Genomic DNA, 72,089 nt, shown 5'->3' with positions numbered 1-72,089 from the left:
GCATCAGTTGTGCCCATGTTAGTCCACAAAATGCTGTGTGCTGCGTGAAGGAGTAAAACATCTCTTCATATTCCTCACTGGGGAGGAAAAATTTATTTCCCCCAAATAATGGTGTATCTATAACTTCCTTCATTTGACTCTGCAGAGGACGGTGCTGTGCTACTTATTAGTACTTTGCAGTTATCCCTTCCCTGAGCGGAAGGAGCTTTAAATCATGTGGGAGAATGGGGAAGGGAAAAGAGAAAACAAGCTTTTTGAACCCTGTAATGTAAATTTGCAGACAATTATTCATTATTAACTGCCTGAAGCATCACACCTCTCTCACCTTTGCTGCAATGTCTGAACATTAGGGTAAACAACACGCTGCTGTCTTATCATAATGCGGTCTGCTTCACTGCAGCAAGAACTTGTCAGAAACAGATTGTGATGTTGACTTCTCAATAGGGGAAAAAAAAAGGGCCTAAATTAGACTTCTATAAAAAGAATATTGCATATTTATTTCCACAATAACACCAAGGAAAAACGTTAGTCAAGAAGCAAGCAATTGGGTGAATAAATAAGCTTGTCTTTGTTCTCATCAATTAAGTTATTACATCAGTTGGAAAACCAGTGAATTATAATACAGATGTTTAATGAAACACTGCTGTGCCTATAAGTCAAACTCCTATTTTGTGGTGTGATTTTTGGCTGCATAGTTTTGTGTGTGTTAAACCGTATTTATTAGCTGATACCCATTATTATTTTGAGCAAGGTATAATTCAGTTGTCAGACTCCAGCTCTGGGAAGGAGATTTAATCAGTGAGATCCCGCTTTGCTGCTGAGCATAAAACAATGCGGGTTTCATGAAGCAATCACACCAGTGTGAAAAAATGGGATTAATTAGTATTGTACAAGAGCAGGCAGCGTGCTCATTAAAACCTTGTGAGCTGCCTCTTGATAAACTGCCACTTGATAGGGCCGCATTAATGTGACAAGGCAAAGACTTTATTTCCAAATCCTTTCTGATTATATCTCACTTTTAAGTTACCTGAATTGACTCTCTGAGGCTTTTTGGAATACAAAGATCAAAATTGCAGCAAGAGATCCCCAAGACACCTGGACAAAGGAGCCGTGCTCGGATAGCAGGGCTTCAAAAGACAACTTGTTTTTGAACTCCCATTCAAACATAAATCAATAGCTGTATGCCAAGGCAGCTCCAAAGGTGGCACATTTGCATTTACACTCAGCAGGTTGGGCAGGTACTTATTTGACAATTAGCAACTATCTAATGAAGCCCATATAGTTCTGTGTCTGTCTGCTTACCAAATGCTTCGTATGTTTGCCAATATCAAAAGTCTTATGAATATTCTTGCAGCCTCAAGTGTGCTCTGAGGAAAGGGGAGAAAAGGTGGGTATTGAAATCTGTGCGTCTGTTCCTTGGAGTTCAGGTTGCCCTCTGAAGAACATTTTTTTTTTTTTTTTTTTTTTTTCTCAGTAATATTGACATAATAAAAATACAGATTCCTCCTAGTAGATTTCTCCTATGTGACAAACATAATAGGAGACATGCCTGAATAGAAGCAGTAAGTGTTGGATAGGATGTATTTCTGATCTTGCGTGTTATTTTCCTTTAGGCATAATGGTTTTTCTTCCTGAATTTGTAGTGGGTCTGATGATTTATTTGCACATAATGTTGTTTTTTTTTTCCCTTTCATTTTATGAGTTAGTGGCTATAATGAAATTATATCTGTGCTTCTAATAGTTAACAAAACCTATCAGCTGTTTCGTGATGCATTGGTGTGCTCCAAGATGCTGACTTCCCATGTAGCTTTAGCTGACATTGTATGTAAGGCGATTGTAATGCAATACAGTTACCTGTCAGCATATATTTGTAGGTGTGGAAAATGCCACTCAGAACAGAGATCTCGTATTCCCTGAAGCTTTCTCCAACTACTTTATTTTTAAGCAAAAAGATCTTGTTAAATCTCAACTCCCTATTAAAGTAATGCTGCCCACCATGAAGGCTGAGTATTCTGTTAGCAATTATAGTTTGCAACTGTGCAGGTGAAGCTCCACCTATTCTGCTAATGAAAGGCATTGGGCTGGAAGTAAGGCACCTGGGCTGGCTGGATACGGATGCATGCCATGCTTTACAAAGTGATGTGCTGCAATATTATTAATTTAAACCCGCAGATTTCATTGTTGTGATCTGGGCTACGTGATGCAATGCAAGATGACAGCCATTGAATTAATAGAAAATGGGATTCATCTCTTGAAATTTCACACAAAATAGAAGCAGGAGACAGACAAAATAGAGGGAGATGGATAGACAGACTGATAATACTGCTAATACTTTAAATTTAAACTGAATGGGTGACATAATTTTAAAATACTAATGGTATTTATCAACAGTGTGATAGCAGGAAAAAATCGCGCTCCCTCCCTCTCTCTCCCTTTCTCTTTCGCTGATTGCTTTGTTGAGCAAGTCAGTGAATATTTTACACTTTGTTTCTTTTATTTTAGCAAATGAACTGCCTCAAGCTAATGTACTGTAAGTGGAAATTTCAAGCACCAATGTCTACTGCATGATCCAATAATAGGACCCTTCTTCCTCTCCCTGCTCCATAACAGTGTAGCAGCAAATTCCCTGATGCCTCCAGGTAGTCACAGCTCTGGCACGCTGTTATGAACTGTTGCTCTGGAGGAGGTTAGGTAGCTTGAATCAGTGGCTTCTCTCTAATGAACTGAGGTCAGAGAGAAAGTACTGTATGTAACGGCCTCATCTGGCTGTTACTTATGCCCTACATACTGCTCCATGGTTTGGGTTGCAGTGGTGTTTTTATGTAACTTAATTTTTAAGGCCATCTTATAAAACTGTGTTACTACAATCCGTGTGAAATGAGCTTTACTGCTGCTATTTGTCACTCATTTTCTTGCAGTTTGGAGCCTGTTATGTAGTTTGAATCTGGCATGGGACAAGCATCAAGATAAGGTTGAAAGAACAACACAAAGACAATGTGAAGATGGAAACCACTCCCCTTCACTACCTGTGGTTATCTTTCCCCAGTGACAATATGGTGTAATGCTGAACTCCCTCATATATTTCTATTAGACTATTGTACCAGTATCTAAACAGAACAAGATGAGTTAAAGATGCCTGAGATGTGCAAAGATAGCAACACTCAAGCTGTTTTCAGAGATGGATGTGGAAGCTGATTCCAGATTAATGGGGTTATTGTATAAACTCAAAGCATCTTTTATGTAGGTAAGTCTCTCACAAATAAGAGCTGCTCAGTGGATCACCATGAGTCCTATTGGTCTTGACTGCAGTGCTGTGATCACATTTTTGTAGAAATAACATCTCTTTAGTCTATTTCCCCAGTAATTTCACTGAGATGGGCTTTTTTTCTGGTAGGTGGCCTATTAACCATTTTCTTTACTTTGAATTCTATTACTTACAACCAACTTATAGAACATCTGGTGACTCCTTATGCTTTTTATTGGCTCCCTGGATTATCAGACTCATGCAACTCTCTTCCTACAGTAAGCCGTATTTTGGATTTAATGAGGTAAAATTCTGTCAGAAGGCAATGATGCAAAATGCTTGAATGCTTGTAGAATCATGGAACAACTTAAGTTGAAATGGACTTCTAGAGGTCATCTAGTTTCCTTACAGAAGGTATCAGTTGACACTTGGAAGTTGTAACATGCCCTAGAGATGAGATTAGCAGGAATCTTTGAGTCTCCTGAAGTGCTAGAACACTTTCCATATGGTATCAAGATGAGCAAATCTATGAAGTTCACAGTAAGAACCCTAAAGAAACTTCAGTTTGCTCAGTTCCAAGCACTCCTGAGAACATCATGATGTATTTAGATGAACATCCTGAAATAAACTTCCCAAGCCCCAGATTATTTGTTGCTTTTCCCGTTTGTGTTGGGATAATGCTGGTAAAGCAGTTAAAATACTTGCTGGGCAATCAAAGTATTCTCTAAAAGCAAAACCACATTGCAGGTCATCTGGACTCTGAATGGGGTTCACTCTGCTGGTGTTTTGAATAATAATAATAAAGGGGCTGGTGATGTAATATATGTTCTGGAAGGCTTTGTCCACATGTTATCGGAATGCCCACAATGCAAGAGTTATGGGAAATACATCACCTCTTGACTGGTGTTTCTACAGAATATTACTGTGCCATAGGATCTCTTCATCTGCTTTCTGGATGGGCTGACAATGACTCCCCAAATGCTTGAAGCCAATTTTAAAAGGATACTAAGAGCATTCTAATAGCTGAAGTTATTACTACTAAAGTGTAAATCAATGCATGTAGGTTCTGAGGAGGAAGAGCAAATCTGAATGAGCTTTGTCTTAACAGAGTGCTTTAGACAAATTCTGCATATCATATAATCATAGAATTATTTGAGTTGGAAGAGACCTTTAAGGGTCATCTGGTCTGACTCCCCTGCACAGAATTGTATGGGTTGGAAGGAACATCTGGAGATTGAGTCCAGCATCCCTGCTAAAAGCAGAACCCTTAGCTTGCAATCCTTCTGTTTCCTAGCTCATATTGATAGTGGTAGTTACCATGACCCAGGTACAGGACCTTGCACTTGGATTTGTTGAACCTCATGAGGCTGGGCCCACTGCTCAGCCTGTTGAGGGCTCCATGGATGGCATCCTATCCCTTGGGCATGTTGCCTGCACAACACAGCTTGGTGTCATCTTCAAACTTGCTGAGAGTGTACTTTATCCCACTGTTGAAATATAGTGGAAGGTGTGAATTTACTTAGCTAAGAACAAACCTGTGCTGTTCCATTCTTTCTTAATCATTAACTGTGTTAGCTTTGCAGAAATCTATAATGAATGTAATCCTGTGCTGAGCTGCCTAACAGGACAAATACACAAGGAGGAAGAAGAAGGGCAGGATAATACAATGCTACACCCCTCATCTAATCCAACCTGTTGGTGCTGCACCCAGCACAGAGATGCCCAGCCTCTGCTGGCTCCCTCCCTTCTCCCCCGTCCTCTGGGCTGTGGTGTAATTCTATGCTACTTGCACTATCAAATACTTCACAGTTTTAGCAGTGATGAATAGGTCTGTCAGGCACTTTTGGTGGGTGTTATGTTAACATGCACCAAAAATACGACTTGGGGTCATGGGCTGTGCCTACTTCTGGGGCGTAGGTTTCCTCATCCCTGATTTATGTACAGAAATCATATGACAGCTGCGTTAGTGAAAGTGAATGTAAATCTTGTAATTTCTATTCATCTTGGGAAGGCTCTGTATTCTGAATAACGTGGATTCTTAGGGATTACCAGTGGAGGTCAGTTCTGGATGTCAGCCTGTATCTTTACCCATCTTTAGTTATCCAGAGATAATCAGATATTAGAGAAGGTTGGAAATTGGTCTTCTATTAAAAATTTAAAAAAAAAAAAAAAGTGATAAAAGACTCTGATCTTGCCAGTGTCGTAAGTAATGTCACTTACTGAAGTGACTGGCACTGGCTGTAGGCTCAGATATGCCAATTATAATTAAAGCCATTATTTTCAAATACAGTTCAGTTTATTCCTGGTGAAAAGTAAAGAGAATTCTAGAGTGACAAATCTCTCTTGAAAATGCAGCTTACTGAGAAGGCTGTGGCTTTAGACTACCTGGAATAACCTGGTTTCAAGTACGAAATAAATGTTTATATATAAGCATGCATTTAAAATGAATGTTGATCATCTTAACATACTGTACACCATTAAAATATGCATACACCTGTCACAATCGCCTTGATAAAGCAGATGACTTACAAACCAGAAGTGAAACTCAGTTCTTAGGCAAGCAGCCTTCATGCATCTGTAGTATGGTTTTCAGGTGCCAAACTGCCATTTTTATTGAAAATCTGACGCTTAGAGCTTTCTAGAAAAGATATCCAAAATAACACATTCTTGAGAATCAGGCTCGAAGATGGATCTCAGAAATACATACTTTTCCAGACAGTTGTGGTTAGTAACAGAATTATTGATAGGACTGAGAGTTTGATCATTTACTTACAGTAATGTACAAATAATGGTGTTTTTTGTAAAGCCATAGAACACATTGAGGCACCAGTCACCCTTGGTATTTTTTCCATGAAAATGAATGGAATCCTTGCTGATGACCCTAGGAGAGTGTAAAACGCAGCCACAAGGAAGCTTCCTCAAGCAGCAATTCTTTCCTGTGAAGGCAGCTTTAAACTAAGGGACAGAAGCCATAGAAGGGGAAGATATTTAATCTCCCAAGTGCTCTAAACCCTCTACCCACGTTTTGTCCCAGCAGAGCAGGAGCTGTAAGTGGTTTGGGACCGATGGGGCTCTGGGGATGCAGCTTCTGTCATTGGCAACCTGGAACTGAAGGTTAACTGACAGGGGATGGAACAGAAATGTTGTCACTGACCTTTGCCTGCTAACGAGTACGCCAGTCCTGCTCAGATCCGGTGGTAGTTAGATTTTTTTCTCTCATTCTGGCTTGTATGTAGATCCTTTTGTGCTCTCAGGCATATTTTCAAGTGTCTGCCCTACTGCTGGATCGCCCTGAAATGAGAGTACAGTGCACTGATCTGAGGTCTGATGTTAAGAGAGGGGATGGATAAAATTCCTGCTTGCTCTGCAGGTGACTGGGATCCAGACAGGAGAAGTTGCTGTAGCTGTATATTTCCATTCTCATGTCCTGCATTGGGCAGCTGTTTTGTTGTATTGGCAGTCAAAATCTTGGCTTTGTTTTCTGCCCTGTAATCTTGTGTTGATGTCCTCTCTGTTTCCAAACCCTCTGCTCAAAGTGTTTCCATTTCAATATGATTAATAGCTATTGTGAGTGATCTCTATTAAGGACTCAAAGCTCAATTTCAAATATTTTTGTGGCACTTCTGGTGGGCCTTGCTGGGATAAATTAAGCCCATTTTTCCCCTGATTGCTTCATTGAATCTCTTTGTAACTTCACCTTGTATTCCTTTCTGTTCAATACTTTTCAAAGTACTGAGAGTTTAAAGAGGTACAATAAATCCCAGATCAGTTTTTAATGACCATGGTAAGCCTGCTTGTAATATGTCAGTAAGCTGAGCCTAAAAGCCAATGGGGAATAGGCCATTTCTGCCTTAGTAATTGCCTCCACAGAAAGATTTATAATGTCATTATCTGAATCTACAAGAAATAACTCATAGAACTGAAATACCCTAAAAAAAATATTACAATTCCCTTAAAATCTAGTCATTCATAAATGCTAAATCATGAAACTTTTTTTCAAGATGTTTTATGTTAAAAATAAAACCCAGTCAAAATATAAATGTGTTTTTCTTAATCTGATTCTTGGTTCTTTATCTGTTTTCCGTGCCGTGGTTTGCTGGGCAGAAGAATGGCGCAGAGCTCAGATCTAGCTTCTGAAAACACAACCGAGTGCCGAGGAGCTGCAAAGAGAGAAAGCTCTCCTGGTCATTTTTCTTTATTTGTGTGTGATTCTGGGGGGAAGAGGGTTAGTTAGCACTGCAATGAAATTAATTTCAGTAATAAAAATCACTCCCCCCTTCTCCTTCCACCCTTTTCCCGTGGAAAGCCACACTAAGTGTCCTGATAAATGCACTGCGGTGCTGTTTTAAGCCGTTCCAGTCAGCTTCCTTTGCCCTCAGCGTTCCCCAATCAGAAGATATCATTCATTTCTTTCAGAAAGCAGGAAATGTACTCTTCAATTTGTCTGGTGTTTAATAAAGTGCTAGAATTACCATAGCTACCCTCATCTTCTGGTGCTTTAATACACTGTGAGATTGATGCTAATTCCAAGCAGGCTGTATTCTTGGTGCAGGAGGTTTGTCCTCCTATGGGGCACTGCTGTCATCCTGAGCTCCTCTGACTGAGACCCTCTTTGTTTCCCCATAGAAATAAATGCTTTACTTTGCGCTTTTTCTTATATTTTGGTGTTTGTCCAGTGTCTGTGAGCTTGGTGGTGCTTCTGAGTGTTTTTATTGCAGCTTTCTGAACATCTTATTAATTAATGGGCGTTATTTGCGGGTGTCTCTGGAGAAGTGCAGCACTGCAGCCACTTCCATGTAGTTTAAGAGATTCCTCAGATCAGTGACAAGATTCCAACCTGATTCCTCTCTGAAGTTTGAATTACATTTTTTGGGTCCAGTATCTGCTTGTAGACTCTAAATTACAGAGGCTAAGACACTTTTAAACAGCTCTGTTATTAACTGGGGTGGGTCCAGGCTTTCATCCTATGGCCCACGCACTTCAGAGTACAGACGACTCTACAAGGAATAAATTACTACTCATTTCTGGCGGACGTCATAAACTTTCAGGTTCTTTGCTTCAAAGAAATGGCCTCCCTGAAACAGAAGTGATTTCCCAGTCAGAGCGCTCTGCTCTTCATTGTGTCATCTAAGTCTAAGATGTCTGTGGAAACAATGCTGGCACGCTTATTTCCTGAATTTGAAAAGGATTTATAGGCAAACAAATGTGTGTTTCTGCCTCTGGTTTCTTATCAGTATTAGTGGGGATATTCCTTTGCATAGAGGATAAAATATATTGTGATGCACCTGTCACCTGTGAACCTTCCTGTACGGCTTGCTGCTTTACTTTCAAATCTTTCCCTGATTTCTGAGGCAGAGTGATGTGCTCTTAGAGCTGAGCTCTGGGAAGGAGTCAATGGCAACTAAACGGAGCTGGAATTTTGGGATACTCTGAGGGGCAGGGTGAGATCAGTAGAAATATTTTCCTTGAGGACCGTAGGAGTGAAAGCCTAACCACAAGGAAGGATGGAAGGATATCCAAACATCCTTCTGGTCTTACTGTTAGAAACTCATCCTTTCAGAATGGAGGTGAGACAACAGAGGTTGCTCGGGATTAGCCTCTGGTTACTCGCTTGATGCTGTGCTTTTCTGCTACTGTATGTAGAGGTTGTTTCCTGATAGGCTGACTAGGAGTAATAATAAAGCACTCTGTGACGTCCTGAGTGTGACGATTGTTATTTCTGTCCTCTGAATGTGGTTTACCTCTGGCAGAGTCGGAGATGACTGTTCTCAGAGCCTGGGAAGAGGGGAGAGAACCGCTCAGGATGTGTGTGAGCTGCACTCCTGCCTGGGGGAGGCTGCTATGGTTTGTGGGAGCCCATAGGTGTGGAGGTCTGAGAGGGCTGCCTGTTGGCAGGGGGTGTTTGAGAGGGAAGGGAAGAAAGGAGGGGAGACAGTAAGCAGGGAGTATGTTATAAAAGCTGATATCATCTTGATTTTAAAGAAGCTCAAGCTTTTTGTTTAAGCTTAAGCTATGTGGAGCGCAGCTGTATTTTATATCTAGTTTTCAGTTTTTTATGCAACTTCTACCTCTCAACAAAACTTGGGTTTGGATAAATTGCTCTGATATTGGTTCGTGTGTGCTGTATGCTAATGAAATGTAAGTATACAGGTCAAAAGAGAAATACTTATCAGGGGTGTTTACCAGTGGTGATGGGAACAGTGAGCTCAGAATATGCCAAGACGGAGTAGTTAGAGAATCTGTCATCCGCATAAATCAGCCACGTTCCCTCTGCATTTGTCTCCCTCAAAAGGTTTTAGTCAACCCCTTAAAATGATGATCACACAAATGCATTTTTATACTGCCTGTTTGCTTTTAGTTATGCAAATTTGTTCAAGGGAAATGATGCACTCAAAATGCTCTAAAAATTTAAAAACCTGCAGTTGTCTGTGGTGTGAGATGTGCCACAGTTACTGCTCTGCAGTCAGATGTGGGTTATACTGGTTTGGGGTACAAGGCTGGCTCTAAGTGGAAGTGAAGCAGGGAAGAATTGGTGAGAATGACAGCACCGTGCTCTTCAGGAGTCAATTCCAGCAGCAACTTGTTACAGAAGTGACTTAACTACACTTACCGAAGTCTGCTTTCATCTGTGCAATGGTTCATTATTATTCAGTTAGTTTCCTACAAGTAATGATGACAGTTAAATTTCTAGTGTGTCTGGGCCACTTCTGAGAGGGTAAACTAACAATCTAAGTAACTTGGATCTGGCAGTGGTGGTCGGAGCAGTGACTAAACTGCTTTGAAAAAAATGGAGATGCTCCTTCTGTGGGTAAATGGCATCCTTCATTGCTGGGACATGCAGCAAGCAGCTGCCACCCTGGGGTGATGGTATACTTGAAAAAGAAATGATTGTTGTATGGTCTGTCACTGCTTTAGATGTATATCTAAGAAAAAAAACTTGTTAAGCTTGGTGACTTTAAGATTAAGCATGAAGCTTTCAGTCAGAATTGTGTGCATTAAATACCCTTCACACTTGTCTTTCCCAGCTGTCACTACAGTGGATTCAGTGAACCAAACTGAGTGCATCTCCCTCCATGTCTGGAGATCAGGTAGGTGCAGGCTTGGGGAGACTTCTCTGCCCGCTCTCTGAAGTGGCACACATCCACAGGACCATGGATTTAGCGTCAGGCTGAGCCTGCTGGTGTAGCATACCTCCATCCATCACAAGCATTGAAAGGCAAACTTAGAAGCATATCTGGAGGCTTATGTTAATTGCTGAGCTTATGCTTCGGCTCGCAAAGGACATGGCATTTCCTACAAGCACTAAATTAACACAGAAATACTGAAGAAGAATGTAAAAATCAAAAACCTGAATGTGATAGTGATTTTATAGAGTTCTGTGTTGCCTTAAATCCACTGCAGAGCTCCTGATGATGTCAGTGGGCAGTATATGGCCCATCATTTGTCAGACCATTTAAATTCAGTGGCTTAGCACTTCGTTTTTTGGAAAACATCCTGCGCAGCTTGATTTACAGCCCTGTAGAGCTAATTAAAGTCACTCGTTAAAAAGGTATCTTTTATTATAATTGCTAAATATTTTCTTGTGTGGTTAGTGGATTTCACCTTAAAGTGATCTATGTATGCTGGCTCTTTTCCCAAGCTCTTGGGTAAGAACCACTGCCTGGTGGATTTGTACTGAAATGACAGAGGTTTTGCAGGGCTTTGTGTTTTCCTGTGCTTTCTTTCCTCACAGAGGGATAGCAACACATCCCTGAGGATAGTGTAGAGCTTGGAAACCTGGCTTTCTCTCCCAGGTACCAGTTTCCTCTCTGAAGCGGGTGAAGCTGTTCAATGCCTTCTATCTCACAATAGCTGGAATTATACCAATCTTTCATAATATGTTCCGAGTGTCCTTCATAAAAGCATTACACAAGTTTCTAGCCAGCTGATGTTCATAGGATTTAATTTACCAAGTGCAGTGAATCTGGTCTTACAAATAACAAAAAAAAACCAACATCGCTGTGATGACATACAGAGTTTCTGTCTCTGTGCCTATGTTCTGTCCTGGTCTGGGAACCTTTATGCTTCCTCCATCTTTATTCTTAGAAGCAGTGATTCTTCTGTGCTGTCTTCTGCTCACAGCTAGATTCATGGAAGATAATGTGAACTTACAAGAAGCCACAAGATAATTCCATGTGCAGTGACTTATTGAAGCTCTTTGAAGTTCAGTATATTTTTCTCAATGGTCTGCCCAGATGTAAGTGATGTCCTGCTCAGCAAGGTGCAGCAGCACCTGCATGTAGGCCTGTGTGTTCTGAATACCAAAATCAGCAGCTTCTGGTTTTCATTGTCGCTGTCATCCCTTGCTCTGGCTTGTGCTGCATGGTGCTGCTTTGCTCTCAGAGGAACATCTCTCCTGTGGCACTGCTGCCCTTGTGAGTGCTTGCCCTCTCCTCCCTGCCATGGCTGCCATGAGCGGCACAGCTGTGAGTGGCATCACAGAACAGGTCGAATCTATAAGATATTAAAAAGGAGGAAGAGTTGGTTATCACAGATATCATGTGAGTGATATACTGCTTGTGCTACGTGGGGGGAGAAAGGCTAGGCAGGGGCAATCAGAAGATGACTAAGCTTTATGAAGGAGGGTAGGAAATAGTGAGTGCAATGCCTGCCTGGAGAGCACAGCATCCATCCGGTCTGCTCGTGCTGTGCTGCAGGGATCCTTGGGAGTGTGGGCACGGTCTGAAGGGCAGTGATGGGGGAAGGAAACCAGTGTGTTTGACAGGCAGGACTGACCGGGTTTGAGCGGGTTTTGTGTCAGGAGGCATCCTTGGAAAAGCGATGTTGTGGCTGAGCTGACATTTTTAACTCATCTCAACTCTTGACTTGGAGCCTGCAGTCAGCCCTACAATGTCGTCTTTGGAGTAAGATACTGCTTTGCTAGCAGAACAAAGGAACCATTAATGACACCAATTAACCAGTGTAATTCTCATTTACACCTCTTTATTACCTTCCACACACAGTATGTGATACATTATACATCCCATTAATTGTTAACATACACGCAAGTCAAGATCTTTTATTATACTGGGTCATCTATCATTGATACAGAGATATAGATATTTTATAGCTGAGCCAACTAACACTACCGTGGAGCAGAATCTATGACCATTTTCACATCAAACCTGATTGTGTTATTAAGCCCTTTAGAAGTGCTTAGTGTGTGATTTGACCTCCTCCCAGCAGGTATCTTATGGAGGGGAGCAAAAATGTGGAATATGAGATAAGCTTTTCTTATTTTCTTATTTTGGAAGTTTTGTTTTTTTGAGATTAGTTTTTACCACTTCACAGTTCAGATGAAAAAGATTGTTCTGTTGCACTGTAAATTCAAACTTTCTAATGAGCATTGCAGTCATTCATGAGAATATAGGGGAATTAGTGAAGAGGCAACATTTAAGGGGAATACAGGGGAACTGTGGGATCCAGCCTGAGCATGGCGGCACTCAGAAAACTGCTTCACTGGATTTTCTAAATCCAGCTTCCATTATCTATATTCCTTAATTAGAGCAAATGAATACTAATTATTCATGGCTAGTATTTTATCAAAATGAGTGGCAGCAGCAGTTGGAGTCTTTGCCTGTTAGATTTGTATCTGTTATGCACAGTGTTGATATATTCCCTTCATGTATGCTATCCCAGTGTACGTGTACAGTGGAAGTGATTTGAGGCTAATGCCGTGTCAGTAAACAATTAAACACTGTTGACTGAGCAACTGGTGACCCTAAACAGAGAGCACCAAGTGTTAGAGGGAGAAGGAGGTTTGCATTAGCAAGTAGCCCTTCTATAAATAAGTGCTAAGCCACAGTCAGCTTCACAGGAGCAGAGTACTTGAGGAGCCCCACAAAGTTCTGCTAGCCTTCATTTACTTTGGCAGGATTTTGTGGTTAGTCAACGCTTAAAATATAATGGATGCTTTTACCTAACAAAACTATTGTAGCTGCTGACTTTGCTGGGAAGAGGGAATTAAAAATGCTGCTACCATACGCAGAGTAGCCAATACACTTGGCCCTTCCTGGTGTGTCAGTATGTACTGATCCATTTAGCATTTGATTATGAAAATGTTCATAAACTGAAGTTAGCGTAAAAATAAGCTCTCAGGTAAAAAGATCTGTCAGGGCTGCTCCAAAAGTAATGCCTCCTTGTTGTTTATGATGTGATTGTCAGCATCAATCCTCTGCAGGGCTGAGTTGTCAGTGACTGGGCTGCTCTGCATCCAAAGCCCTCTTGGAGTCGTCTGCTGTCCTTACTGAAATGCATTGTGAACCTTCACCTAAGTTGCTGAGCTCTCTTACCTTCAGTTCCCTTCCATTTCCAACCGTGTCATATCTTTCAATTATTTTGTAAATTATTCTTATTTTTCCCATTTAAAGATCACAGAATATATTGTAATGAATTAAGGCAATGAAATCAAACCATGATGTGCTAATAAAAGTAGCATAAGTACAGAAAGCTTAAATCGGGGCAGATGAAATTACTCTTTTTGGTTTTTTGCTCAGATCTAGTCCCTAGAAAGCAGAGATGCCAACAGTTCTGCAGTGCTGTTCCCAGAAGGATGGGCTGTGATGTAACGTGGCTCCCAGAAGGTCTGAGCACAGGAGTGGCAGCCTTGTCTTCCCTCTAACTTGCTTGTAATCGCTTTTGTGTTTTAGGGGTAGAGGTCACAGATATCAGTCAGTAAATCCTTGCTGAGCTGAAAATAGCTGGACTTGCAGTCTCTGCATCCTCTGTGCTGGCTGAACAGCACCTTCCCAGTTGTGGGAAGAACCTGGGTTGACCAATTTTCCTCCCTTATACCTCAGTCTCCCTTGTAATGGAGATTTCAGACTACCACAGCAGGGGCAGCAAGGAGCTGTTTGTGTTTGCTGCTGGTCAGCTTGCAGTGTTAGAAAATGCGTGTGGGACAGGCAGAGCTGCTGCAGCCTCTGAGAGCTCTGCGAGCTGCTGGAGAACTGCAGCCAGGTGGGCTGCTGGCTTTGCTGGGAAGCAGAGTGGCCTGGAAGGCTGTTCTCCAGAAACTGGTGTGAGATCCTTCGTATTCGCTTTTTCTGTTTTTCTTTTTTAGCAATCTTCTGCAATTTGCTGATTGATGATTGAAGTGTGCGCTTTTAAACAAAGCATGGAATAAAGCTTTTATATCTCTGTTACATCAGTAGATATCGAGCCTATTAGCAGTATTTTTTTCTCCTTTTTAACGTCTATATCATCAATCCAAGCCATGCTCAGTATCATCTTTCGTAGCTTCTTATGCCCATTGATAGTTATGTGGGAGTCAAGATTAGTTCTTTTAAATTATGTAATAGCTTCGCAAGGAGGAGAATAGGTTAGTAATGTGTCATTTGAGATTTTGATAAAAACCTAATGGGAAATTGGTCTGTGAGCCAACTTGAATGAGCTCGAAACATAATATGAACAAAGATCAGCAAAGCTCCTCAGGTTGCCCAGAAGTATTAAGTGTTTCATTTGTGAAATCCCCAAAGTCTGCCAAGACATGAAAGCTTGGCATGGTGCAGAAGGTGTGCCTGCTAAAGCAGGGTTAGCACAGATGGAAGCCAAAGAACTGAGAACACTTTTTTGTCCCCATCTGATGAATCTCGAGGCTCCATTTTTGCAGGTGGATTCCAAAATAAGGTAGCAGGTGGTGTATTTAAGGATTTCAAAGCAAACCTGCAGTTTGACTGAAGAAAAGTGATAAAATCCCATAAGAACCTGCATTTGCAGCAAGATCCTTCAGCCACTCTTGATATCCCATTCACACACACGTTTTCAGCAGAGGCAGCAGCTCTGAGTCCTGGGGGTGTGGTGGTTCTCAGTGTGGCCAGCATCACTTTGGGCACTTCACAACATCTGAGCAGCCCGTGATGTGATCAGCCCAAAATGCAGCTCATGTCAGATGTCAGGTGGGAAACAAAGAGACCTGCTTCTCATCTAGTTAGATAGGGGCTATCAAGAAGAAACGTGGGTTAAGGATGAATGTGTGGAGTTTAAAATCTGTGATGGTTGTTTGGAGAAAAAGAATAGATATGGATTCCACACAAACAGTGCTACTGTACTGGTAAAGAAGAAATAAAATTATTTCCAATCAATTATGGTTCTCATAGGTAGGATCACAGCTTTTCCAGCTGGTTTGTGTAGGTGAGCTTTCTCATATGTGTGAGAACCCCTGAAGTCTAATAGAAACCTTTTAAGTAAATCTTGCAAAGCTCTAATCTCTCAAAAGCTCCTGTGTTCTTCTCTGTTCTTATTTAATTTTTAATAAGAACAATTCTATGCAGCTCAAAAGCATGGCTCAATTAAGGAATATTCCTACCAGGCATCTTTGAAATCTTGGGAGGTTTTTCTTTTCCTTTTTTTGTATTACCCCTGTGCATCTCAGTTTTGGTTGGCTGGAGTTTAGAGAAGGGGTTTCTCTTTAATTGCAAGCTCTGCTTCACACTGTTATTTACAAGTAGACCAAGGAACTTTCAAAGTCTCATCTTCTATGCTGGAAGGAAACCACCGAACACATTAGTGCAGTATTCCAAAGTTGCAAAAAGGATCTTTGATGTAATTCCCCAGACGTCTGTCCGAAAAGTATCTCGAGGTCATGAGAAGTAATTAAAAAAAAAAAAGGTATGAATCAAAATTTTAAGCCCAGGTATTTTGTAGTAATCAAATCTTAACTGCTTTGTGGTTCACTTTTATTTCTGTAGTGTGTGGCATTCTTCTTGCTGCTCTGGTTAAGCTTGGATCAGCACTTCCATTATAAAATGCTGCTTTCAGGGGTTTATAACTTAACTGCAAGATCTTCCTCTGAGTTTAAGATGGCGTTGTGACCTGACTGGAAACCACCTTTGTGTAAAATACATGTCTGCCAATATGCATAAGAATTTTTTGAATCCTATTTTGTGCCCAGTAGAGCAGATCACAGTGGTGGTGTTTCATCCGAATACATGTTGTTAATGATGAGAGAAGTGAAGGGTGCCTGCAGCATCCTGCACAGTGCTGGGGCAGCCTTCATTTTCTGGTCCAGCATTTGGCTGAAGGCAGCCCAGCTTCTCACAGCTGGGACAGAAGGAGGTCTAAGATGCAGATTCTTCTCTGTTTGTGCTCTTGCTCAGCTTTCTTTTCTGCAGCTTCCATGCAGAATGGACAAAATAATTTCAGGTGGCTATTGGTTCCTTGGTACTTAAGTTCATGTGCAATTTATAGTTCTTTCAACCTCATATTACTGCCAAAATTGATGTAAATGTGTTTTCTCTATTGAAAGGGCTGTGGAACTTTCGGTGTGTTGCAATATGTCTTCGCTTCCTACATTTGGGCAGAGTTGAGCTGGGTTGTTCCTTTCTGTGCCATGGTTTCGATGGTTACGTGTCAGCGCTGACCTGGTGTCTATAAAATGCCTTGATGTGTTACCCAGAGCATGGAAAGTGTAAAAAATATGTATTTATCTGTGGCAGAGCAGTTCTGCTCTATAAAATATACTTCTTACAGTGTTACAGAAATCTTTTCTATGAAGAGAAGTGACTTTTTGCAAGGAGGGGGAGGCTGAATGCCATTTTCTAACCTGAACTCCACAAAACTCAGCGATGAATGATTGATCCCTCTCGGGTTTGTGGTGTGAGGATATCTGCTCAGGAGCTGATGGGAAAAGTGCTGTGAGCATTGATCAGAGCTCAAAAATGTTTGCCCTCTGTTGTTCAGTGCCACACTGTTTCATGAAGTCTTGTGGTTGTGTTTCTTTTCATTATCATTTTCTGCTGTTTGTTGTTGGCTTTTGTTTTTTTTCCAAAACTTGAAGGTAAATGGCAAAATGCCACAAACCATGGAAATTTAATTTTCTGCATTCCATTTTATTGCATACTTGTATCTTAATGAGAAGCAGCTCCAGAAATTATCTTCCCAGCCCCCTAAGTTCTTAGAGCAGACTTCTCTAAGCTGGGTCCAAATCTTGCCATTTGTGTGTGTCTTTTCAGGACAGTGGCCAGGTAGGATGCTCTTCTTTTATGCATGACAAGAAACATAAATTCAATGTTTGTCAGGCTCTTTTTTGACATCTTTGAAGAAAAAATGACAAAGCTAAGAGGCACATAAAATGTGGGATGCCTTTATAGTGTTCTGGGAGGAAAAGTGAATTCCTGAACCAAAGATGCTGATAGCCTGGATACGACATCACCACCCATCCAGATCCCTCAAAAGCATCTCCTGTGTTTTGAAGGAAGTTTGCCAAGATTTCTGAAGAGCCAAGAGTGGAAGGAAGTAAATGCCAGAACGGGAGGAGTTAGAAGTGCTATCAAGCCTTAAAGGCTCCAGAGTTGTGGTTTAGAGTAGCAAACTCTCAACTTCACGGATACCTGCACTTTCTTAGATGTTGTTCCCATGGGGTTTACAGAGAAGAATGTTATGTGGGGATTTTTTGGTGGAATTTGGAGATGATGTGTGATTCTTGTGCTGTTGTTTTCTATGTCCACCCCTGGGCTGTGCACCTGTAGCTGGTGGAATGGATCTGGGCCAGGAACCTCTGAGAGGCACCCATGGCTCCTAATTTGCAAAGCAACCCACTGGAAAAAACAGGTTCCTGGTGATGCTGATGGACTTGAGATTGTTCTGCAGTTGCGTAGGAATACTACCTGCTTAGTTTGGGGGAAGGGTGGATTTTTTTTTTGTTTTTTTTTTTTTGTTTTTGCTATCAAATCTATTTAATGTAACAGGGTACTGACTGGGGGAAAGAAATAAGAGACCTCCTGCGGGAGAAGTCTGTTACAGACCATCTCATCACAAACGATTTAGTTCTAAGGGCCAATGCCAAAGCGTTAATCTAAGTGAGAATGAGGAAAAGTCATCAGTCTGACAAAGCTACATTTAACTGGGTTGGGAAGAGGAGCGCAGGCGATCAGGACTGCTCTGACAAATCTTACAAAGGCAAAGTTTCTCAAAAGGGGGAGAACGCAGCAGGAGACACTTCTGGGAAGTTTGAAGAAAGCAGGCAGATTTCTCGTTTCCTCATCAGAGTGTTCAGGTACTACAGAAATCTATTTTTTTCTTGGAAGTTTAGTCCTGCTCTTTAACCAGCGATGTTATGAATGTCGCCTGCTAATCACGCTCCCCTTGCCAGAGGCTCTTGAAGAGAAGATCCTTAAGCGAACTGTGCAGAGAGCTGTCTGTGCATTGCATGTGTCAGCCCAGCACCAGTGCAGTCCTGGAGCAGTTGGGAAATATCTTCTGAGCCGAAGCAGCAGCCGGCATCCCCAGTGCTGGCAGCCTGTGGTGATGGTTCTACCTTAAGGATACCTCATGCTCTAAGCCTTCGTCTGCCATGTGCTGAGAGCATCAAACAGTATCAGGTGCCTCAAAGTGAATTTTTAGAAGTGATCTGGTTTTAAAAGTTTGACAGAATTTAACTCCTTCCAGTGCTGTGAGTCTTGTGATAAGGACTGAAAACTATTCTCAGTAATTTGCAATTAAGAAATAAACTTGCGGTTCTGTTGTACCACCCCCTCTGTTTTACTTGCTCTAAAAGAATATTTATGACACCAGGAAAAGGAGCCAGAAGCCTTTCTGTCATTAGTGAATAATGCCATATGACTCCCTTGTGGTACAAATGCCAGATTATGCAATGCAGCGTAGTTATTGTCTCTAAATATAGCATTGTTTGGTATAGAGGTGTCGTTGGAATAACAAATTTTCTCTTATGGACGTTAATATTATACTTTAATAAGGCCAAAATAACTGCAACAAATCTCAGATTTAGCTAAAGGGCATGCATTGTAAATTCAAGTTTGTTACTCTCACTTTCATAACTCACTGGAACGGTCTGCTTGGTGACCCTGATTTACTTATCCTTGTCTCATTAGAAGTAGCACAAATACACTGTAGTATTTTGCACTGAAGTGGCAAAACCTTGTACTTAGCACTGTGTAAAACCTTCCCTTTGTTTAATACTTTCTGTCAGACTACCACATTCCTTCTGTATAATGGAAACAGCACCCACAGCTAGTGGGCTGCAAATTGCAGAGCAGTTCATCACTCAAGGCTCTCCAGCATATGATAGTACTGCAAATATTTATATTAGCAGCTTTTGTGCTTGACTGTAAAGATTAGAGATCTTAAGGGAGTACTGAAGGAATTACAGCTCCAAGGAGTGGGGGGGCATGCATAGGATGGATATTTCCTGTATATTAAACAAAAAAGCATCTTTTATTTTGGAGAGAAAGAAAGGAGCATCCTCTAAAATTCTTTCCAGCTACAAGAGTCAGTCTCTTTGTGCCCTGTTGTGCATACAGGGCTTTGCTCTGCAATTCACAGTTGGTTGGGGTCTATGGATTTGTTTGCTGGCTGAAGTGTGGTGGGAGGTGGCCTGGACTCAAACTGATGGACTTTTAGTGGGGTAGCGAAGGCATCTTCTGTTCCTGTTGTTCTGTGCTCACTGTTTGGTGTTGGTTCTTTTGTGTGTGGTTTGTCTTCTTAGTACAGGCAGCGTAGTACTAACATCATCCACTGTTGTCTGCACAAAAATGAACATCTTCATTAGGAGGTAACACACTTCAAGAGTGCACCTAGAGTACTGAATTTCATACTACTTACAGAGAATCAAGGAGGAAGAGAAGCTCATTTGCTATTTCAGACACATGGATAGACTTGATGGGGAGGGGACAATGCCTGACTTTGTTGCAAAGTGCTGGTATTTGTGGCCATCCTTCCATGGGAAGTATGAAATGTATGGGTGCTCGATTCTGGGGTAACTGTCCCTCTTAGATCTGTCCGTCTGAGGATGGGGCTTACCTCTGAGAGCCATTCACGAGCCATTTGTTGTACGTGTAACTGTTACCAGATGCCACAGGAGCATGAAAAATTTCCACTTTAACAAACACTATTGTGACTTTCACCCCTTTACGATGTGCAGAAAGAGATCTGAGCAGCGTAGCCAGCTTTTCCTCTGCACAAAGTCTGACACCCTTCTCTGTGGATCTCAGTTTTCCATAAAGCTGTCCTTTCCATAGTGGTCTCCTGCAGGTCACAATAGGTGCACTGTCCCACATGAACCTGCTGGTCCTGCCACGGCTTGGAGAGGCTGTGGGATCAAAGTTGATGTGCTGTGTATGAGTCCTGCTCTTTAAAATGATCGAACAAAACGATCTATTAATAGCATAGGATTTTTGATGATCGGCTATTTTTAATGTTGAAACAGAGAATATGCTTCCTTGAGACCACACGCACCCGAAGTTCATGAAAAATGCAAGCACTTGTGGAGTGGGTTTTTAAAGTCAGGTTTTTAAGATCTGGTTCATCAGATGAGAAGAGTCTCCTAAAATTAGGGGCAGACCATTGTAAGATGCAGCAAAAAGAATTCCAGAGGAAATGTATTTAAAAAAAAAATATTGTATGCAGCCACACCTGGAAATGCAGCTGTAGTGCAGGCAGGAACCTGTGGGTAGAGGAGAGAGCCTTGGCCATAGTTAGAGGACAGAAAAATAATCATCTTCAAGTGTCTTACATCATCTTAACCTCCTGTTAGACCTTCCCTGCAGGAGGAGTGCAGAATAACACGAGGAAACATGAGTAGCTAAAACAGAGAACTTCTTTTGATTGTAATGCACTTGTACGGTCTGTAGAGAACCATCTCGTGTTTTCCTCTGAACAGAAAGATAAAAACTCTTTGGAAGATCTTCAGATTTATCTTGCTCATACCTTGATGGGCACATGTTTAGCTACAGGAATTAATAAATAGATCATAAAACTGACTGTAAAGTTTTATAATAATACACACAACTTAGTGTAGTGGCAGAATTTAGCAGAAAACAGACAAGTGTGCAGGTGCACGTGTGTTCCTGTGTTAAGACTGAGTAGGAAAGAATCCAGGTATAAAATTTCAAAGTGTTTTAATTTCTTGAGGCTTGGAGAAAACGTGACAACTGATAGATTTTTTTTTTTCTACATCATTTTGTTGCATCTGGGAGACATAAAAATAGCAGGTGAGAATATTAACGCTCACTGCCAGCATCTCTGAACTTTAAGCAAGTGTTTTTCATAATGAGACTGTAGCTGTTCTCTGGGAATGGCGTCCTGCTCATGTGCTCATTTTTTCAGCAGAATGTTTGGACACAGCTCTGCAGGACGTCCTGGGACCAGCGTGACCCAGCTGGGAGCAGCAGCTAGCTGAAAAACTCGCTTCAGAAGCACTCAGCTGTGGCCTGCTGAGGAACTGGAAAGGTATGTGAAGTGGGTTCCTGTGGATCTAGTTGTGTTTCATTAAAGATCTGTGTGATGGATGGGAGAGAGTGCTTGCTTACTGCTGTTCCGGAGGGGACAAACTGGAAGGGTTTTGGTTACACTGGAAGGCAGAATTAGAATTCAAAGTGATACAAGTAGGGGAAATAAGCTGAAGAAAAGGATGTGGTTCAGGAAAGGCAGGTTCAAGGTCCGACGCCTCAGCAAGAATAACCGAGAGAGCAGAAACAAGATGGGGGACATCAGATTAATAGCTGGTTCTGCAAGTGAAAGAATTGAGCATAAGGTGAGCATGAGTCACCCATGCCATTCTCTGGGAAATAACCAAAAGGAGGGGAAATAGTGTTCCTTGTTGCTCCTGAGTGTACTTTTCAAAAGGTAACATAAACCATTGCTTTTGGCTGGTGTGGATCATCCACTTTGTTTCCATTGGCTACACTGCTTTCCAAGTCCTCTTACAAGATGAAGTTTGGCTCTGAAACTGGATTTTAATATAATAGCTGATAATTTAATGACCTACAATAACATTTGTAATTACACACATTAAGAGGAAGGCAACTTCAGCTCATGCTTCTGGGTTTTAGAAGGGCATTGGAGAGCAATAATCTTTGTAAGAGCCTTTATGTTCTCGTGTTCAGATTGATGCTCAGGGTCTGGGCAGCAGCAGCCCTGGCCGAGTGCAGGGAGCAGCCCGACCCCCTTGGCTGCTCCTCGGGCTGCCCCAGCCACACCTGGCCTGGTGGTTTTCCTCCTATAAACGTGCCTGCTTTCCAGGGTGCTTCCTGGGTGTATCCTCTGAACAGGACACAGCTGCCTTTCTCTCATTATTAGGAGCTTGAAGCACTGATGATATGGTGTAAATTATGAGAGTCTGGATTAATGTGTGCAGAAGAGCATGCGTGGCATTAGGGAACAGTGTTTCATGACCTGTGTGCTGAAAAAGCAGGGAGAACTCCAAGTTATTTTAAGTTCTAATTTAGTGTTCCAAATGAGTATGAAGCTATTTTGGAATATCAATATATTTTTTAATTTAAACAAATCTAATTATACTAAATTAAAGATTTATTTGGCAAACTTAGTAATGTTAAATGCTTAAATATTTTAGATGTCCGAGATAAACATAATAAAATGACTGTTTAATCTACAAATTAATCCAAAAAATAAATTGCATTTTAATTACATTGATAATGATCAAGCCCAAGTATGATTGGCATATCCCTTCCCTGAGATAGCCAAAAGGCAGAGAAGCAAACAAGGCCAGATTCACTTTCCTCCTTACACCACTATAGAGGTTTTGAATAATTCCCTTTAGTACGTGCATCTCTGGTGTATAATAATCTAGCTGAGTAGAATATGGCTGTGTTGCTGAAGCTGGTCCAGCACATCCTTATGCTGAAGATGACTCCAATAATGAAAATCTGTCTTGCAAATGACTCATTGTAAGAAGACTGTGCTGAAGATGTTGAAAATCAGGATGATGCATGTGAAAATGAAATTAATCAATATGAAGATGAGGATCAGCAGTCTATCACGGCAGAACTGTTTGATAATAATGAAACTGAGGAAACAGGCACTGCTAGGGAAACAAATGAAATTGCGAGAAATAGTAGTGATAATAATGAATTAGTAGCTATTTCCAGAAAGAGAAGAGACTGAGTTTGCAGACAAAGGAGGACTGGGAAGCTGTGATGGTTGCAACAGTTTTCCATGCCCAGATTTTTTGAAAACTCGCTGATGTAAATACACACATGGAAATATTCAGGGTTACTCGATCTCTGTCTGTAGTTGCTCCATTTGTGCATGTAAGTAATTGTCAGGCTGGGTAATTTCTTATGCTAACAGATGCTTGAGCAGCTCAGCTGATGAATCAAGCCTTGGTGCTGCAGTGGAACACTGCACATACAAACGGGCTCATTCTGTCACAACTCTTTTTGACCCCAGACTTACCAAGACATGTTCTACTAAAGCCAGGTTGTGAGTCTGGGCCAATGAAGGCATGGAGAAGTGTCCATCCTTGCTAATTAAAGCAATGCTGGAAGTTATTAACCGTCAGGGCTGTCTAATAAATTGGTTCCTTCACAAGGAGATGCAGCTGTTCCAGTTGTTCCCTGTTAGCTTATGAGCCCACAGCTGTGTTTGTAGACTTTTTCTGTTTCCTACAGTGGATTTTTCTGTGGTGTTTCTCAGAAGCTTCAACACGTCAGTGCTTATTGATAGCTCTGATTGAACCCTGGCTTCCAAATAAAGCATCAGTTTTGTTTTGACCTTAGCAGCCTTTGATACCTGCATAGTTAAGTCACCAGTCGTTACCTCAGTTTGGTGCCCCCATAAGGCATAGCCCTTTCAGCTTGGGCAGCAAACAGAAAGCCACTTGAAGAAGGTAGAACAGAGACAAGGCATCCACAAGTGATACCTTCTTATGGATTACAGAACTCATGCATGTGTTGTGCAGTTGTGTACTGACCGACACATTGCAGTGGCTCCTTGGACACCTGGCATAGATTATTTTTTAATGTGTTGTATAAACCTAGATATGCATCACAGAAAGCACAGATAGGTGATTGTGGCAGAGCTTGAGGAGCACCCAATTCTATTCCAACTGAAATTCATTTGTTGATCTGAAAGGACTGGGGGAGGGATTTTGGAGGTGTAAATCCCAGGATACTCCCAAGGCCGCCACTCATCACACCAGTTCTCTGCAACACGTCATTTTCCGATCTTTCTCTTTCTCAGATAAATTAGATGAAGTGAATTTAATTCATGCAGAATCTGAGGTAACAGGTAGAAAAGAACAATTCAGAACTGCTTTGGAGAAAGGTGCAGCAGAAAAGCATTTGTAGGACAGCAAAGAAATGGGCGATAAAAGCTCTGCAGTCTGTTCAGCATCCCAAACTGCTGCTTCTGCGACTCATTACTGCAGCACCTAAGACCCTCACTGTGTTTAATACGTGCATTTTTCATTTGATTTACAAAGTAGGGAAAGTCCTGATATTTCCATTTAGGAGATGTAGAACAGAGAGAGAAAGGGAGGGCTGGAGTTCTTATTCATGTAAGCATCTGGTGGCACATTGCACGTGTGGAAAATTAGGTATTGTATAAAAAATTTCCACATTTTGGAGTTGAATCCGTATCAAGTGTCTGATAGGTGGTTCCTTTATATCTGAGACAATGAAGTTTCCCACAGTACCTGAAAAGGGATTTTCAGTTATGTAGAGTGACCCACCATTAAGTTACCTCGCCTTGCCTGCCTTACCATAGGGATTACTGGGTGAAACTCAGCATCGGCTCAGTGCTCTGAGAGCTCCCACAGCAGGCTTTGTGCATGAGGGGCATTTCCTTGCTGGTACCACTGAGGGCTGATCCTTAAAACTAGTTGGAGGAGAGAAAAAACAGAACAAAAAAATGGACAAAAGAAGGCTCAAAAATATCTGTGAGGATGGAAGTGCATGGAATGGCCTTGCTGCTTCTTAGACATATGAGGTATCCAGGTGTCTAGGTGCCCATTACAGTGTAATGCACAGACAGTTACTACCTGCAGAAATGTGACAGATGCATCAGTACAGAACTGTAAGGGTAATTATAGCTCTCCCATCAGCACTTGGATGTTCTATCAGATATCGACTGGACGCAAACTCGGAGATGCTGGGTGTGCTCCCCAGGCTTGTGTCACATCTATTCTGAATTTAAAGGGCTTTGAAAGAATTTTCTATCAAAATGTAGCAAAATGACTTCGAAGCTTAAGTTTCATTGTCTTTCACTGATATTTTGGGGGAAACATGTTAGCTATTACTGAGTGTAATTTATGCCACTTTAAGGCCCGTTCACACTGCTGCCAAAGAGGCATAAGACGGTCATAGCTCAAATGAGACACATCTTCTAAATTCTGTCAACTTTTACTTAGACTTAATGGTGCTTGTAAAACTGCTGACCGTATCAAGTCCCCTCTCAAATACTGTGTTAGGAGCCTGTATGTGATGATTATTCTTGTATGGAAGAGTTTCTGTAAGTTTCCGTAGAGAGGTCTTGAACTAACTGGCTTGGGCTTGTTGTCTGATCTTTGAGTCCCTGCATCTGAAAGCTCCTGAAACAAAAAGCCAAAAGGTACTCCTGCCTGTGTAACAGTAATAGAGTAAATCTCTCTATTTTGTTTTGAATTCTTAAATTCCTTTTAACTGGACTGCAGAGAAACAAACCTGATTGTTTATCAAATCGGGTCTTGTAAGATGCTCTTCCCCTTGAGGTCAAAAAAAATTCCAGTATGGTAAGTTATTTTGGTTTCATGGTTCTTTAAATCTTCTCCAACTTTCTTTTCCTTTGTTCTTTCTCCAATACCACAAAAATGTAATAACAGCAAAAGTAGACAATACAGATTAGACAACCTGGACAATATTTAAGCATGTGCTGAAGTATTTTCTTAGCGGACTTAAGTACTTATGCTGTAGTATATGTGGCATTTTCAGCTTTTTGGATGAAATCTGTTTTCTTAACTTGCAAAGACCGTAGAGACCTTAAAGCAGAACAGGATTTTTCAGTGCACAACTTCTTGCTCTCTTCTTGCAGTTAGCAGAGTGCCTTGTTCGGTTGGTTGCAGTAACGGCCCTAATGGCTGCTGTGTGGTTGTCGTTGTAGAAATAGGCCAAGTGTTTCTTCAGGAAAAACCAGACAGTTCACTTCTGGCGTAGTAAGGAGATGTTACCTGACACTGTCCCTGTGAAATCAGTGATACTTTAGGTGGGAAAATACGATTCAGCAAAGCACGAAAGTTTGATGAGCGTGGGGGCGCTGATCCTATTGATGGAGAATGAGAACTGTTTCTAAAAGAAAAAAACCTCACACCCTCAGATTGGTGTTGTTTAATCAGGTAGTTCTCGTTCTGAAATTATCAGTATGCACACATTGTTTGCTCTTTCACATTTGGATTAAGCCATGACTTTGTGCAAAGAGCCTCCTTTCTGCTTATCTGCAAGCTGTTCAGAGCAAAGATTTCCAAATCTTACACTAACCAAGGTGTAGGGGGAGAGGGCGGACATTCAGAATTGTCCAAACCACCCAGAAAGCCAGAAGTCTCTCTCTATTTAGCTCTTTTTGATATCTTGTTTTCATTGATCTCCCTAACCTATTTTGCTGTACAAAGACTCATGTTGCTAACCATTGTGTAAGAGTCTGCCTCGTTCTGATTCTTCCATTTTTGTGCAAATGAACTTGTTTTCCCATCGTGATTACTTTGTCAGGATTTGGACTTCAAAACTGTAAAAACAAAACTTAAGACTGGGATGCATTATCCTGGGATAAACTGGGGTCAGCTGCTCCGTGCTTCATATTAGGATTACATGGAAGACTTGGTTTGAGCTCTATTTAAGACCTGAAGAAGTTTCAAGGAAAAAACATTCATTGGCAGAACAGCACAAGCTGCTATCGTTTTTAATTTTTATTGAGCCCTTTTAACACCTCAGATGACCATAAGGGAAAAACAGACCAAAATATTGTCCGTTGTAATAAATAATTTGAGTCAAGTTTCAAGCCCATTATTAAATGAAACTTGAGGTAATCTTCTAAGCTGAGCTTCAGGGCACCTGTGACTTTTAAATGGAACTGTTCTGTTTCTAGGGAAATACATACCTTTAAAAATTAAGCTGGAGGCTAAAAGCCTCAAACAATAAATCTCCCTCCAGCACTCTTCTCTGGGGACATATATACTATGCAGCCTTCAAGCAGGGCACTTAGCCTATCTTTGGGTGTCTTTCCTCCAGCATTAAGGTTCTTTTATAAGGCACATCTGGTTATCTCTAGACCTTTATGAGTTCTCAGAATCCCAAATATCTCCGTTTGATATAAGCCCAACTGCTGGCTGTTTGGATGCTCTCTGAACAGCCACTGTATCTGTTAGGAACTCAAAATGTCAGGCTGTTTTGGTGTCAGGAAAATAGCTGTTCAGCCCCACATGTGTGTGCAGTTTGCACACAGTTCTGTGTTTTTTAGCAGAGACTTCTGTAGCAGTGGTGGTTTAGGGGTTGGTGCAGTGTGGTCTGAAATTGGAAATGTCTTTTTTCTTTGGGGTGGATTCCCATGCTCAGAGTAAAGGAGTAACAGAAGATCCTCGCTGAAACAAGTGAGTTTGTCTTCAGAGAAATGTTTGAGTACCGGTAATGGTGCGAAGCTATTGAACCACGTAGTGGCTGCTGATTAATTTAGCACTGTCCATTCTGAACACTTAATGCAGGAATGTTGGATAAGCATTGCTGTGTAATTAATGCAGCTGTACAAGGAAATAGAAGCGGTCTCATAGGTGCGTGTGTTGAAATACACGGCGTGCGTTTGCACGTGAGGACGGTCTCCTCATCCTCTTTGTTACGCTGTGCCTCTTACTGCTGTGCAGCAGATGAGCAGAGCTCTTTTTGCTGCTGAATCATAAATGTTGCAACAGCTGGCAGTGCCGGAGCTGCAGCCACATCCCCAGGCAAGCAGTAACAGCTCGGCTTTGGCTCCATCCCTGTCTGTGTGTTTATCTTACAGGCTCTTATGGAGCGAGGCTTATCTAGCTGCTCCAAGTTGACTTTTCCATTTATTTTAATTTTCATATTGAAGTCGATACTGATCGCTTGTATGACGACCCTGCCTAAACTCTTCAATAAAATGTAAACAACAGGAAGGTATATAGAAAGCCAAAATAACTCATTATTGCTGCTTATACGCTCATCAAAATCCTGAGGGGGCTGTGACCTGATTGTAACTTTCCCCTGGAGCCATACAATAATTTTAGCTGTGAAAGGAAATTTTATGGCATGTAAGATTAGCCCACACTAATGCAAGGTCAAAAATAATAGAATCAATAAGCAAACTCAATACTGTTAACATTTTGAGAAAATTACTACGAGAAAACAATGTCAACAACAGATTGAAGTGGGTCTCCAAAGTTGTCCTATTGATTTCCTTTCAGATTCATGACAATCTAACTCTTTTTCCTTTGCAATATGGCACCATTTTTTCTTTTTTTTATTCTTTATGTTTTTCGGCCTATTATTGTTTCAGCTATGAACACTTGTTAATTTATTATTTTAAAATATGGCAACATTTGTGTCTTTGAGTTTATATTCTGAACTAGAAAAAAGCCTCTCATACCATTCAAAAGTGGTTAGAAAGCCTAAGGCTATCTGAAGGTCTTAATTTGGTTAGCAATGCACCAGCACGGAGCGGGGGAAGAGGAGGGAGGAAACTGAAGGCAACTTTGACACTTGTTTAGAACTGTCAAAATCGAGTACACTAAGAATAGGAGAGAAGTAAAATGCTGGAAGTGTATTTAAGTTTTGCACTTTGTATCAGCAGAATCCTATCACAGATTGACTGCGCTGTGTCTTTGAGCAGATCAGATTATAACTGAGTTGTGAAATGAAGGCTGTGCAGTCGGGTTGTTCAGCAGAGGTGTGGCAGGGGGTTGCTGTACGAACATCTGGGCTGTGGCCAGAGAAGAATGTTACTCCAGCTCTGCATTGGAGATGAATTCAGGGCAGGAGGTGAAGCAAAATGTTACCCTTGGATCCCACACTCATGTAGCTCCTCTTCAAGGAGTCCTTTCTGCTCAGGAAGCACTTCAGCTCGCACTTTCCTTTATACACAAACGTTTCCCACAGCTGAGCCTGATGCTTGTAAAGCAAAATGATGCATTGTTATTCGACGGTCTCACGGCTGGTGCAAACTGCTCCTCCTGTGTTCTTCTGAAGTCTGGCATCGCAGGCTGTGGGTACAAGAGAGCCTCGCTTTAGGAAGAAGGCTCTGTTACACTTTAACACTAAATATGCTAATCCCTAATGTTAATTCTTCTCCCTTTAGAGAGGACTTCTGCTTTGGAATTGGTGTTGTGAAGTCTGCTTTGCAGCTTTGTATCCATTACTTGTACAGCCGCTGTGAAAGTGTTTCCTTCCATACACGTGGATGGAGTCCTTGGAGGCGGTGGCAAACCCTCCACCAAGGTCAGTTACTGATGGTTGTGAGCATCCCGGCTCTGTCCTCAGATGCCTTTCTCCATTGACTATTGAGGAAGTGCAGTGCATAAACTGAGGTTTCGTTTTGTAGGTATTGCTGTGCCTGAATTTGGTATCCAAAATGAGCGAATCAAAGTCTGTGCCAGGTTGTATCCCACAGACTGTTTGCTTCTCCCAAGTTCAACAGCTTTGCTTATTTCTCTGGTATCTCAGTTTCTTTTCTCCCTCAAATATAATCCTTTCTGGCTTTTATTTGTAATAACTATGCTAATTATTTTCAGGGCAGATGTGTTGTGCAGTCCTGATGTTGCCATTGCTGTAGCAACGTCTGTTTGCAACAAAATCAAGTGCTGCATTCCTTACAAATAAGGCTCGGCTTGTCATAAGGGCAGGCTATCAAAAGTTCATTTGAACAAGATGATTTTCTGCTCTCCTGATGCTACCAGCTGTTTGGACAAGGGTTTGGCAACGGCTCTGTGGGTTGGTCCTTAGCCAACAGATGATGGTGGAGTTTGTGAATCTGATCAAACTTTGACAACAACGCAGAACTTATTTGAAATGCAGTTCTTGTCATTGCTGGAGAGCAAAGGAAAAAAAAAAAAAAAAGAAAGAAAGAAAGAAAAAAAACACCACTGAAGGGAGTTGTCACACAAAAGTGTGTGGTATGAACTCAGGGACCTAAAAAATCAATCATGGCAATTATTTTACTAAATTATTTTAAACCGTAGTGTGTCCAGAAGTCTTTCTGTTAAATGTCTGCTGTCACAGCAACAAGCTGTGCTGTTTCCATCTCTGACCTTTTTCATGTTAAAATGCATGTCAGTATGTAAAACAGAAGCACTCCATACAGAAGATGACTGTAGCAGTGCTTTGCTTTGCTGCACTGAAGGTCCTGGAGATGCATATTTTGCAGGAAATGAGTATAATGGGACAATTCGCCATTTAGTTAGAGGGAAAAAAATGCCAACAACAAGCAAAGGTTGCTTTTTTTCAGCATTTGTTTTGTCTGTTCATTTCTGCTATGATATATTTGAGGGAACAGAATGGAAGACTTAAGTGGCACATTTGGAGAATGGATGACTTGATGATGAAGTGTGAAATGACCATTAAAGCACTGACCGTTTATCCCTAATGCTCTATCCTGAGCTGAGATCTAAGTGAAACGAGTGTAGTGGTTGCAGCTGAGTACCTGGTGGACAGGAGTCCATATGTCATGGAAATCTGAATCAGCTGGCACAGCTTAGCATCAGGAGCAGCGCTGGTTCTGACGAGGTGTGGGTCGGACTAATAATGTTAAGGATGCAAAGAGCCTCAAGGAAGACCTGGGGAAATGGGTGGGGAGTTTTGAAAGTACACCCGAGTGTTTTCTGTTCAAAATCTGCCCTCGTATAAGTGAGAGGAGTTCTGGCTGGTGCCATGCATTCTCTGGACCTAGTTTCTTTGCTGTCAGGTGACAGTATAATGACATTTGGAGGCACTTTTGTGAATTGCATACACACTTGCAGCAGCTGTGATCACCAGGTCATGCCTCCCTCTTGCAAACTCCATTTGTGCTGCACAAGCCCTGGAGTGAGACCTGCAGTGCAGGCTGGGCTCCAAGCTGTCGGGCTGTATGGTGAGATGTTGCAAGGCCCTGCAGATACGTGGGTTGCAGTGGAGTGATGCCAGTGTTCATCAGATACCAAAGGGTGCAGTTTGATGACTGTTTCATTGCTTTGGGGTGAATCTCAGTGTACCCACAGTGGAATGTTTTTATGTCTATATTCGTGAAAGTATGCCAGAAACTTTATGATGTCTGAGCGAAGATATCTGTGAAATAATTAATGCTGTTTGTGCTCTGACAAACCTATGGACTTTCATCAGTATAGATGCTGTCATCCTATGTTTCATGAAGAGCGAAGAACAATCCTTCTAGAACCTCTGCCATATCTCTTATAGAAGAAGCTGAAATTAGGAACACCTGTGTGTCTTGATATGACTATCTTTTATCAGACTGTTAATATATGGCTGCTTCACATACGGATGACGTGTTTGCCATTTCATTTCACAACCTGTGAAGTCAGCAGTAGCCGTAGGCATTGTGGTCATTCTCTGCCCTCATGAGCGTGGCACAGAGCCGGTCCCAGCTCTGATCTCCCTCCTGCCCTGTGCAGTTCTGTTAGGAAGGCTGTCCATTACTGTCTGATCTCATCATGTTTTTCCTAAGTAAATATTTTCCTCGTAATTATGGAGAGGAGGTGCACGAACACTGGGCTAGTCACCTGGCCAGATTCCAAATAAGACTCAAGGAGTGAAAAAGAAGCTGTAAGGACTTGCTGTGTCTGAGGTATGGATCTAAATTTGGGTAGTTCAGCCAAGGTGCATGTCCCAGAAAGCAAGTGAGAATGACAATTGTGAAAAAAGGGCAGTAGGCCTGCCAAGTACAGTACAGCTATTCTGGGCTACCCAAACCACTGCTACTGCGCATACTGAATATCTTCCATAGAAATCAGCCTTGGCCAAGAATAGTACAAAGATAATACGAACCACACAAAAATGCTGTAGTAAGGAGCCGTATCCTGAAGATAGGAAATATATTGAAATAGAACAGCAGAAAATCAAAACCTGTGGGATTCTGTAGCAGGTCTGTTTTCAGAACCTGTAGCTGATGGCCCGATGTTGTAAGAACAGCCTATAAGTGTATTACAAATTGTATTAAACAGTACAGAAACAGGAAGAGCACTGTTTGGAGACTCACTGCATTCCTCCTCTGCTGCTTTTGAATTGGGCTGCAGGAGAGTCCCAGACCAGATGTGAACAGTTAGCTCCATGCACAGCATGCAGTTCTAGTGTGTGACCAGCCAAAGTAAAGTTGTTCCAGTGTAAATCTGCTACATGGTTTGAAATCAGAGAAACGTCTCTTTTGAGAGATCCTAATTCAAGGAAGGGAGGTTTGGTGTTACAGCTTCTTCCTTTTGCGATTAGATTGATGATTAATGAAGAACAGAATATTACAGTAAGTCACAGGGAAATCCATTCTTTCCAATAAGAGTTTGGAGTGGAAATTTCTGGAAAAATAATGCAGTAATGTGTAATTACGTTGTCTGATGCATATGACGACATGCACAGTAGTAAATGCTCGCCACCAACTTCCAGAGTGCTCATGAACGTGGGAATGGATGCTGGGGATCCACACTAGTGCCAATGTGACATTCAGCACCGAGCAATTTGTTCAGCTTCCCCTCGCTCCAAGTTGAAGCGTGGCACAGACTGCCTGCAGCATCCTCGTGTTCTCTGCAGACACAAGGGGGAGGGGGACATGCAGCTTTGCTGGAATCAGCAGGGTCAGAAAACTATTTTGTGTCTGTTGTCAGTCATGCAGAAGTAGCCCCTTAATGAGGTCATAGGCTGATGCATTTGAAGTAAAGCAAAAAGGCCATGTACAGACTTGTGTGATGCTCTGAGTGTGAAGTGGGCATTATTGGGCAGTGTGGCCACTCCAGCCCCAGTGCATCTGTGAAGCAAACTGGTCCAGGTCCAAAGAACATTTTTTTTCCTTGTTTAACTTTATATTAGTTTGTGCTATTTAAAATTGTGTATCAAACTACAGACTGAAAAGCTGCTGCCTGACTAGTCTAGAAAGAAAGCAAATACTCAGCATAAGCTTGGGGGACAAAAGCAGAAAGTGGATGCGCTCTAAGGAAAATGTATGGAAATAATCTCAAGAATGGCAAGAAGGATGGAAAATGTAATGCAGAGCTACAGAGGTGATACAGAAAATAAAGCAGGGGCTTAAGAAGACATGTTAGGGGGGTTCTGCTGATTTCTGCCAGTTAAATCTTGGCTATAATAGCCCAAGGAATCAAATGCTTATCTGAAGTGGATGCTCAAAAGCACAACGTATCCTGTTAGGTCAGTACCACAGGTGTCTGAAGCATCCTAAAGGTGGTTGGGAATGTTGATTTCCCTAAGCTGGCCTGAAATGTGGGTTGTGCAATGGGTGAGGTAGTAATTCAGGACTCGTGAAGCTGGACTTCACGTCCCAGCTTCTTGTGTGCCATAAAAGCTCTGTCCTAAAGCTCCCATATCTTATTTGGGGACTGTAATATTAACATTTTTTAAACAGCATTGTGAGGATAGATACTAAAAGCACTTTTAGCTTCTCTGATTCTCTAAGTACTGAATTTGATGTTTTATGTCTGTATGTCCATCATTTCAATCTTTTTCTAGCTAGAAACACCATCCTCATGGGATCAAAACAGTCCTGCATTAAACCCATGCAATCAATAGCTATGTGGGATGATGCAAGGAGATGCTTTTCAGGATCTGGCTGGAGGAGCTGAAGATGCTGCTGCTGCTTCCGGGGCAGCTCCTCACTGCCTGCCCTGCAGTGCCCCTGGCCAGGAGCACCAGCACAACACCTGATGTGCTGCAGGGCAAAGTCAGTGCCTCTGCCCAAACTCTCCTCGCAGACTGGCGAAGCCTGGGCGGATAATTCTGCTTTAAAATAGATAAAGGCTTCTTCTATGGTTAGTATTGCCAGTTCTGCTCTGGGGGCTGTACCTGCAGCAGTGGGGGTTGAAATGCTGGCAATTGGCAAGAGGGTCCTAAATAAAGAGAGGTGTGTGTGTGAGATAGTGTAGGGGTGTGTGTAATATCATAATGAATATATAGCCGTGTGTGCCATAAAATCTAAACTTAGCAATACATAATGCAAGAGCATGCTTTCTCACTTTATTTCTGTATCTGGAAAGTTTCAGCACTGGCATCGTATCAATATTTATTAATGCATTGTGAACTAGAACCTGTGATTATTACTCATGCTATCTCATACTTCACAAGCTTCAACTCTGAAGAATAAAATCACATCTGCTTTCGCTCTTCCCATATTTTATTCAATGTTTTAACAGCTTTGCCGTAAATATCTCATCCATTACGATTCAGTTGTGACTGTATCAACTTCACATCTCTTGTTTTATTGCTGTCATTATACTTAAACAACGCACTGTTAATTCTGTTAACTAACAAGTTCATTGTTCTCAGAGTCAGCAATCTCTGTTTGTCGAGTCCACAGAGTTACTGGCTGTAAATCAGAGCTGGGGGCTGAGTGAGGCCTCTCCCTTCAATTGAAAAACAAGAATATATTCTTTACAGAGGCTGATGAGTAAAAAGTTAATTGTGATCCCAGATAATAGAGCTTGCAGTCTTAGCAAAAGCAAAACGGTGGTGTCTGTTCCCTTTAATTTCTCTGGAAGTCTCTGCGCTGCTGCAGCTGGTGGGCAGGAGCTGCTGCCTGTCCTCTGCTCTGTGCAGCATGATGGGCAGCAGCTCTGCAGGGCTGCACCCCCATGCAGGACAAGGGACAGGTTGGGATGCTGGTAGGAGGGAGGCGAGGGAGGGCAGGCCAGGTGTGTCAGAGTGGGCCTGGGCCATGCTGGTACCAACAGCCTCTGGCTCTGCTGTTCTGGCAGCTGCTGGAACTTGTTGTACTGCCGTGGTTTGGGCGATCCCAAATTGAATTTCTGCAGAGAGCTCCATCTGCCCTTTTAAGGATATGTGAGTCAATTGATTTCACAACACGAATAAGCCTGTCTTCTTTGGAGAAATATGTAGTCATTAGGTCTAATATTTTTTTATGTACAATTCCTAAAGGAAAATATACCTCGCCTGTGGTTTGAAAGCTGTCTCCTGAGAAATCTTGCATGCCTGGTGATCATTTGAATTCCATGCAGTCCTTAACTTTTTGCTTCCTGTGTGTTAGAAATCATTTTAAATGAATGGAATAAAATTCACAAATGTAATGTGCCAGGGTATGATGAACTCACAAGAAACATGACTCAAAAGTCTTTTTTTCTTTTTTTTTTTCATAACAAATAGGAATGGAGAAATAATGACCCATTTCTGAAAGAGATTCTATTGGTCTCTCATCTGCAGTATGTAATGCCTTGCTTACATAAACTGGTTTATATTTGTAAAATTTCAGCGTAATCGTAAATTCGTAATAGGAATAATCACAGAAAGTTCAAGGACAGTCCTTGGAAATAAATACACAGACACAGGTATATAAAATTTTACTGATCTCCTTATCTGAAAATGAAAACTGTTTTTTTTTTTTTTTTTAAATGAGGATTTTCTGAACTATTTCTTTTTTCAACTCACGAGGAGAGGCTGGTTCTTTTCCCTGTTTTGTGTACGTGTGTTGTGAATGCAGAGCAGAGGTTGCTGTCCCCACAGTGAGTAAATGCACACAGAGAAATCCCAATGCTTGGTTTGGAACAGGCAGTGAGGAGAAGGGATCTTTTCCCCTCTAATAAGATGCATCTCCTACGTTACTGTAACAGGCCTAGGACACATCAGGATGCTTTCAGGATTCAGGAGAGTGGTACTGATGCAGAGATGTGGATGTGTCTGCTTGTGCACCCCAAGCAAAAGGGGCCTGGCTGTGGTGTGTGCAGGGGCTGCGTCATCTCAGGTCCTCTGTGCTGCACAGGGCACGTTCTGAAGTCGTATGGTTTCTAAGGTCTGCCAATTTAAGCTAAGCCTTGCTCTTCCTCTTGTGTGGTTAGCTTGTTTTACTTCTTTGGGAAATAAGGAACCTGAGTGCAGTAGAAGGTGAATGAGCTGCAGGCCGCTTTTTTCTTCATACTGTCTCGGCTGTTAAGTTTGTTTGCCAGAGACTGCGTCCCTCTGCTGAGCTCTGTGTGTTTCTGCAGAATTAATAATTGGAGAGGGAGTCTACATATTCCTGCCTCCACTCTTGAAACTGAGCATGAGGTGATGTATCAATCTGGATAAACACGCAATGCATCTCAGTTCCATAGCAATTATTTTACCTGTTAGTGCTACTTCTTAAATTGAATTTAAACATCGAATAAGAACTGTGTGAAACTCTTTGGCTTTTGATTCACAAGAGCACATCAGGCTCTACTGCAGTGCTGCTGTGTCCACATCAGCACAAAGTTCCATGGAACTCAGAAGAGATGCCCAAGGCAGCTCCCACAGACCTGGGTACCATCCTGAGGTTTGCAATGGCTGCCTCAAATTTTCATCCATTCACTCTTTCAGCCTCTCTCCCTTGGTTTTGGGTTATCCTGTGGCTAAAGGATAGATCTGGGAGCTCTAGATTTGATTTCTCACTCAGTTATAGATTTGTGTATAACCTGAGGCGAAGTCATTCAGCTTCTATACTCTGGGTTCCCATTTACAAGGCAGTAATAATAATAATAATAATGCTTCTCTCCTTTGTAAGAGTAGTGGGAGACCTTAATTTCTTAATATTTGTCATCTGTAAAGTAGTGTATTTCACAGATGGCTGAAGCCAAAGAACCAAGGGAGAGGGAAGAGATTTCTACAGTCCTGAAGAGAAAGTTACTTTAAGTTTTGTTACCAGCGTTTTGATGATCCACAAGATTTCAACTGATTCACACCAGCGGTGTTCCTTCGTGGTGCAGTTTTGCTCCATGGAATTGTGGGTGGTCTGAAATTGCTCTGAAGGAATGCAGTCATGAAAAGAAACGTGCAGGAGGTGGGAGGCAGTGCCTATCAGGCAGAGCTTTACAGCATCAAAGTTGTCTGCTGCATAATTATAAAGGCTGTAACCCTCAACTGGAGAAATATTCTGGTTTTATCTTTTATTAACTGACGGAACTAATCATGCTGTTTCACTTGATAACGCAGGAATAGATTCCACAATCATGGGCTTGTATGGTGTAGCACTTGCTCTCCTTTGCTGTTTCCACAGTCTTCAGCTATTTGCCCAAAGGAGAGGTAATGCTCCCTACATTTGCACTTGGAAGCAGCTGTGATAAGTTGGTGGACTTCACTTTGCTCCACGGATGTAGCTGAAAATAATCGACCCAGAAAGGTATTCTTCAGGTCTGGCTGCAGGCCTGGCGAAGCACGTTAATGATTAATATTTAAATCCGCTTCACTGCCTCCTGATTGGCAACTGTATGTTTAGCACAGTGAAGTTAGAAGCCTCTCACAACTGCTGGGAAGGGAGCATGCACTAATGTCATAGTGAAGGTTTCAAAGAGGGGTGTATCTGTGCTGCTGTGTATCTGTGGCTGTCACAGCTCTGAACAGGTATTTCCAACTGACCTCTAAAACAGGAATGTTATTCATCTGTGCCAAATACACGATCACATGTGAGCACTGCACTTTGTATTATTTAATTTGATTCCAATTATTCCAGGAAAAAAAAAAAAAAGAAAGTGAATAATTATAAAAGTAAGGTCAACTCAATTTTCTCTACTAATGTTTTTAGTTACTGGACTCATTATTGCTAATTTCTTTCATAATCTTTGCCATCTAACCTCATTTGTTTCATTGTTAAGTGGCAAGAAGGGAGCATCATAAAACTTCAGTGAAAACAAAGCAGAAAATCCGCATTGTTTCAGGGATTTGCTAAGAAAGTAATTATCTGTTGTTAACCTTTGTGGAAAGAAGTCTTCAATATAGCTGTTAAATTTCCATCCTTCCATTTCTGATTGTAATTTTTCTAATTAAAATCATATATGGGTAGGTAGATATGTTAATACATGTGTATATATATTTAGAAATCATTATCTGCAAGCAGTATTTAAAAGTTTATGCTAGCTATACAGAAATATTCATATAGTTAGAAAAAAACTTAGAGCAAAATCTTTTGAGTGTTCCTGGTACATATGGACAATAAATGTAACACATCTGTGGGCCTTTGTAATTCATTAATTGTACAGAAACCATTGTATAGGAATGCTGAGGTGAAGAGGAAGATCTTGTGTGTTTAGAGGAGCGTCTTCACATGGAGATGTCTAAGTCAAAAAAAGCGAATGAAGGTCATGAACAGACTTTCACTGCTGATGGATTTACTGAAATTGAGATGACTAGAAGAATATCCTCCTTATAAATTTATTTTACTATCGTGACTCCAAACAAATGGGACATTCTTTATTTGTCCCTCATTTTTATTTGTCAGCTGTTAATCGCATTAAGTAGGACGAGGGGGAATGGTTTTAAATTTAAGAAGAGTAAGTTCAGATTAGATGGGAAGCTCTTCACTGGGGAGGCAGCGAGGCGCTGGAAGAGGTCGCCAGGGAGGTTGTGGATGCCCCATCCCTGGGGGGGCCCAGGGCCTCAGCAGCCTGAGCCAGTGCTTGATCGAGGGCTGCCAGGGCCTTGCAACATCCTCGGGGTCCCTCCCAGCCCAAGCCAGTCGCTGGTCTCCACCCCTATCTCTGGTTCTGCTGTCTCTTTCAGTTCTAAGTCTTGCGGCACCTACGTAAGGATTTCCATATCCGGTCCCTTGGCCAAAGCTAAGCTTGGATCAATGTAATGTCTGACATACACCCTGCCAGGGATTATATCTTGCCGTGGAAGGGAGCTAGGCTTAGTGAACTAATAGGTCTTTTCCATCTCTAACTACTGCCAGTATGATTATGTTTTTTTAATCAGAAAAATGTGTTGCTGAAAAGTACGGAGATTAAGCGCCACAATTGACTGTAACAAAAGCAAGTTTTGTTGGATGAGCAGAGATCTGATGAATGACATGATTTGAAATGTTTTCATCCTAATGGCTTCCTCTTCTGAAGTTAATTTTTTTTTGTCAGTTGCCAAAATATTTATGAGCAGATTTGTGGATAATGACACTCTTAGATGGGGGTTTAAATAAAAATCTGTTCCATTTGCAACCTGAAAGACCTGGTATTAAAGCAGACAAATGGGTTTGGAGTCTGATTCTTTTTTCGTGGCGTAATAGATGAGCTGGGGTCAGTGGTGGTGTACAGTGAGCAAGGCACAAACTTTAGGCCAGTTGTTTCTTCCTTTGAGGAATTTAATGTAGGAAGAGAAAAATAAAGTGAAAACTCTTTTGTAGAGAGTATTCCTGTGAAGTGAATGGATCTGCAATCTAGGGAAGTTCCTGAGTGAAAAAAAGGCATGCAAAGAAAGAGAAAAGAGATGTGCATTATGTACAAAATAAAGAGCTAGATTTGGAGATGGTCTCTTTATCCAGCACTCAGATTCTTAAAAGGGACAGGCAGCCCTTTCAAAGAGGAGATTTGGTCTTTGCACTGGTGGTGGAACAGCAGGTTGTATAAATCCCGGTTTTATTTCACGAACTGGGAGCGCTCTTTAGGGAATGCTTTGGTCAAAGTGCTCTGCCAAATGAGCCACCAAAGAGAGGTGGACTAAACCAGTGCTGCACCTGCATAAATAACGTGCATCTGAACGCATGCACTCTACGCCATTCAAGGAGTCTCTTAAAAACAAAGCATGCAGAACTTTTGATTCTTAGAGACAGCAGGCAGGGATTTTGTCATCCTTGGCTGCTGTCGTTCTGTACCGGTCCATCGGAGCTTGGGCCGTTTCGTGTTGTGTGATCACCTCACCCTTCAGCATCTTTCTTTAGGCTTAATTGACACCACCATATGCCAACTATATGGCCAGCGCAGTGAAAAGTTCCAAGAGATACAATCATAATCTGCATTCTAATCTAAATATTTCAAATTCATACCCCTGTATGGGGCTATTTTTGAACTCTTTTCATTACGGCAGTGAAAATATATCTATAATGCACCTGAAACTAGCATTTACAAGGGGTTTTGGGTTGTTTTTTATTTTTTGCAAGTTTTTGATACACAATATATATTTTTCATGCTTATGGTAAGTTATTTGCAATCATCTCTGCTTCTTTCAAATTATACCTGCATGTATATCCCTTTCATCTGCAGTGAGAATGTAGCCCATTATTCTGCTAGGAAACAAAGCGAGACAGTGCCTGGTAATCTTGCTTGGAAGGTTTTTTTAGACTCAAGTACATAAACAAAGCCACTTCTTCCTACTTGAAAATGTGAACCTTTACCATACTGAAGGGTGGCAATAATATAATTTTCTTTTGATAATGTGAATTTTATGATAACAAATGCTGAGGTGCATCTGTGTTACACTTTACAGGGTTCTTTAAAAAATATCTTCTACTCAGCTGGCCTCATTTCTGCCTTTTCAGAAGACATTTTGTTGTGCTTACTCCAGTCCTCCTATTTCTGCAGCTCCAGAGCCTACATGGTACAAAACTTCAGTCATTTCAGTCATTAGAAGGAGTGAGCACCATTTTCTTCCAGTTCACGTGTGAATTGATGAAAAAGATAGAAAAGCTGGAAGGCAAGTTACAAGATGCTCACTTCTTTGCAGATATCTATGATAGCTGATAAACACTGAAAATATTTTCAGAATGTTCTTTTAAAACATTTAATTAGTTAAAATCAGTTATAATTTGTTAAAATGTAATTTTTCTGTGAAGTCGACTCAGTTATCAAGTCATTTCATTATGAAAACCCTGAATTATAGAATTAAATACCAGTCATATGTAAATTGTAAAACTCCCATTCACTTTAATGGGGCCAAGATTTCACTTATATTATCTAGGAAATGGAAAAGATATTGCAGGTTTTACCCACGTACTCACAAAGCTCATTCAGGGCTGTTTCCTACCATATATTTTCTAGCCTTTATTTTCCAGGTTACTTTTAAACAGTGGGGTTTCCTTTACTGTCCACAATACTTTATGGCACAGCCCCATAGATCTTGTTCATGCTGGGCTCTAAATCAGCCATCAGACACCCACCAGAATCTTCAAAGGCCTCTCAAAAAGAATGGTTTACATGGCTGTTTTTGCTTTGCCCATATTATGATTTGTTATTCATCTTGTGGATCTTCAAGCAGACCCCTGTACTTAGTATTCATATTAATGATCTTACTGTATTTAGCCAGATAAAAACATTGGGTACGATGTCTGTAGAAGTTACATTTCTATGATATACATACTTGGTAAAAGCTTTCTCATTTTCATCATTTAGACAGGTAGGATCTGGTAAATCATGTGCAGCGCTCAGACCCGGATGACGGTGTAGCAGGGGTAGAAGAAAATAGCAGGCAACTGCTGCAGGAGGTTCTTCTGAAAACCTGTATCAAATATTTAAATCGAAAAGACCCTGAAAATTTTGTTGGTTTTTTTTTTTTCCTTTTTCCATAACAAGCAGTTTGCTGAGCATTCTGGTAAAAGGCTCCATTGCTGCACCTGCCTTCCTCGTTTCATACTCAGGTTGAACTGTCTTATAAGTGAAAGCTTTGCTTTCACCCACTTTGTATACTTGTATAGAGCACCTGATTCTCCACAGGTGATGATTTCCAGCCTCAGCCCGTGGTTTGCGTGCCCTCAGCAATACCTAGTGCAAGTTCAGCCGTGCAAGTTGTGAGGTTGGAACACCCAACTGGTCAAGTCTGTAAGGCATTGTTTAAATGTACTACTTAACTTTCCATCCCTTTATTTCCCAGTCTGTAAAATGAAACAGTGATGGTTTGTGTTCACATGGCTGTATAACCTCCCCTTCCAGTGGCAATGCAGCCATTGAGCTGCAGTGATCTGGGATGTAGGGTACCTTCGTGGCTCATGGGGCAAAGCAGGAATAATGCCTAAGGTCCCTATTTTTTTCGTAAGAATGTGAGTTAACTCAACTTCCCCAGCCTAAACTAACTCAGATTCACACTCTTTAACATGTGGCAGAATTCAACATGAAGTAGAATTTCTTCACTCAAATATCATCATTCTCTGCAGTACGTTATGTCATTGTCTCCATTACAGCTTGGGCTACAGTAGCTTAAGTGCCAAATAATCGGTTCAGAGCAGGAGTTTTGCTGCTCATAATCATTATCTAGAGGAAGAAGAGTCACTCCACTGTGTGCATAAACAGAGCAAGGGTTCCTGTCACACAAAGGCGATGGTAATTCAGTGAACAGGATCCACAGAGAAGTACACCTTTTCCATCTCATAGTTTTCCCATAAGCTTTTACTTAATTTCCTGCTAACATATATTCTCATGACTTTTTTTAATTTAACATGAGCTTTTCTCAAGGTTAGAGCATCTAATCAGTGAGAATGGCATGTTTGTCTCTTTTTTAATTTAAATCCCTTGCTTACCAGTCTTCTTCCCAAAACACAATTTCTTCTTCTGCTTCTCATGCTCATGTGTATGCACATGCTTGTGTTCTGTTTATTGTTTCATCCCATCCTACACACTTACCTTCCTCAGTATCTTCATTCTGCAGCAGGAGCACCTTGAAGGATCCCCTTTTACTCTGCAGTTGTGCTGCTTAAAATAAAAAAGTGAGAGACAAAAAGAAAGCACCCTTTGCTTACCTTAGAGCCTCAGTTACCAGGAGTTCAAATGTGCATCAGAGAGAGAAAATTAAGATAATCAGTACTTTGCAATCAAGTCACTGGCGTTAATTTTCTTGTTCTCTCAAATGCTCCGAATCATTTCACTTTCTCAGCTACTGGTTGCTTCCCATTAAAACGTAACACTGCTCCACGTGAGGCTATGAAAACTCAACTGTGTGTTATTTTCCATACACCTCGTAAGATAAATAGCCCTGTGCTCCCTCTGCACATTACGCATTGCCTGTTTGTGCCAGCCATGTGAGTATTACGAATATCAGTGTTTTCCTCTAATACCTTAAAAATTCTGAGACATAAGCAGTATTTCTGTAGCAAATCATTCTCACCTCATATTAATTGCTGATCTCTGTGCTCGCTGTAATGATGCCGTTTCCCAACAGCCTGAACCTGTCTGTCTTTTCGCTGAGGTCATAATGGCTGTTAAATGTGCCACATTTCCTCCGTCAATTTGGGGGAAAAATGTCAGATTATATATCAAGGGTTTACTTTGATGCATAACTTTCTGTGAGACACACGTCACCAAAATAAACTCTGGTACCTGTCCCACTGGGAATGGGGGCTCATAAATACAGAGTTGAAAGTAATTGGCCCCCACATACCCACAAATAATTCTATTCATGGCATTACCCAGAGCTTTGTGAGTAAAGTTGTTGTTTTAATGGAAAGCCTTTCAAACTGCTGTTTGGAAAGATACGCTTCACCACTTTTATTAGTTGTTAATTCCATTTTTAACTACCTATTGTTGGTAATATCCTCTTAGCTTGAAAATACAATCTCTTTTTCAAGTGACTCTATCCATTTTTAATTCACTGAGATTTTTTTCAGTGGATTTCTAAAGCAGCAGAAATTAAAAGAAATTCCTGATTGTTTACTTCATTGTGTGCACAGTGATATCAGCACTGACATCTGCAGGAATATAAACAGATTTGAGAAGATTTCTGCCTTGTTCATTTACCAAGTGGAACTGTGCTTGAATTTATTTAAGTTTCCAAATATGGGTCAGATAAACTGAAATAATCTTTCTTGAGTTAACATTTCCTTTGTAACTGTTTACATACTGTTTTTGTTTCGGAATTAAGTAACATCTTGAGGCTTCAAGCAGCATCAAATGATGATGATTTTGAGGACATGCAGTTAGCCCTACCAGCCGGGTTTGGTTTGCACTGGAGCATCATTAGGTGTTGGGTTTTGGAGCCAGTGGTGCATTTTCCTCAGGCCAGGGCTGTTTTTCTTCTTTGACAGATTTTTGTTTTGAGTTCTGGATATATTTGAGCCAATGGAAAGGTGGTGGAATCCTATTAAAGCAAAGAGACAGATGTGTGTGGCGTTGTGGCAGTTCATGACAGAGCTGCATAAGGAAGCAGAGATGAGATGTGTTCGTAGGTCTTACGGATCTGAGGGCTGTTTTATGTATCCATGTGATAGATACTTGAAATCTGCTTGGCCAATACAGGAGTGATTGGTTAGTTTTTCTGACATGCAGAAGTTTCTCTAAATTCTTTTATAAAGTCACATCTCTGCTTTGGGTGCCCACAGCGTGCACTGTTCTAATGTAAAAAAGCAGCAAAATTTAGCTGTGTGCAGCAGGTGTGCCAGGTTTGCAGACTGGTTTATGGGAAGTGATGCAGTTAAAGCAGCGAGCGCCTGTATGTGGAGCAGAGCAACCCATGGGCTGCTTGGGGCTGTGCTGGGCTGGGAGCTCTGGGCTGAGTGCTGCCTCTGCCCCCTCCCAGAGGTGCAGCACTGCGTGGCTTTGCTCCTCGTGTTCTGCTTGGCAATCTGTACGAGCCTTTCCTTTATTTCCTGTAATGTCGAAATCATTAAAAGAAAAGCTTTGGGGTGCAATATGAGACTGACAAAGATAATTACAGTTTTAAAGCCTTAAGAGGTTTCATGCATCATATAAAATTTTACATTCTACCACCAATTTAAATCAATTACAATCTTTAAATCTATAATTGTGCTACTTAAACCATTTCAAAGGGCACAATGCATGTGGTATTTCTCTGTGTTCTAAAGTATTTTCACAACAGGTTTATTTATTGTGTGAAAGCATCCAGAGGCTATTAAAAGATGATCAGAGGCATTATTAACTCTTTACTCCGTCTCCTTAGAGCAAGAAGCAGATATGCTTAAGCTTTATTTATTACTTAGTCTCAGTTGTGCTAAATTTCTCAGGCTTTAGTCACAATAATTGTAACGAAGCTTGGAATAAATCACACCGAGTGTCCTCATAACGCGAAGCCAATGACTTCTTTGTGCTTGGCTGAGCATGCGTTCTCTTTCCTATTACAACAAGGCAAAGAAACAGAAGACTTTTCTAATTTATTCTTTTCATGCTAGATCTAGATCACTGCACAGGTAAAATGGGGCTCTTTATTTGTCATGTGAGGCCCTTTTTTCACTCCATGCTTGGTTTATACCAAGTGATTTTGGCGTCTCATCGGAGCTGCTTTATTACTCTGTCCTGATTTGCTAAAAGGACTGGCGATCATCTTTCAGAATCCCAAACCAGAAGTCCCAAATATCATTTTTTTGATTCTTACCATTTCTGCTTTAATGAAAATCCTAACATCTCATATTTTCTTTCCAAATTTGAGCATAAAATGAATGCTTTCCATGAAATTAAAGTTCCAAATAACAGCCTTTCCCAAAACAGCAATCCAGAGACCTTTAGCTCTACAGAAGAAAGCAGAAGTGAAGGACTGACACTCAGCTGAAATGAAATAGCTCACTGTTTTTTCTTCCAAAATATTTAGTGTGTTCAAGAGAATTTGTATTTCCACTCATTCTAACAGACGATAAAAACAAATCGTGGTATTTTAAATGTGTGTGCATGTATATAATATGCATATTATATATAGCCACAGGACCTTTATTTATCCAGGACTTTATTCATGCATTTAATAGCATATCTACCACCTTTCATTATGAATTGTGCTGGTAAAAATGTTGGATGTTCCCATCTACACATCAGTACAGCTCTGTGGTACTTAGTGGAAGCTGATGATCACAAATAGCTGATGTTACACCCCATGTCAAACGATCCATCAACATTTTGGGGGATGAGAGAGGTGTAGGAAGGTGAGAAAGCTGACTGTTGATGCTCAAAATGTATTTTACATGAGTGAGTTCTTGCTCTAAGAAATTGCCAGTCCATCATTTTTGGCAGAATATATCCGTTATTAAAGAAACAGAAAAAGAGTTTTTCTAACTGTTGAATGAAGGGACACAAGCTGGGTATCTGCCTTACAGAAACAGAACTACGGGTAAAGTGCTTCTGTTTTGCAGAGTGCTGCTTTGGTGAAATCCTTTTTTATATTAATCCAAAACCCAAACTGTATTTCCTCTGAAGCAACTCAGGTACATTAAATTCATGCATTCCCCTGGGAATCAACAGCAATGAATGCATTTGTTTCTTAAAGAATGGGTGATATTTTCATCATTTCTCAGGAAAAAAATAAATAAATGTGTGTATAGAAAGCTAGGGGGCAAGCCAAAGCCATGCCTGCATTTGTGTTCTGCCTGCTCTGAAGCAAGGACTGACTTCTCCTCTGCAGCAAATTGTAAATTCTGATCATCTGCCGCTCTGTATAATTTGGAGATCATCTGATACACGTTGATTACATGCAATGCTGAAACAGTAATTCCTGAATTTATGGCGGCCCAAACTACATTGATTATTTCACAGAAGTTGCCAGGTATTCATATGTGGAGCCGGTGCCAAAAATGTACCTACGCAAATAAATTTCCCCTGCAGTTTTGCTGGCGTGATATTTTGCTTCAGCTTTCTGTTCTGCACACAACAATAACCTCCGTCGTGCTGCTCAGCACCGAGGAGGCAGCAGAGCTCCGGTGCTGAGAGCAGCAGTTCTGGGTGCTCAGGGCAGGTCCTGTCAGCCTTGAAGGTAGCGGGAACGTTGTCCTTGCGCTCAGAGGGAGCAGGACGCAAACCCTGTTTCATAAGCACTAGTGTCACTGAAATTGATTGTCCCACGTACCGAGGTATCTGTGCAGGATCTCTCCACCTCGCAGAGGTGAAAGGGATGCAGCACCTTTCTTTGAAGGGTTTCCTATGGGAGCTGCAGGTAACCAACCTCTCAGCCGCCACGAGGCTCCCAGGGGACGGCGTTCTGCATTCAGTCCGAGCGTGGAAGTCGCAGAGCAGGGAAACAAGAGGTGCTTCCAGAAGCGATGTGAAATCAGTGATCCGTAGGTGTGTGTTGTTTGGCTGGGGGCTGGATATGGGTTCCTCAGTGTTCTCAGCTACCGACTTTGGGACTGCAGTGGGGCACTTGTGATGGGATTTGCCTTTCCTTACCTACTTAGGATCGCGTGGATCGCTCTCTTATTCTGCCATATATCTGCTGAAGGTGTGCTGTTCTCTGCTTTCCCCCACTCCCACGCGAATGCGTCTTCGTGCTTTTCTGATGCGCGGCACCAGGAGGTGTTGGTTCCCCTCCCACTTACACAAATGAAGAGCATCTCCAAACAGAGTCACTGCGGCAGGTGGGGGAATTTGGCAGTGACTGCACGTCATCTGGCAGAGGCAGCACAGAGTGTTGGTGGCTGCGTGCACTCCATCACAGTGAGCACTGAGCCTGGTCCACCGTTCCCAAAGGGAATCCTGTGTGCTCACAGTGACCTGCTCACCTGAGCAGCACAAAGGGATTGCAGTGATGTGGCGGATCTAAGCTGAATGTGCTTGTTAAAGGCCAAGGCCATTAAGGATGGGTTAAAATAGATGGGTGGAATCGGATCCCTTGGCATAGGGAATACTGAGTGGCTCTATCCTAAGTCATTGCACTTAAGAGCAGGAAAGAAACTGCTACAGAGTCCTAAATAGGAGAGGTCTTGCATTGAACACAATCAAGTCTGGCATATTTAGGAGGAATCTAGGTTTTATTTTTAGTATTTTCCTTTGTGGGACAGCTCAGTAAAGCTGTAATTGAGTGTTCGAGGCTAGATGCAACAATGCAGAATGAAAATGCTGTACAAGTGCAGTCTTTCAAAGAATAAAAATATTTTCCCTGCATTAAAAAACAATTTTCTCCCCCAAAGTATGCAGAAATAAATAACGGCGTGTCACTATAGACTGAATAGATTTTTAGGATGCTAAGTCTTTTATTTTTGCAGTAATAGTGTAGAGTACCAAATCCATTTAAAAATCCTAACAATGTTTTTACATTCGTATAACAAATACAATTTTCCAAACTGTTATCTCCGTATTTCTAAATAGTAATGCATCTCCAGTTCTAAAACCAGCAATACTCATTTTCATTCTAGAATTAAGTTGTCCTGTAAAATAGCAGCATCTGATTGTGGGAATTTATAGTGGAAACAGTGATTATTGATTCTTAATACAGAAAGGATTCATAATGCAAGCATCAGTGGGAAAAGACTCTTATGTTTTATTCTCATATTTATTTGGAAAGCATGCATTGCAAGGGTTGACTTTTCTAAACCGAGAAAGTACTAAATGTTTTGGAATATTCTTAACTAAGAAGGTGAAAAGAGTAATAACTGCTGAAGTTATTGGATAAAATGTGCTTTCCTTTAACTGGAACATATCAAAATAATTAGTTTGGGATTTCTAGTTTTATCTCCAGTATCAAGCTCATATACCTCCCTGGAACTGCAGCAAAACCCAAACAGCACACAAAACTCAGTGCTAATAAGCAGAAATGACCGAGGATGGACAAAGAAGCAGGAACAGACATCCTAGGAGAGTAACCTGATTTTGACACACACATTATTAGCAGCGCCAGCCGACTGCTAAGTACCTATTTTAGATATACATGAACTACAAGGACAAATTTTACAGTGGAACTGCTTGGCTTCCATCTGGCAAACATTCTATTGTGAACGAAACCACTCTAGGAATATTCTGAAACCTACAAAAATAACTCAGTGTTGCCCTTTTAAATTGTTTCCACTGACAACCGAAGTCATAGTGGCATTTGTTCATCCAGATCCCAGTACACACATGTATTCATAATGATACATCCCTTGAATGGCACAGTTCTTCTGTGCTTGCTACCTGTCAGCGCCTGTACTCAAGAACCTTGAATATCAGTGACTCACTAATGTTTTATGATATTTTACCTCACTTTATGGTAGTCATTTATGACAAGACCAGAATGACATAAACTGCCATAAAGCAAAGCAATGCAATCACACAAATGACCATAAATCAAGGTAGCAACAGAAAAAGGTCATAAAAGGAAAGCAAATTGGAGAAAACATTTGAGTTCAGATTCAGAAGTCTGGAGTTAGCAGCACTAAACTTCAGGACAGATGGATGTGAACAGCAAGCAAATGCAGTGTTCCACTGATACTAATCACTGGGGGCGTGGAGCTCTGACAGACTGATATGGAGATGGCCTTCCATCGCCTGCCAACCCGTTGTGATGCACACAGCTTTCTGCACTGTGTGCTTCAGCACCTTTTCCTTCTCCCTGTGAAGCTCTCTTGTCTTTGCTCTAAAGCCACAGCAATTCCCCCTTTGGGCAACTTTCCTGTAACGTATGTCTTTTTTAATTCTTATTTTATGTTTTAAATCAAACACGTTCCTATTCATCAGGTTAGCCACCACTAAAAGAATTAGATGGTGATGAGCTTTTCTTGGAAGCCTCTTTCGTTAGCTTAGAAGTTCCTAACGAGGGGGGTTGGTGCAGAGCAGCAGTCAGATGGGGAGCAGATAGGGCCTGGAGGTGCTGTGGATGGGTGGATTCAGAAGCAGCAGCTCACTGCGTGGTGCTCAGTGGCACTGGGCTGTTTGACTGCAGTGCTGATGGGGATAAGAGGAGAACCGAGTGACGTCAGGGAGGATGGGGAAGTCTGCATGCCCCAGAAGCAGAGCCTAATGGGGCAGCAGAAGCTGCATGCAATGAGGTATAACGGTACATATACCACACCTTAAAGTTATACCACCATAAAAATGAGAAACTGCGAGCAGTGGAGATAACAGCGTTTATGAGGAGAATTTATGGGCTGCTCATGTGGTATAAATATATACAGTACACAAACACCGGTGGGGATAAATTCCACTGGACAACCCTGTTATTTTAACAGTAACCTTGAAAATATTGTTGTGTTATTTAACCAAAGAAAGTGTTAAAGGAACAATAGATAATTTAATCTCCTTCCCTAACCTGTACAATTCATCACCGCATTAGCAGAGATGTTTTAAGAAGTATGTGCATTAAAACAAACGCCGATAGTTAATTGCATTTATTTCAACGTCCTTTTGCCTCTCTGTCCACACCCTTTTGCTTTCATTTTGTGTCCAAGCGTGCTTCTAGCAGAGCTGATGTGCTTTAAAAACTGCAAAGATGTATTTTTATACCTATCCTTTATGTAATGCCTCTAATTCTTCCCCTGTAGCTCTGCTTCTGTCTTTCCTAAGTCACTCCTTTCCTCCTTTGTAGTATCACTTGCATTCACAACTGCCAAAACCATCTTTAGTCATTTGTTTATTTTTCTTCCTTATAAAAGGACTCTGATGTAGTAAATGGGTATGATAGAAATGTAGCAGATAAGCAAAAGAAAAAAGAAAAAAAAGCAGTAGACTTGAGCTAAGGTGAAGCAAGTGTGTTTGCAGTGAGCTGAGTCCGGATGCCAAGCCATCAAATTGAGAGATGCAGCAAAGTGATGCACTGTGCGGGTCCTGCCCTGTGTTTGCTTCCTTTCTCGTCCCCCTGAAGGAGAAAATTGGAAATATTTGGAATATTGCTCCAACCCACTTACAGAAAGTCTTTTCACAGCCAGTACAATCACCCAGGAGTCACATGCTGACAAGAAGGGAGGAGGTATTGGCAGGTCAGAAACGACAGTGAGAGGAAAGCGGAGAAAATGGCTTAGTGGTTAAGGAGAGGCAGTGGTTTGGTGCCTGGATGCAGCATTTCATCTTCTCATGACTTGATTTCCCTCTTCCATCCATCCGCGTAGTTGAGGGTATCACTTTGGGAATAAAATGCAGTGTTGTGTCTTTAGAAGGAAATACTGGCCTTTCAGAGTATTTTTGGACCAAGTTTTACAAGTCCCTCACCGCAGTGTAAATTCACTTCCTCTGGCTGTATCCATGCTGCCGAGAAGTTAACGGAGTGGTGCAAGAGTCAAGAAAAAGCTGGTATCTTAATTTTTGATGCAGTCTATGTGTTCTCATTATTACATTGTCTGTTTGTATTACTTCTGATTTATAATGTAATTGGGGAACTATTAGACATGTTAATGGGAAAGATACTGTTCTGAATGTGACAAAGTTGTTTACTAATTGTTGCCTTTAACTTAGGCTAATTCTGTAGTATTTAAATATTTAGAAATGCTTTATTTCTTTATTTTTAGGTTGTCATGAAGGCATCGTTTAGTTAGAACTCCATTCTCAGATGAGCTGAGCTTTCTCCCCCTTCAAAACTTGAAAATAGTGCAAATTAAAAATTTGCTACACTTGGGTTCAATCTCAAACCTTTAGGCAAGCCCATTCATTTTGTTAAATATTTATATGAGAAATTGTTGCTTTGTGTGTTTATTTATTTATTTTTACAACATCCAATGTGCTGCTCATTATCTTAGGGGAGATGGAGAATATTGCAATGATTATTAGTAAGCTTGGTAATGAGATTACTGAACCATTTGCAGTTGACTTTTTTGTGAGGCATAATTACAGGGGTTTATTTACAGTGCCTTTAGAGGTTTTGTTGTTGTTTTTGCCTTTTAATGATTCACATTTATATCCTTTGTTCTTCATGTAAGGGATAAGATGCTATCTCTGGATGTTTTGCATTTCCCCTCTCCAACCCTCTCAATGAAATGAATGTATGTTGTACTTCAGATAGAAGTAAGCAGCTTTTATTCAGTTCTCTGATCCTCACCACGCAAACTCTTACACCCTTGAGTAATCTCACTGATGTTAATTGGGAATACTCAGGTAAATAGGATTATTTGTGCAGTTGTCCTACATGACTCTTCCAGTCTATGCTCAAGCAAGCAGTGAGAGTCTCATTGACTCTTGTTGGCCTTGTCTGTCTCGTAAATATGATGTATTCATACAAATACAGTAGAGAGGAAGAGCTGCATTGCAGGTCTTAAACACCTCGTAACTGTTTGGAGGCTGTTAAGGTTGATTACCATATTGTCATATTTGTTCTCCACATCCTTGACCGTTACCCACTTTTCCTCCAAAGCAGCTTCCAGCAATGATTCCAGCAATTTTGAAAGCTCCTGGTGGAGGATTCCTGATATGGTGAAAAAATCCTAAGAGAAGCGGCGAAGTTACTGAAGTCAGGTACAGGAAAGCTCTTACAGAACAGAATGGAAGAAAGTTCCTCTGGCTTTCAGTGTACTTATTCTGAATCACGGGCATCCTTTATTTAGAGATCCCGTGTGCCATCCATGTGAAAATGCAGTACTTTTTTTTCTCTGATGCCTCATTCAAAGTCAGGCGGTAGTGAAAGGTCCCCTGTTGACTCAGTGGGTTCTGGTTTTTTTTGTAAGAGAGTGGGTTCTCCTATTGTATGCTTCAAAACCTGAGAAACCTCTTTTTGTTTGTTTTGCCAGATTTATTTATAGCACCTTGGAATTTAAATCTAGGGAGAAAAATGCAAAAACTTGCTAAGCCACATTTTAATCATCCAAATGGTGCACGGGCAATAAGATGGAAATGGATGTTAATATGTGACATTAAAGTTAGGGCACTAATCCTAGCTATTATTCAAAAATCAGTGGGACATTTCTTTTGTAAAAATGGCAAATTCTGAGCTTCTTTTCTTTTTCATATTCAAAAGCAGATCTGTGTGGAACACTTAGAACTTACATAAATCCACAGTCAACTTTAAGACTGCCTTAAATACAAAATTTATTTTTTCCTTCAGCAGCAAACAAGTCGCTTCCTGTAAAAATCAAAATCCAGACTGCACATCTCAGTTCCCTTACAAAAATTAGGATTTAGGGAAATAAAAGGACAGGAAGATCTGGAACAATTGCATTCCCTTGTGGAATACGAACGAAGCTAAAAAAAAAATATTTATTTTATCTCTGTGTCTATCAACTTCTTCACAATGCCAAGAACAAAACCTCACCACCAGGGGATATGTAACTTATTCAGGGTACTTTAAAGCTATATTCAGAACACAATGACTTTAAGAATTCTTTCTGCAGCTTGAATGCATGCAGTTGCTGGACAGTCCGTGGAAATACAGGAAGGCAGTCACTGCTGCTGCTTAGCTTACATTCCAGCCATGATCTGTAATGCAGAACTCACAAGCATACAGCACACCCCATTATTTCTAAAATATTCTTGCTTCCTTTGAGCCATAGTTCATGTGATCCAGTTCACACAATTGCTGCATTTCTGTTATGTTTTCTCTGCAAGTGTCCTAATGCTCTCGTATGGAATGCACACAAAGCAGTGGCAGCCACCACATACATTCCTGATTTCTTTAGCACTGCATCATGAAGTGAAAGGAAACCTGATTCAAACACACCTCTTCCTGGGAAGAAAGCGGTCAAAAATATATTGTACCTCTAGTGTTGATTTTACTCTTCGAAATTACAGATTCAGCTGAACTGCCATCATCTCCTTGTGATAACTTGTCACACTGTTGGAATTTAAGCACCAGCAATCTACTGGGAGTACACGTCCTTCTGCACGCTACCTAAAGGATGGCTACCCTGGGGTTTCTACCAAGCCTACATGATCATATATTGATGCTAGGCTTATTTATTTCAGTAGTTCTGAAGTACACTTAATCATCTTACTAAGATGCCCTGTGTGGTACATAATTAATATTATACATTGACTTTGGAGGAAAGCTGTGGGGGGGGATTTGGATGATCCAGAAGAAATATGGTGGCTTCTTTATATTCAACAGAGAGCCTGCGTGGTATAGATGGAGGGCTTCCATTTACAAAGATGAGGAACGATGAGAATGTTTCTTTTTCACCCCGTGTCCCGAACGCTCGTGGTATGCACTGTTTAAACACTGGTCCAGTGCTAATTTAGCCAAAAGTGAAAGAGAGAGTGAAAAATCATTAATTCAATTTCTCACTGTTTTGCCTCTGGTGATTGCTGTCACTTCAGGTAATAGCTTGTCTGTGGTTCTGACCCAGTTCTTAAACCAGCCTTTCCGTACTCCACCAATTAATCTAATGGTTCATTAATTGCAAACATCTGAAATCATTAGAACCTGATCGAGCACAAAAGCATCAAATCCTGCGAAGCTGTGACTGCTTAGCCAGCAAATGGTCTCATTGCAAAGGAATGTCAATGTTTATAGTAAATGTAACCTAAACTAGGGTGTTCATTGACATATCCCTCCATTTGTATACAACGGCTCTGACATCTATCAGTTCAAGAGTGCATGATTTATCCACTGCTATATCCTGGAACTGACAAGCCAAAGATTACAGCTTAACCTACATGAAAGCAGAGGCTGTATGTATTCCTAAAATAAATATTTAGTAACTGACAAGCTCTGGTTAATATTAATTCCTGATAGAAAGCAGTCAATTTAAGCTTACTTCATGCCAGAATCTATTTGCATTTTGTAAATCATTTTTCATGAATATAGTTTAGAGAATCTCAAACAAATATGTGTGAGTGGGGAAAGGTTGTTGTATCAGTTGCATTTTTTATATTGCACATCTGCATGAAAGAGAACCTTCCATGGGGCTCTGATGTGGTTAGACCTGGGAGAGGACACGTGCCATGCGAATGGTACCAGTGAAAGAGAGACTGTTAATTATGTGAATGCAGTGTGTGTGTGTGAGATGCTAACCTTGCCATTCTGGAGAATGAAGCCTTCTGTCTACACAGAGGAGTTGCACTGAGGGGGTCCTAAACATTGCTACCAAATTGCAGCATGGGTTCCTGTGCGTTCTTGATGTGGTTTGTCTTTGATTTTTTTCTATCTTCTTCTGTTTGGTTTTAGATAGTAATGATTGTTCTAGATAGATAGATAAAGAGGGAAAGGAATGAAAATTTCCATTAAGCTATTTCTGAGCGCTGGCATTCTCCTAAATGTTTTTGTCTTCTTGCTCTGATGGCTGCTGTCATGTAGTGTCAGAGTCCCATCTAAGGCCAACAGGCAGCACTCTCCTCAGCATGGATAATGTCAGGGACAAACTATATTTTCCTGTTGAACTCATGCTTTGATAAATGTCTCCATAAAATGAGAAAAGGTCCGTGGGCTTCCTAGTTACAAATAAGTGTGCATAATGCCCCATGTGGGCACAATTCTATTTGTGTAGGACAACTGGAAATCCTCTGGATTCAATTGATGACAGTGTAGGCATTGCACAAAGCCATGAAATACTGATATGAAATAGCTTCAAAGTGTGAAATCAGGGCTACTTAATTTCAGACAGCGACAGATCTCGTATTTGCTTGACGTGCTTTGTCTCTCCTATACGCACGCGTTACCCACACACAGCTCCATCCCATAGTGCTCAGCACTCATGTCTGTGTGCCTTCAAAATGCCTCTATTTCTATGTTCATCTTTGTGACTGAGCCTTTCTCTGGCCCATATTTTGGGAAATGGCCTCTGTTCTTTTGGTTAATTCTGCACTTGTTTTCTTCTTATGTGTGAAAAAAGACTGCAAACACATTTCAAACAAAGATTAACTGCCTCTGTGCTAAATTAGTGATGTAGCAAAGGTGAGCAATGTGCATTCATCAAACAAGCAGGAAAACATTGTGGATATGCTCACTCAGGTCTGGACTTTTGATGTTCAGACAATCCCCCTCTAACATAAATTAGATAAATTATCGAGCTTCTGTAAACCCTGAGTGAGCAGGAGGAAAAGGGGCTGGTTCTGTTCTTCCCTTGAGGGTGTAGTAACCTGTCACATTCAGCACTGCTTTTTGAAATATTCCTATTGAAAAGTTTGAAAATTAGGGTGCATTGTGTCATTCAAAGAGCTTAAATATCTATTCACTCCTACTGGAAACTTCTGCCCCTGCAGATAAGAGGGGGGGCAGCTTAGAGAGGCCACCAATAAGACAGCAGCTAGAGAGGCAGGACAACAAGATAATCAGGGAAGGCGCTGGCTGTGTGCTCCTGGCAGGAGATGAGCAGTATCAGTAGCCCTAATGATCCAGGGCAGTGGCCTGAGGAAGTCCTTGGAGTGTGGTTTCCTTTATCACTTTTACTGGACTGCCCTTTGGGAATGAGTTATGATCTGATGGTTTGATCTTTTGTATTGTGTATGGGGTTATTGCACCTTTTAGTTCCTGACAACAGTAGTAAAGCTGCCAAGTATTACTTAAAGTGTGGGAATGTTTATAAGAACTCAGCAAAGGAGAGTGCCTAGTATTCAGAGTGCTAACAGCACGAGGAACGTTACCAAACGCCCAGCAAAGCGCTGTGCATGGTGCTTGCTGCAATACCTTGCTTTCAAACTGCCTTTTCCAGTGGGTGAAATAAGCCTTCATCAGAACACGACACAGACACTGAAGATTGCATTTCCAAGAAATTTATATGCTTATGTTTAAGGAGAACTACAGGTGTTTTTAAAAATACGTCTATACATGCTCACATCTGCTGTAGAATTCTTTTAAATGGAATCCCAGAATGTGTTTGTTCTGAACATTAAATGAAGAGATGTTATTAGTTTCTTGACAGTGTTCTCATAGATTCACAGTTCAAAATATTCCGTGAAAACATTGCACTCCCCCATCATTAAGGTGAATTTTGTTTGCATGCTCTTTTCCCAGAATACTGATGTTAATTTTTGCTTAACTTTAGTCTTACAAGATATGGAAGCAATTTAACACACTTGGTAACCTTTCATTAAAGTTCAGTGCAGTACTTCAGCATGTTGGGTGCATTAATTGTTAGCTGACAGCTATTATTTCTGTGAAACACTTTTGTAGTAAAATTTCTTCTTGATGGATTGGATTTTACAAAATTTGCATTTCGCTGAGCCTGAGTCAACTGGTGCTTAGAGCTACCGTAGACATTTAAATAAGAAAACAGTAATTCTTTAAACTATTGTCAAATATCTAAAACTAAGGAACTTATTTAGGATTAACTCTTTATTGTGGAGTTCATACTCTCGCAGCATTGATTTTGACATACTTCTGCAACTAAGCTGGATTCTGATATAGAGAGGGCTAAAAGTCCTCACCCAGTCCCAAGTGCTGGCAGACAGCTGGCATCAAGCTGTTGGGTTCTGTACTTTTAAACGTAAGGCAAAACCCCGAGAAAATCAGCAGACAAGAAGGTTGATGTGTTTTTCTATATCTCTGTTTCAGAGATGGAGACAGATACATATATTTCCTACTTAGGATGCTATTAGATGCTGTAATGCATGGTGAGCAATTCTCTGAAGTGCCAGAGAGCGTGGAATTTCTCAGATAGTAAACTCTAAAGACTTTAATGGATTAACATAGTTTTCCTGGCTACTGACTTTGCAATGACCCTTGCATCTGGCAGACTAAACTACCATCAGCACTGCAGCAGTGAGAAGAAAAATGGAGCTCCAGTGGTTAGCAGCAGCTTTGGTGAGATGGGGTTCAGCACCACAGTGGTGCTGATATGGAGGAGACAGCGAGGAAGGGGTGTGAAAAGATATCAAATATTTGAGGCTGAGAGGAGGTGACTGTGTTGAACAGTAATGTGCTGTGGATGAGAATTTGCTCTATCAGACAGTCGTACTGTGCTCTTTGTATCTGATGTACTTTCTGTGGAAGGAAACAAGTAGAAGTGCAGGTATCTTGCATCATTTTTTATTGCTGAGTAATTAAAAATGAAATGCTGTTATTGTTTGAATGTCAGAATAAATTCTCAACTATCTGATTATGTTACAGAACTGAGTAAAAGTTGACTCATGCCTATCTATCACTAAATGAATTGCATGCTATAATTTGGTAAAAATTAGTTGACTTTCACCACTAATCTTTGATGCCTTATTAAATACATAAGCGTAGCAAGAAATGGCTTAGATCATCAGTATTATCTCATCAACAGTGGAAAAAACTGTTACTTCCTTCCATATACCAGAAATGTGATGAGGAAAGGAAAAAAAACAGAGAAGAGCGAGTTACTTAATTATTCAAAAGGGAATTTCCTCTTCAGCAAATTCCTCCCTCAGCTCAGCCAAATTCTGTCATTACATGGCTTCTAATTTTAGGTGAATTTGGATAGCTGTTCAGAGCTCTTAACAACAAAACTGTTGAGTCAATGTCATGGATAATGGACAAGTATTTCTGCTTTGCTAATTCATGGGTGTGCTCTAGGTGTCATCCTGTAAGACCCGATACATCCAAGTTCTTTGCGCGTTTATATTTTCTCTGTTACGCTCAAGAGGAGGTAGAGGAGAACGGGCTCAATATTGCTGTAATTTTAGCAGTGTTCTTTTAAGGCCCACCCCACTGTCTTTTTCATAGGTTATCCCCTTGAGTCCATCATCCCACAGGTACCTCACATCTATCACTGGATGGGAATGAGCCCCTTGGGTTGAGTTCGATCGATGTTTTGACCTTCAGGAAGATTCTTTGTATCAAGTAAGCAATGAAAAAACATTGCATGAAAAAGAAAAAAGAAAAAGAAAAAGCTCATTCATCATACATAGGGTACCAAAGAAATATATGGTAAGTTAGGCACTGCTCAGGAAATGGTGCTCAGTAAATGGAGACAGCTTTTGGTACAGGGAACATGGAAATCTGAGTGATTGCCATTGAGGTTGCTTATGACCCCTTGGACATTTGTGAGATAGAGGACGACGTGTGTCACGTTTGCACTTTGCACTGAGGTTTTGTCCACACGGAGGGGTAGTTGTCCAAGTGCTATCTGTTAGCTAAAAAGTAAAGGAAAAGAAAGCAGATCTCATCTGGGGAAGTTTAATTGTGGCATGTGGAAGAATAGAAAAAGGCAGAAGGCCTACACAGAGATCGCCGAAACAGAGTCTGGCTGAGAGATCAGTTTTAGGCTTCTTCAGAGCAGGAGAAAGAAAGAAGTGACCATATTTTCATAAGGGAATTGCCATGATGGTGTCCTAAAGTGAGGCATTCTCCAAGGCGATGAAGATCAGGGAAAATATCTCCTCTGATAAGTTAGAAAATGGCCAGCTGAGCACTCAGAAGATATGAAACAAGTTGGTTGTCATGTTGTGCTGCCCTGTGGGTCAGATCATGCGTGCAGCCGCAGAACCACTCCTCACCCCCTGGCTGGGCATACAGAGCTATGGGAAAACATGAAACAACGTAACCAGAAGTGTTAATGTGTCATTCGTTCCTTTTCACAAAAAGGGCTTCCATGAAAACATTCCCAGCAGTTCTCTGGCTGAAAAAGCGAAGTCTTAAAAATTTCTATTGAAGAAGAAATGAAAGAATAAAAGGGGAGCAGGGCGGTTCTGACAACACTGTAACTCAGCCCTCTGCCGTGGCAATAAGGTACTTACAGGGAAATGCAGTCAGTTTACAGTCTGCTGTCTTGATAGACAGAGATATATTTTATTTCTTAATATAACACACTTCACGGTAAGCCAACTTCTTGTTCACAGGACATTTCGGTGTCAGAAAATTGCTGTTTCATTCCACCTCATTTGCATGTTTGGTTGTGGGGTGCAGAATCCACCATCCAAACTCCGTGGGCACATTACCTGCAAAAGGATGCTGGAGCAAAAATTACATCATTTAATTCGAAACGCATATTTGAAAAATCTATCTTGGTTACCTTTCCTTTTTTGAATTCTTAGCAGTAAATCATTTTTGGCACATTGTTTTAATTTTTTTCTCCCAGTTTTTTTACTTGAGACACTATTATTCTCTTTCTTAGTACTTGAAAATGATTTTCACGTTTAAGCTTTTTATTGTAACAGTGAATCTTAAGTACGACAACTGCAGATGTAGTGAGCAACTTCTGTGATGCATCCAAAAAGAATCTTTGGTGGAAAGACACATTTGGCACAGACGAATATCTTCGTCTTTGGTAACAAACCTGACTGTTGCTTCATTTATAGCAACTAGGTCACAGCATTCTTGATGGTTAGCATCATTTGGCTTTCTCCCCCTGCCCCGAGAAGAAAAGCCAAAGAAAGAAATAAAACCTCTGCTCGATTATAGCATCCCAAAGGGCCCTTAGCTTCATCTCGTAAGGGACATGCCCTGCCTGTTGTGTTTTACTGTAACGTAGATCTGTGGATTTTAAGCCTGCACCATTGTACCAGCAAAGTTATTTTGTGTAAAAATTAACTTTTCTGAGACCTTCAACACTACAGATGACACCAGCAGTCTGATAGCATAGAGGTTTGTTAGGGAAAGAAAGTTATTTTGATTTTACAATCGTTTTGTGGCAGATGAGTCTGTGTGTACAAGGGACCAGAGAAGGAATCTGCCTTCCTGGAAAGGTTGCTACGTGCTGAATGTGTGACCTGCACTTTGACATGCAACTTCAGCACTGTACAATTTGAGCTTGTAAGTGTTACAAGTGGGCTGTAAGTGATAGCCCCTGTTCTAAGCAGGCCTGAATATGTTTTACATTTGATATAACCAAATTGTGTGCATTTTGTCCCTTCTGCATAAATTTTCTCATCACATATAGGTGAGTACCACCATCAGCCAGCTGTCCCATGGCTTCCCACTGCCTCTCTGGGAGTCAGCTCAGAGTTATGCTGGGCAGTGGGTTTGGGAATAGTGGGACACAATGTGCTCTGCTGTGATGGGATGGAAGCAGATCCTCTTTCCGTAGCAGTAAATACTGACGGGTAAACTGTGCCACCTTGAACTTTTGTAATATCACATTTTCAGAGGAAGGGCGGAGAAAAAGTTGGAATGATTTTTTAAAATTATGAGTTTTTTTTTTAAGAACAAAACAAAAAGAATAAGTAACATTGCAGTTTTTCCCTGCAAGTTTTTAATCAATCTCATATTCAAAAGACAGCTCACATTCTTCACTGGTAAGTAGGAAGCCACTCCAAGAGTGTAATCATTCTGAAATTCACAGCTAGGATAATGTAGGACTGGAACTCTATCGAGCCTATCCTGAGGAGCTGAGGTATGCCTTGGAGGAATGCATTAGATGCTATGGTTAATTAACTAATTTACTTAATCAAGTTTAACAGTGGTTTTAACTTTAATGGCACCATTACGTTTTAATATGAAAATAGCAGGCTGTATTCCAAGCATTCCCTGCCGACCGCCTCCTCTCTACCATCCACTTTACAATTTGATTTTGATTTGTGAAGTCTTAAACCTGCTTATAATGTCAAGCGCATGTAATGCAGTATGTCTGGTGAACATTATACATGCCCACCTTGCAAACGCAGTTGCTTGAAGTCATAGCTCCTGACAGATAGTGTGCATTCTTCAAGAATCATTGAGTCTGCATGTGTTCTTCGAGATGAAAGTGGTATACACGTGTAAATATAAGTAAGCTAATTTAAGTGTGCTTGAGTGGTTTTCTCAAAGGCCCCCAGTCCCTGCTGCCGACAGAATGCTCTGGCTTTCTCTGTGGCAATGCATTGGAACAGCTGTGAGGCTGTGCCACAAGTGGAAAATGGAGCAAAGAAAAAGGTACTTCAGCCTGTGCTCCTCAGTGCTGAAGGAAGACGCTTCGTTCTGCTTGTAACTGAGTCCCAAATCCTGTCTCCTTGGTGAGGTCCATTCTGGCTGCAGTCTCCCCCAAACAGGTGTGCTGCTTTTTTTCCAATTTTCTAGTTCCAATATGAACATTTTACAGCTTCTTTGAATTTCAAGATTTAATACATTACCAAACTGTTAATTCTGGGCGTCTTCTTTTTGTCTGATCTCATCAGTCTTAAGCACTCCACTGAGTGACTGAGAAAATCCTGCTCCCCAGTGTGCGATGGGAGACCTCCAGACTGAGCCCAGCAGCCAAGAGGTGGGTATTTGTGGGGAGGAATGTGCCCAGAGCCGGCTTCAGGGGACAGCTGTTGCCTTATCACTACAGTCAAAAATGTACCTTCACGTTGTGTCAGGCAGCAAAGTTATAGCTCTCCATGGACATCCTTGTCAGTGATTGCTGGGTGACACTGAAATAGTCCCATTTGGGCCTTTCTTTGGCCAGCAGAACCCTTCAGAATGCAGTTCCTGTGTTCGCAGGTGAGCCCAAACACGGCTACCAGGTATACCAACAATAGAAATCCCACTGAGCCTAAGGCAGTGCCACGCATCCCAGCGCTCAGAAGGCTGTCCCATGGAAGCAGTTTGGTGCTCACAGCACCCAGCACTTCCATCACCCTGCACACCTCGGCCATGTGCTGCTGCTCCTGGGGTCCCGCTGAGGCTGTGGGGAGGCACCACCAAAGGCAGAGATTTCGGGTGTCAGTGAAAGCTTGCTGCTGGATAGCCAGATCCAATTTGTAACAGGTTTAATCTGATCTTGGAAAGGGGCAATAAATCACTGCTAAGCAGCTATATGTGATTTTATGGCAAATTTTTACTATCGCAGATACAAAGATTGTATTTTGGAGATTAACTAGGAAAAGTTTTACAAGACAGTAGAGATAATGAATCACAAATTCTATAAGGGTGAACCTCCCGTGCTGAATCAAAGTACAGCTGTCTCATAGTGCTCCGTGTGCATTTTGCTACCAGTAATTTTGTCATCAATTTTCATATTTTGTTTAAACATATTTGTCTTTTGGACAAGATAGGTCATATTTCACACATTTGATGAATTTTCTCCTTGGTCCGGTTTTACAGGATTTGCACTTAATTAATTGCACAACCTTTAATTCGACAGACTGTTTTTAATGGCTGTGTAGTTTCAAATGCATATACACAGAGGAATTTCAGAAAGTAATTGTTTTTGTGTCACTACCATTGCAAGTTGCAATTATTAAAATATACAGATAATGGCACAGAATGTCTTGGCTCCTTACACTAAATAATGTGCAGCTTTTTTAGACGTGTTTTCCAGGTTCTGTTTTGGAAGTTGGGGGTCACCTCGGCACAGTGGTGCTCGTACACAGCTTTGTACAAATTTGGTTCAAACATGCAAGAGCACTGGAAAATGGTGCATGTGTAATCTTGGAAATATGAATCTTTTCTGAGGGAATTATACTGCAATTTCATTAACTGCTGTTGATGAAACTATTTGACTGGGCATTTGCTGGAAAGGCTGTGCTTTAAAGTGCTAAACAAATTTCATACTTGCAAAGCTCACACAAGCTTAGCGAAGAGAAGACCACCTTTTACTAGAAGAGCTAAACACTGACAGTCGAGGTGCTCTTAAAAGCTTCTTTAGTTCTTAGCAGAGTCACAGAAGAGGGCCACCTCGCCCGTCCAGACAGCACGCTGTCTGGAAATGTGCCCATCAAGGCTGTTTGTCAAACCACCAGGCTTTTCTGCGCCTGGTAAAAGGCAGACAGGAAGGAGTAGGCAAAGGTCAATCCCTGTCACTTCATTGTAAATGTAATTGTACTGGCAGTTTGCAAGGCTTGCTCGTTCCCTAGCAACTTTGTGTATGTGGGGAAGAGTTAAATACATATTTTTCAGTATGTTGCTTTTCCGCTAATGGTGGCACTGTGATTTTTATTTTTTTTTGAATTTTATTTATTGGCCTTTGTGTATATTTGGAGGCTTGTGTGCATAAGCTGCAAACTCCCATAGCAATTGTGTGTGCTTTTGAAAAGAAATCTGTTGTAGAAAACTGACTGACTTCTGAGTTGGGGTATAATCATGATAATTAATCTGGATTCTGGCTTCTTTTGTATGCAGCTTTGAACAAAGGCAATTTATGATACAAATGCCTTACAGACTGTTTTTCGTACTGGTGCTGGTGAGAATCTGGTAGCACTGGGGGCACTGCGTGGTTTCTGGTGGTGAGGACTATTAGCTGGGAACTGTTTAAAATACGTGTCACAGGTGACTTCTACTCACAACAGGTAAAAGAACAGTGATTGCTAAGATGGATTTTTGTTCAGAAGGATGAATTTAGGGATTAGGCAGGGACGTACAACTCCAGTCCGATTTCTTGGGGTTGTCCCCACTTACACAAAGGATGAATTAAACTCATTTATCTTACTCAAGGCTGAGACAAAATGGAGGGGCTCACGTGCTGCTGCAGCTGGCACAGACCCACAGAGCACAGAGGGGCTGCCCAGGGTGCACACGAGGAGCAGGAAGAGGTGTTCCTTAAGGAGAAATCCCTCTGTAGAGGTGGTGCACCGTCCTGGTTTGCAGCTGTGAATGGCAGTAGGTCACCTTCCAGTCCAGATGCACTTGCAGTGAGAGCAGGCTCAGGTGCAAGCTGTGTGGATCGGGAAGTGGCACGAAGAAGGAAGTGTGCCATTGGAAAGTCTGTCCTTGTTCAGAAGTGTCAGCTCTGAGGAGGGGACGAGGAGTGACTGTGATGGCCGCGTGTGCAGCACTGATCACACACACGCTTTTATAAGCCAGACACTGAGATAAGCAGAGAAAGATCGTACTTGATTTTCTGTGTCTGTTGCCTTACTGTGGCTGAAGAGCAGCTAAATGCAGCGTGCTTTTTAAGTGCAATTATTTGATCTGCCAAGTCATAGGTTGTTTCATTTTCAGTAGTTAATATTCCCTTTCACTTAACTTGCCAGTGGAGTCACAACACTTCCACAGCGTGTAATGGTAATATTGATGCAGAGACAGAAATGCATCCAGATCGCTGTGTTAATCCATATTGTTTTAATTTACCAGACCAAATTTCCTGACATTGTTCCTTTGACTTCAGTAGAGTTACACCAGCAGAGAATTTGTTCCGGTGAGTTTTACAGCATTACTGGCTCTCAGTAATTTATCTCTATACACGTCTGCTCGCTTAACTGATAGAATCTAAACGACGGGCATGGTGGTTTAAATTTCTCACTTGCTCACCATAGGGAGCGATAACTCTTTGTTCACCATTCTGTGCAGTTTTCTGCTCATCTGTAGATCCCAAAATGGTTTGTAAGTTCGGGGTGAGACTCTGCCTATTAAGGTAACTGGGCAGCTCAGGGCTCCATGCATGCCCTGGAGCACACCGCTGTGCAGGACAAGGAGCTGTGCCCTCTTCTCCCTGCACAGGGCTGTCCCATGTGGAATGCAACACAGGGGGTGCTCACCCAGTGCAGCCCCCCAGCACTGGGGTCACCCCATAGCACAGTGGTGCAGAACCTCTGCCCGGCCCCCAGGAAGCATCGGGTTATCTTGCATCTAGCTTTTTTCTTCTCTCTTTTTCTGCTTCAAAACCTGGGAATAGAAAGATAAATGGAAGTTGCTAAGGTGAGAATTTTACAGGCATGCTTTCCCTGCTTTGCTTCCTTCAAGACGAGGAACTGTTTTCTCCAGAAGGAAAACAAAGCACCAAACAAGCTGCTGAAGGGTGGGTTTTCAGATAGCTTTATTCCCCTGTCCAGGAGTCCAATTGCACTTTTGGGTGATGCACACACATTGATGACAGGCACATCTGAAAGTGAGATCTGAGAGCAGCACAACTGAACAGCACAATGCTTTGGTAGGGTTAGGTAGACAGTCTGACGCTTTCAGCAATAAACACACCTTTGAAATTGTTGATGGTTTCCATAGCCCTTCAAAACATGGTCAGACCTGATGGATTCATGGGACTGGAGCAGCTGACTCCAGACTTCATAGCAGCTGGCAGTGGAGCACATCCCTGCACCCTCTGGGCTGCGAGGAGTTTGCTCGTAGCAGAGGGCAGATCCTTAGCAGGCAGTGTTTGCTGGTTTTGTTCATTGCAACAAGTTACAACAGCGTGGTACTGTCACACCAGAAAGAGTTACAGAGGAAGAGTTAGAATTCAGGCTGTGTCCTGGTGAGTTTCTCGTCTTTGTTCATTGCAGATGTTAAGTCATTTTGAGATGCAAGTCATTTCTTTGAAAAAGCTTTCTTTGGGGCTGAAATATAATGGCAGGAAATTAGCTGTTAATCCCGTCTTTTCTTGGACAGACTAGACATGCATAATAAACTCCCCCTTTCCTCCTCCCCGCTCGCCCAGCAATTCAGTTTGACCTGAAAGAAAACATTTTCTTCCAAGAAAGACAATGTTTATGAGGTGCAACCATAGTTTGGCTCTGATGATTAGAGACACATGTATCAACCCGTGCAAAATTTGTGATGGCTGTTTAAAATGAACTCTGGTCAGGAAGACTGAGATCACAAATCCTGTCATAATCAAAACATGGGCAAATGGTTTAAGATAATGTTCCAAAGGTGCATCCAAACTCACAAACCTGCTTTATAAGCCTTGCTCTGGTTTGCAGAGCACAAAGCTCCCTAGCGTGGCCGAGAAGGAGCCGACCTGCAACCCTCCTGTCTGCAGGGCTCAGCATGAAGAGGCCAGCAGAAGGAATACATGTGTGGCATTGCCTTGCCTTCCAGTGTTTGCTGGCTGCTGGCACAGCCCTGCAGCTCCTTGCCATGCATGGAGGGCTGCTCAGGATGGGCGGCAGGCAGGCAGTGGGAAGGGCAGGGCAATCGTGGCACCAGGGCTGGAGACACCTGCCTTGAAGGGCCTTTTCTTTGTCAATGCAAACATTCTTCTATAAATGTGTTTGAAGTAATTATTTTTCCAGATCTGATCAGAAAAAAATAGCAAACATGACTGTACATTGTGGTGAGCAGACGCATCAGATGCAACTTTGAGATTTCCCCACATGAAAAGAGTGTGCATCTTCCTGTGATGGAAGAGCTTAGCTTTCCTGTTTCCTTGTTTTAACACTCATAACTACTTCAGCTCATGTTGTAACAGCTTGTTGGGCACAGGTAAGAAGGGTGTCAGCATGAGGAGACAGCTTGGTTATTTTCTGCTTATGTGACCGAGAATATTTTGTTATTTTAGGGGAATTTCAGCAAATGAAGTAGACACCTCTGGGAAACTGGGAGAAGTTCTTCAGAGCAGGAACATACATTCAATCTTTAGTTCATTGCTCCTGGTGGGCAAGCATCAAATCAGGCTGATGTCTGATCAAATCCCTGTCAGCTTTTGTTAGCGCTGCTTGATCCTGCCTCGCTCAGAAAGCTTGAAGAAAAGAAAAGCGATGGGAAATAAAAAGTTAATTCATGCCCTCCTGACTGTGCTGTGAGAGCACTGTAACACGTGAGTAGGGGAAGCGGCAGTGGAAATTAGAGATCTGTGAAATCTTGGTACTTGGGGTTGTCTGAAAGCACAGTTCTGTGCCACAGGTGACAGCAGGGCAATGCTCAGCAGCATCTCCCTCTGTTGGGCTGTTGAGCATTTTAGACTTTCTCCCTTAACCACGTGTTCCTCTGCCCCAGACTGTTAGGTTTCCCATGTCTGACCCGTGCAGTCACCCAATGGGAGCCTTTGCTCCTGCGGTGACTCAACCCCTCATTGAGTTCAGTGCCCAGGAGCCACCACAGGGTCCTTCTGGGCACAGCACAGCATGGGATGATCCCAGCAGCACGCTGAGCCCTGCAGCTGTGCGTCGCTGCTACTGCTGTCTGTAAGCAACGCTCCCTTTCAGTTTTAAAGCATGGTGCTTTATGGCTGTTCTGCCTTATCCCTAAATATAGCAGTGCTGGAACGTCCGCTTATTTAAGTAGTTCCATTTGGTCCTAAATCCATCAGGTTCTTGTAAAGGACTTTAATAAGTCATTTTAGTGAATAGCTGGGAGCTGCTACGGCTCCTTGGGATGGGAAACAGTATGATGTACTTTCAAACCTTTCCATTGGGTAGTTTAATTATTTTAAAATAAATAAGCTGCATTTAAAGTTCTTTTTCATCAAAACAATAGGACTTGAAGTAAAATTCATATGCCAGGTGGCAGCCTTGTGAATTGTAAAGTGAGTTATAAACCTATAGAAAAAGGATTTTATTATGGAAATGTAAACTGTCCCCTAAGCATAGCACGGGGAGGTGATGCTATAACAACATACAGGTAAGTAATAAACAACAGCCAGTATTATATCAGATGACTGGATACGGCCAGAAATGTATCTGTTTGGGTGTTGAATTATCCCCAAATTTGAATTATGGGCATATAATTCAAATTATCCCCTTCTAGTAATATAAAATCTGACAGACATATTTTTTTAATATACCTCTTGTGCTGTTTTGCATTATGTCACATCCTCCAGCGTGAAAACCACGGCTTTCCTAACATGATTCATCAGAAATCAGGGGGGAAAAATAGTTGAGATCTGATATACTGAGTACTCTTAAATTACAGTGCAGCTTCAAGTATAGTGTACGAGGAGATAGAAGCCGAGTGAATAAGTATGTCTCAGGCTGTCATGTCCATGAACTGGGAAACTCACTGCTCATTGAATCATTTCCTGGTACTTCTGCTCATCCATCGATACAGAGAGCAACCAGACTGGGTTTGCAGAGATGAAAGCCAGAGTAATTCAGAGCCAGCTGTAATTCTTTATACAGCATACACCAAGTATTTTTGTTGACTCCTGCATGACATTTCCAAGGTGGCTGGGAAACCAGGCCATTTGTTACACGGAGCCGAGATCAATAGAAAGCACAGAGGAAAACAAGTAAAGCTAACATCCAGGGGAAAGGACAGCGCAACTTCCAAGTTTGCACAGCTCAGATGTGCAGCGCACATCCCTGGGAACATCCTGTTCTCGGTGCGTGGAGCAGAACATCCTATTCGATTTACTGAAAAATATGAAGCACGAGGAAACACTGCTGCTTTATGTACGCGGGATGTCAGCTTGCAGCCGCGCCTCACGCTCGCATCGCGCACCCTTTCTCTTCCGAGTTTTCCGTGCTGCTGAGGCCTCCCATGAAATGCATATTCCTGAAATGTTTTGAGTTCTCTGACCCATCGGAATTCTCCCTTCCATGAATGCTTTCTGTCCCATCACTGGAAAATTGCTGCACTGCATATAAGAGATCCGATCATGCAGTGACATGTTTTTGATCAGACAGGATTTATCAGGGATAAAAATCATTTGCTGTAACGACAGAACTTAAATAATCTAATTTAAATGTTACAGTACAGGACCTTGTTGACTTCAGCGGCTTGACTGGAAGTTTACAGGGAGTTTGTGCTCACGTTCCAAGGCCTGATTTGAGAGCCAGCTTCTCCAAGATGTCTCAGTGAAGCTTTAAGGTGTTCTCCATTAGAAGAAAGAATAAAATAAGCTCCATAGGTCCATCTGCGTAAGATGCGTACTGGCTGAGGTTGAAAAGAATTAAAACATCACCTGCACTCTATGTGTAAAGGCTTAACTTTTTGATAAACAGCAAACTCATCTACTGCTGCGCTAGCTATTTTTAACCCACCTTGTGAGTACGCTTTTTTTTATTGCTTTATACAGCATATCTGATTCTCTCTAAAGCACAAACTAAAAAATCTATCCGGCTGTCATTTGCTGCATAGTGCCATCTATCATCATGCAGCTTGGCAGCTGTAGTGCATGAGAGCGGGGGGAGCTGAAGCAGGAGGCACAGTCAAGGACTTTCACATGTAACAAAAAAAAAAAATCCTTGTCACAATTATTTATGGCTCTTGCTGGGGCACATAATAGGACACATAAAACCTCTGTTTCAGTTTCAAGCACCCTCACATCCCCGCTCCCTTGTCGAAGTTGGTCGCAGGCAGTTTTGCTTTACACATACAATTTCCTGAACAATGCCGAGCACTTGTGAAGTGACAGTGACAAATACTGGAGATGCTGGCTGTGGCTCTGCAGGCTGCTGCGGGAGCAGCGGTGTCAATAATGGAGGAAGGCTGCCAATGAGACCCAAACGCCGCTGTGATGTTCCACTTGTTCAACCAGCTTGCTGCAACGCTTTTATTTTGAAGCTGCAGGAAACTTCTGCTGTAAGGAAATAAAGTGTTAGAGGAACCTGGGCCAGGAAACAATTCTTCATTTTCGATCTTCTCTGGAGTTTGATTTTGTGATAACTAAAATATGGCTATTGCAGAGTGGCTTAATGAATATTCAGCAGTTCCCTATTGGCGTTGGCCTTGTAAGGAGTCCTGTTGGTGGTGGCTGTTATCTCAGCCCTCTGCACGGTCTGTCTGAACTTTGTTGTTTGTGGTGTAACCGTAAGCCTGGGTTCAGGGGCAGATGATGGAGTTATTGGGAGCCCTGTCTGCTCTCTGTCTAGGTGGCGGGCCGTGGAAAGCTGTGCTGCTAAGGAAGCCGAGTTGAGATGATTAGGCATAAAACTCAGTTCCAGACCAATAGATTATCTTGGTTGCAGTTTCTGGAGAGTGTAGGTAGATACTAACCTTCATGTCCCTGTTAGAGTCATCTGATATTTCCCATACCCCATAATGTTTCTGGTCTCCAATGTTAACGAGCTGAATTAGCAGCAGAGAGGCTGGGATGTATTTGTTGCTGTGGAGCAAATCAGTTTTGAAGGTATGATCCACAAAAACACTGGGACTGCAAATGGAACAGAAGCAACTGAAAAATGCACCACCTCATCTAATTAAACAAGTATATGTATATTTTTCTCCTGTATTGTTTCTTTTTAAACTTCCTGTCCTGTGTGGATCCCTTTTCTCACCATAGTGAGAGTCAAAGTGGGATCAAGTGCTGGTCAGTCTGTGTTTGCATCCATTACTGATAGGCTGTTTTCTTAAATGCTCTGAAAATTGACAGAACTGCAGTCTTACTGCCTTTTATATTGGTAACAGCTCCAGATGATGCATCTCCTAGATCCGAGGAATTGCAGCATCTCAGAAAATGTTACCTTCATTTTCCCATGCTCTGGGCATAGAAGTTAGCATCGTTCTGTATTTGGTGGTGGTTCAATGCACTGAGTGAACATGGTGGCTTATGGGATGTGTGGGACTGTAACAGAGCTTGAACCTGGGAAATACCCACTGAAGCCACGTGGGAAGAAACCAAACACAGAGAATGAGGAGATGTGAATTTAGGTCCCTCACTTCAAAAAGTTCTGCCGAAGAAAATTCTTGTTGGTGCTCTTACATGTGTACCTGAAAAGCAGAAGGAGGGGAGGTGCAACAGGATCCAACAAGTGCCATGCTCAATCCTTGGCTCAAAAACAGCTCTGATAACTGCGCTGTACTTTCATACTTCTGGGCTTCCACAAGTGCACTTATAATCTGCTTTACCTCCACAAGGTAAAATGTTATATAGCGTAATGTTATATAGCAAAAACATCATTTATCATTTACATCAGTGGGAACAAAAAATACCGTAGAACCCCAGCTATTCCTCTGCACAAAACCTGCTGCCGTGAGAGTGCATCACCTGATGTTTTCAACAAGCTTGTAAATGTAAATTCTTGTCAAATGGTGCCTTTCAGATTATTTAGGTGGAAGATTTTTATTTGCTGTACAAACACATTTACCAATACAGCCAGCTAATGGCTCTTTTGCAATCAACACTTCTCACTCAGTTATTGCACAGTGATTTCAGATATTTTTAAAAATTATTATTTAATAAACTTTAAGCCTATTTGGGTTTTTAGTTCTTTTGATGCCACAACACATTGTTCTTTGCTTGAGATTGACACCAATTTAGTAAGATGTGGCAAACATGCAGCTACCAAGGAAATAGTTTCCTTAGCAACGAGGAACCTACTGACAACGCTCGGTGCAGAACCCACTTTAGCCCCAATCTGCAGAGTTCTGCCTTGCTGTTTCCTTGCTGTTCCTCGCAGCTGTAAAAATCAGATGTTAGAGGCCCAAATTTTGCTCTTAAACACGGGCAGCGTCATCTTTGATGTATTTGAAAGCAAGAGTTGGCAAACAACTGCTTGCACCATCAAAACTTTTGAATTTAATACTGCATGGTTATGTGTGACGTGTGGTGTGCAAGTTTGAGCTGAAGTCGAGTTACAGCACCTGTAAGCAGAGACTGACTGAGGTATCCAGGCATTAACAGGGCTTAGGATAAATAACAGGAGAAAAATCATGATGTCTGCTGCTAAAACACAGCTTAGGTCACAGGACATGTAAGTGCCACTGATGGAAGAAACCTGTGTAAATGCAACATTAAGTTTAGGACCGATAAAAACAGTGGGAAGAGCAATGTAAGCATTTCAAAAAATGGTTTGGGAATTGCTCCATCCAACTCCTGTGTCGCTTAAATAGCAATAACAGTGCTTGTCTTTGATGGGAGAAGAAAAGGCTTACTTCATTTAAATGCCGTTTTGGTTAAAAAAATCTGATTCATGTTAAGAACAATATTTCACTTCATCATGAAGTTCCTTGTTTTCATAGAACATAACCTTTATAAACACAGCCTTGTTGGTTATGCTTATATTGACTGCCTCAGTGCATCCATCACATGTTCTCTGGCTGTTTGATTTAGGAGGTGTATGAGGTGGTCCGTTATCACCAGTAGTAGCCCATACCCAGGGGATGTTTGCATGCCAGTCCACATGCTTTTTGTGCAGCCCCCTGTGGGCTCAGGTTCTAATGAGATTAGCGATTCTGAATGTTCCCGATTTGGAACAGTCACCTGGAGCATTTGGGAATTATTTTTCTCTAAGACAATATTAACATAATCAAAGTACATCCTGAAAATCCAT

The sequence above is a fragment of the Centrocercus urophasianus genome, unplaced genomic scaffold, assembly GCF_019232065.1.
Source record: "Centrocercus urophasianus isolate 14NV4802_14NV808 unplaced genomic scaffold, USGS_Curo_1.0 seq_46, whole genome shotgun sequence".
NCBI lineage: Eukaryota > Metazoa > Chordata > Aves > Galliformes > Phasianidae > Centrocercus > Centrocercus urophasianus.
Note: the sequence above shows the minus strand (reverse complement) of the source record.